The following is a 72,089-nucleotide window of genomic DNA, read 5'->3' as shown; positions in this document are numbered from 1 at the left end:
GTATGACTAACATTTGCGCTTGTTAATTAAGATAAACCTTAGTGACATTAAGGGTTTTAGTTTAGTAATGGGTAGTTAATTCCACAAATTACATTCACTTCTATTTTTAAAATTATTTACGGTATCTATAATATTTATTTTTTAGAATAATTGATTTTCAAAATAGCATAACTACATATTTGGAGCTAAAGGAATCATGATTTATTCTTACTATCTTAAAAATTAAAAACGTCACAAAATTTTGACACTAACGTCAGCTTACTTTGAGAAATAAAAAGGCAAACTAGTTCTATGGATAACTACTTTCACTTTAGCTTTTTTTTAACGCTTGAAACGTATATTTGTTAAAACAATCCTTACATAGTCTATATTGAACTATTAGTCTTTTGTAGGTCTTACTTTTAATGACACTAAAAATCTTCTTTTATACAAATAATTATTTTTCTACAAGTTTTACTTTAAATAACTTTAGCAACACTTACAAGATATTTTCTTAAATATTTAATCTACATTTTTAGCCTTAATTAAACAACATAAGTCCGGTCGGTTAACCATTGTTAATGGGTCTTAAAGGATGCCTAATACCTTCCCTTTAGACTAATTGAACCCTTACCTAGAATCTTAAGTTTCGCAGACCTTAAACAGAGTTAACTTTAAACATAACTTTAATAAACTTTAGGTGTCCTAATTCACCATAAATAATTAGGTGGCGACTCCTTAAAATAAAGAAAAAATAGGAATCACCAATATGTTGTACTCTACTTTAACCCGGGTTAAAATGGGGTGTAACAGTGTGCAATGCTATCAGAGTGCAATTTGGTTGGAAACCCAAAGGAGTGGTGGCTTGATTCTGGTGCCAGCGACATGTTTGCGCTGTAAAAGAAGCATTTGCAACCTACGCTCCCACTAGACCCGAAGAGGAACTGTTTATGAGAAATACTGCAACAGCTAAGGTTGAAGGATATGGGAAGATACTTCTGAAGATGACTTCCGGCAAGGTGTTGACTCTCAACAACGTTCTGCATGTTCCAACAATTAGGAAGAATTTAGTTTCAGCCGGTCTACTCGTCAAAAAACGGGTTTAAGTGTGTGCTGGTTAGTGAGAAAATTGTAATAAGTAAGAATGATAAGTTCATAGGAAAGGGCTACCTCACCGAGGGCCTTTTAAAACTCAATGTAATGGTTGTTGACAGTATTAATAAGAATTCAACTTCGTCTTACTTATCAGAGTCAAATGATTTATGGCATGTTCGTTTAGGACATGTCAACTACAAAACCTTGCGAAAATTGATTAATTTAGAAGTATTGCCTAAATTTGAGTGTAATAAATCAAAATGTGAAATTTGTGTTGAATCTAAGTTTGTTAAACATCCATATAAGTCTATTGATAGGAGTTCAAATCCTTTAGACTTAATGCACACAGATATATGTAATATGAAGTCAATACCATCTCGTGGTGGGAAAAAGTATTTGTTATACCCTATTTTAACCGGAGTCAAAATAGTTTACAACATCCCTGTAATTCCGGGGTTAATTAAAGTTAAGGAGTCGCCACCTAATTATTTATGGTGAATTAGATCACCTAAGGTTAATTAAAGTTATTTTCTAAAGTCAACTCCGTTTTAATGTCTACCAAACCAAAAGATCTATGTAAGGGTTCAACTAATCTAAAGGGAAGGTATTAGGCACCATTTAAGATCCATTAAAAATGGTTAACCGACCGGACTGAATTAATTAAATTAGGCTAGCAAAACATGAACATAAAAATGTTTAAAGCACGGGTGCTAAGAGGGAACTAGTTAAATCAATTTAGAGAAACATTTGTATCAGTTCCTTTTATAAAGCTCATCTTGCAAAATCAACTCCCTCATTTGCACATTATACTAATGGTAACCTTTAATCTCTATTGAAAATATTAAGTTTGTCGTGGAAATGATTATGAAACATTGAAAGAAATTAAGATGGCTCTACTTATGTTCAAAGAAAGATCAGACTTATTAGAAAAATGAAGGTTTTTGATAAAATACGTCCCTTTGGTGAAAACATTTAAGCAAAGTCCCACATTAAGTAACTAGTCCATTGTGTATTAGCTAGAGTAAAATATCAAATGAAACTTATGAAGTAACCAAAGTCTAAGTAGTGAATTACTCAACATCAAACAAGGGTTAGTCACATAAGGAAGCTTAGTCACACCATTAGATAAACAAAACGGTAACATGAAATGACAAGAGCCATTTCGGCGTTCACGAAGGAGTGGCAACGTTCTACAATTTTCCGCTCAAGCAAAATAAGAGGATAGACAATGAAGGGTGTGAACTCCGTAGATGGAGTCGTTGAGTCTCAAAATGAAACTCTTCGGCTCCAGTGTCCATGCAAAAAAGAAGGAACAAAATGAAGGGATTAGTAAAGGGACCAAATCATTAATAGGCATGGAAATTAAACAAACAGAGCTGAAAATCGCCTGGTAGCAGTGTTATACTAAGCTGAAAAGCAGGTGTAATCTTTCCGCCATATTTTGACTTAAAAAAAAGAATTCTAGATTAAGAGATGAATCTGAAACTTTCGGTTAGTACTAATGCGTTTATACGTGAGTTTGTATTTAAATCATTAGATCACACAACTTTCCAAATAAAAATGGACACTGATGTTTGCTTCTGCCAAACAGCAACTGAAACCATATTTTCACCAAGTCAAGTTCTGATATTATATGCAGCCACAAAGTCCACAATCAGGTAGTATAATTAATTGGCAAACTAAAATGTCTCCTTCACATGTTGGCAAAGGATGTCAAATGCAGTTATTCACACGATGATGCTCTCGAGCTCAGGCATTACAAAACAGATAAAAACCTGTCCTTTACATTTTTAAAATTAACCAGACGAAAGACTGACCAATAAATTAAAATTAGTTTCTTCTTTTAAGCCAATCTTCAGCATTTCATTAATAAACAAAGACCAAGAAACTCGAATAAGGACCTTACAACCACCATTTATAAGCAGAATCTGATTTTTAAGATTAGTGAATCCAAATTCGAATCATTTTATCGAACTAAATCCATACAACGAACATTAAGACCATTCAGGGGAACCAACTAAACATAGGGAAGGTAATGTTCAAAATATTTTGATACCTTAGCGTTAAAGATATTATTGAGATTAAATAGATGCAAAACTTAAGATTTCACATATAATGGAAACAACTTATTAGCATGTCTGGATCAGGTTAGAATTCTCACAGAAAGTTTATACTACAACCACTTATTTTAAACCTGAATCCCTTCGAAAACGGAAGAAAAATAACATCCTCCTCCTCCAAACTCAAACCAAACAGAGCCAAGGCCAAGTGACTGCTAAATTCCAAGGAGGAGGGGAAAAACTTGTAAGTTTTAGCTACATCTTAAGATTTGAACTCAGGAACTCTACAAAGGAATGCATATTTAGATTGATGCCTAATTAAGCTCTCAACACACTAGAATTCATTCACTCAGTTTGAACGAGCATTTTTTTTAAGATTTTAAACATGTACAGTCAACCTATGATGTAGCAAGCAACAGGAAGAGGTAAAAAAGATTACAGATCATAGTCTAGGCTTTCTAAGATAGTACAGAGCTTCCAATTAGATAGTGATCACACAACAAAAGTCCATCATGGAACCCATTGAAACAACTGAACATATCACCAGAAATAGTCTTGACATGATTTATTTCATGAACTTTTACAAACAAAACACTCGGATATAACCGGCACCAGGGTCTAAGACATGTCTATTTTCACATAAACGTACTAACGAATTGAAAATAGAACTAGGTCTAATACATGGTTGCTAATAGAACTAAACACAGAACATAGACTTGAGACCAAATCAAATCAACAACCAATATCAGCATGTTGTATAATCATTTCATCATATCTAAACCCAAGCAAATTAAATTCATAACAGGGTACATTACTTAGAACAAATAGAGCAAAAGAGGGACAGTGCCGACCTTAACTTTTCATCACAGATCTCATATTTCAATAAAAGTGTATTTTTTATTTAAAAGGGTTCAAGACCTGATAAAAACTCAAAACTTTGTAAGCAAGCACTTGCGTATCACCAAAAATCTTTTTCCTCCTTTTTTTTTTCGGCTGAGAACTTAAAGTGACATTTATAGGTGTCAATCAAGACCTAGGGTTTCGATTTGTGCAGGATGTTGAACTCAATTCAAAGTTGAGTCAACGATTTGTGCAGATCCGAACGTTGGGGTTTGCTTCAGATTTATGCCCGAAATGGACCGATTTTCTCTGGTCTTTGAGGATCTGTTGCATCTCGAAGCGAGAATGGGAAACCCTTTTCCATTTCAAAGACAGAAAAACGCAGGTAAATAGACGTGGAGACAATTTTTGCGTGGAAATGGAAAGACACGACTGTGCACGGCTAAAGGGAAGATGTATTGTAACATAAAATGGTGAAGGGAGAGAAAGTGAAGGGCAAAGGGGTGCGGCGTGGAGGAGAGCTGAATGTAACCCTAAGTGGTCGTTTGGTTTGAGGTCAAAATAGTCCCGGGATTACAATCCCGGGACTAATTTATACCATCTGTTGGTATTATTTTATACCATCTGAAAGATGGTATAAAATAATACCAGTATAAGTGGGTTAAGAAGGTATAAGTTGAGTTATTCCAGCACTAATTTTTATACCACGTTTGGTACAAGGTATAAAATAATCCCGGGATAAATCTATACCTTATACCAAACGTGGTATAAAAATTAGTACCGGTATAACCCATGTTATACCTTAAACCAAACGACCACTAAGAGTTTCATTCTTTTTGAATGAATCGGGTCGTAGGTGGGTAGTGGGCCGGGTACCGAATTTAAACAAGTGGGCTGGGTTGAGTTATTAAAGAACGTGGGTTGATCTGTTAAAAATATGGACCGGTCATGAATAGGGCTTGTAAGAATGGGCTTCAAATAGCTGAAATTGTTGGGTATTTTCTTCTTCTAATTCATTCCTTTTGGGCTTCTTAGTAATTAACTTCTACAACTTCTAAGTGATTAAGTTGTATAGATATTATGATGACAATTAGTAGAAAATAAGGATTTAATAAAATACTGACTTATAATTAATTTAACGAGTCCAAATCCGAAAATGAAATGATGACGAAACAACGTACTGCTAGTAATAGTAAAAAATGAAAGTAACAATATTAATAGTAGTAGAAATAAAAATAGTAGTGATAATTATTTATTTAACATGAAAAATTAGAAGAAAAGACAAAAATTTGAGAAAAAAAGATAAATAACATTCTAGGCTATAGAGAAGTGTCACATCACCTTGTCTATGTCTAGTTTTATATTATATATAGATTAGCAAATAATAGAGGGCTATGAGTAAAACATTTCAATAGGTACCTCATAAAAAATATCGGTTCTAAAGCTAAATATTTAGTTGATTCTAGAGTTGATCATGAACTAAAATATAAAAACTTTTTAGTTTGTGTGATGACTCAAGTCCTCCATAAAAGCCGAAGATATAACTCCATAATAAGCAAAAATTAAGGTGCACAATTTCCACATTATAACTTGTTCTGATGGACAGATTAACACTTATACTCGAATCAATGAGAATAAAGACTTTTTAGCAAGTCTTGGCGAAAACACAATTCAATCAATATGTAGTATAAACACCTTCTTGAATCATCATTCGCCTCATGAAATAAAACAAAAATGAAACGATGGAAGGCAGTTTCAAGGATGCTATTGTTCAAAGTACATTACATATTGTTACCAAGAATAGTAACACTACTATTTGACAGTGTTTTCCTTTTGGTTTTGTAGAAAAAATACAGGTTATCATAAGCTAACATTGGAATAAATGTGTATATATTACAGATAGAAGTAAATAACATGCTAAAAATATCTACTTAATTTGAAGAATCAACTTCCAAATGGGGTATTTTTCAACTATTAATTGCCGCATAATCAATATAATGATTTATTTGATCCAATTGTATTTCTTATTGGTTTTTCTTAATATAAAATATTGCATATTTTATCCCAATTGTGTTTTTTTCTTTTTCGATATGATGGTTATTTATTTCAGCTATGTATTTTTTTTCTGGATCCAAATCTAAATAACTCATGAAAGTTTCAACTTGAAACTCTATTTATTTTAGCCAAATAAAAATAAGGTTTAGCAAAAGTAATGAAGTTTAGACGGTGTATTTTCTACACAAATATTGTGTATTTTTCTTTTCATAAAAGTACTATTTATTTCAACTGTGCATTATTTTTGTCGGGTCAAATTCGTAAAATATTTGGTTAATATTTTATTTGATTTCTTTTTTAGATTCAATGATTATTTGTTCTTACTGTGTATTTCTTCTTTTCCTGGCCAAATATATAAAAATAACTTGATTAAAATATCATTATCTTTAGGCAAATAAAAAAAATTATAGTCAAAATATTTTCAAGTTTTTTTTTTTTTTTTTACATATTTGGCTCGAAAAAGATGATTCAAATAATTATTGAACTTAAAAAGTAAAAAATATAGGGAAAATACATTAACCCCCCCCCCCCCCCCCAACGTATAGCCGGATTAATTATGACGCACCCAACCTTTGCAGGCGACCTATTACCCCCCCCCCCCCAGTCTTAATTTTTCAGTATTTTAGTAGTATTTTTTGGCTGACGTGGCAAAAAAAAAATTGAATCCCAATTGCATAGTGGAGAGTGTCGCACACTCTCCGCCACGTCACCGCACATCATCGCCGCGTCACCGCCACGTCACTGCCACATTTTTTCATTTAATAATTCAAATTAAAATAACACATTAATAATTAAATGAACACATTAATAATTAAATTAACACATTACTAATTAAAATAACACATTAATAATTAAATTAACACATTAATAATTAAATTAACACATTAATAATTAAAATAACAATTTAATAATTAAATTAACACATTAATAATTAAAATAACACATTAATAATTAAATTAACACATTAATAATTAAAATAACACATTAATAATTAAATTAACACATTAATAATTAAAATAACACATTAATAGTTAAATTACCACATTAATAATTAAATTAACACATTACTAATTAAAATAACACATTAATAATTAAATTAACACATTAATAAATAAAATAACACATTAATAATTAAAATAACACATTAATAATTAAATTAACACATTACTAATTAAAATAACACATTAATAATTAAATTAACACATTAATAATATCTCACCCACCCCCACCCCCACCCCCATGTCACCGCCCGTTGCTGCTGCTGGCGGTGGTGCGGTGGAGGTGTGGTGGTTGTGCGGCGGTGTGACGGCGGCGCGTGGCGGTGTGGCGGCGGCGGTGAGGAGAAAGAAGAAAAAAGAGAAAAAGGAGAAAGAAGAAGAAAGAGAGGGAGGGTGGGGGTGGGTGAGATATTTTAATATAAACAAATTTTTAAATATTAATTTTTATTAAAATATCACATTTTAATTGTTTTCACTCGCCAGTTTTTTTTTTTTTTTGTCACGTCAGCCGAAAATGCTACTAAAATACTGAAAAATTAAGACTGGGTGGGGGGGGGGGTAATAGGTCGCCCGCAAAGGTTGGGTGCGTCATAATTAATCCGGCTATACGTTGGGGGGGGGGGGGGTTTAATGTATTTTTCCCCAAAATATATATTTTACCCTTTAAAAAATTCCACATGGATAAAAAAATCCATGTGGCAGCGCGTGTTGACCACTTCCATGGGTTGTCAGCGTCCAGGAGGGTTGTGCCTATCATATTTTCAAGTTGAGGAGGGTAATTAGGCCAACGTAAAGTTTAGATGTAAACTGAATAAAAATCGACAAGTTCAGGGGGGTCCCGATCTATTTTGCCTTTAAAATACTATATTTTCAAACAAACACCGTCACCAACATAACAAATTTATAAAATTATTAAGGCAACATTTAAAGTCAAACAGTAACATTAAAGAAACTGAGGAAGATAAAAGCCGATTTTAGATCAAGAAAATAAAATATGTCAGTAAAATTTGATTTAAAAAAAAAAAGAAAAAAGAAAGATACTATCTATCGTGTAATTACCCTATCGTATAGATCTTATTTCAAGAAACCAAATACATAGTATTCAACTGTTTATTGGTAGTCCTGCAACAATGACACCAAAAATGAAAGCTGGAAAAACACAATTTTTGACATAGTCAGTTAATCGCAAGGGATAATCTAGAAACCCCGTCAAGTTGAATTTGAAATCTGCTCTCTTCTCTCTCTTCTAAAATAACCTAACCCTAGTTTTGATCTCGTATGGCCACGGCAGCCGGCGGCCAGCCCCCTCCAGTGGCTGGTGTGCCATCAACCAACACTACGAACAACACTGCACCTCAACTAAATTATATGTCAGCCTTACAACCAGCTACAACAGAGGAAACTTTAAACCTTAAACCTATAACATATTTGCATGGAGGACCAACGATTGCATGGACGAGGAAGGAATTTGAGGAATTGTCGCGACGCCAAAACTTAAAATATGCTGTTATTGAGAAATTCTCTCATGGCAGGCCGGATTTACATGAATTGAGAAAGTTTATGCCAATTCAATTAGGGATTAAAGGGCGTTGGCAAATTGGTTATCTAGAGGAACGACACCTTCTTATAAGACTTTCTTTGCTTGAAGATTATGCATCCCTAACATCCAGCGCATCTGGATTGCATTACAGGGGGAGGATCTACCCTGTAAGATTTTTAATATGGGATCCATGGTTCAACCCGGAGGAGGAAACCACGATAGCAGTCGCATGGATTTCATTCCCTGGACTACCCACAAACCTTTTTGATAAAGAATCAATGTTCTCTATGGCACAAGCAGTAGGTACACCATTGGTGATTGATAAAGCAACTACTAATCAGACAAGACTAAGTTGTGCACGTGTGAAGGTGGAAGTAAATCTTCTAAAAGAATTGCCAAAGAGAATCCATATTAATTGCGTGGACGAGGAGAATGGAGAAATACAAGCAAAATGGCAAAGGATCCAATATGATTATTTGCCCAAATATTGCAACCACTGTAAGCTACAAGGTCATGACATATAAGGATGTTGGGTAGTGCATCCGGAATATAGGCCAAAGAAGGAGGAAACAAAGCTGGAACATCATAAAGAGCCTGAAAAATCAAATCAGAAACAGGTTACTGAGGTTGGTAAAGATCAAAATGAAGCTAAACAAAATGGAAAAAACCATGAAAATAATAATTCTCAACCTGCCAAACTAGTGGCAGCAAAGGTGAAAGGAGCACACAACTATTATGGGAGAAATTATGGGAATAACAACAAAATGGAGTGGAAGGTAGTGTCTCATAAAAAGAAAAGAAATAACAACATGGAAGAGGGGCAAAAAGGAAAGGATGCAAGGGATAACACAGAGGAAAAGAGCCAGCAAAATACAGCAAGGAAGGATGTGAGCAAAGGAAATTCTTTTGAGGCACTTACAAAGGTTGATGAGGAAAATTCTCTGGAGGTAACTAAAGAACAAGGGCCGCAACACATTTCAACCAAACCTGGGGTGGAATCATCTGCTGGTAAATCAGAGGGAGATGTGAGCAAGGATCAAACAGTAGTAGAGTGTAGTTATTCTAAAAAGTCTGCAAACAAGGATAACACAGAGGAAGGCAACAAATAAAAGAAAGAAGTCAACAAAAATGATCAAACCCAACAAAGCCACATCAGTTCCAACAATCAAGCAGAGGCGTCAAAACTAGAGGAAAGCAAAGAAAATGGAAAAAACAGTAATCACTTTCGTGGGGAAGAAGATCAGTTAAATAATGAGGCGATAAGTAAAAGGGTTGAGGAAGTGATCAGCAATACTGAAGTAGTTGAGAAAGAACAGGTGAATGCTAAAATAATGCAACATATGGATCTAAATAAGGTGCCAGATAAACTACCTGATGGTAGTTTGTATGGGACAACCGAAGAAGAAGGTGTTTTATCGCCTTTAAAAGAACCTGATGACACTCAATCATCATTAGAAGTGGAGAAAGGGATCATTTTGGTCCAACATGTGGAGAAGAAGCAACAAGGGGAACAAATTGAAGAAGTTATCGAGGAAAGCAGAATTATCAATGTTGAAATCAATAAGGTTGATGCTAGGGCCAATGTGGAAGAAATTCAAAAGCAAAACTCTCAGTTAACAGCTAAGAATTTTGAGCAGAGTGTTCAGCAACAAAAGGAACAGGTTGAAGACGGAGAAATTGACATTGGTGACGATGAAGAACTTGATGAGCAGAACATAGCACAAAGTATGCAAAAGGCTATCGTTAAAGGGGGTATATCACCAAGACATGGTGCAAATAAAAAAAAGCACAATGTCAAAAAGGCAGTCCGAGATAAAAGTGCACCTCTAGCAGTGACATCAGGTGTACAAACAAGGAAAACAACTTCAAAATCCAAAGCTTCCCAATGAATAGTGCATTATTTGGAACATTAGGTCTGTTAATACTCAACAAGCCTTTGATAGGGTGGTGATGTTACACAGATAGAAAAAATTCAATTTTATTGCTTTAATGGAACCATTTCAACATCAAAGACACATTGAGATGTAAAAATTATGGGTGGGAACCGCATGACATAATCAGAATGGAAAAATTTGGATATTTATAGATGATGAGTTTCAGGCGGAGACCCAAATGGATACTGAACAATTATTGTCATTGAAGTTGACACGATTAATTGGAGGGCAGGAAATGGTCATCTCTATGGTATATGCTAGTACTGATAGAGCAACTAGAGTTGTCACGCCCCGAACCATGGCCTGAACGTAACACGGCACTCGGTGCCTGACTGCATGTGACCGAGCGAACCACATGGCTTGCTGAATCATCATGATACATAACATAAGCGGAATATAACATGAATGCATGATGAGCCTTTATAAAACGTAGTAAGTCATAATACAAAAAAAATATACTTGTTTAAACATGAGTGCGGAAATAACATGAATGAGCCAAAATGGCTATACGACTCCGAATGTCTGACATGACATAACTGACTTGTCTAGTCTATGAAACCTCTATCATGAGTCTGACTGGAAAACATACTTACTGGGACAAGGCCCCCATCATACCTTAGATGCATAACTAATCATAAATAAAAGTTAACTAAACCCCGAATGAGATGGTGCTCACCAATAAGCTGGTACGTGCAGATCCTAATGAGTGGAGGCGTCGTCCTGTAAGTTCGTAGCTGCATCGTGAAATGCAGGCCCCCGGGCAATAAAATGGGACGTCAGCACATTCAATGTACTGGTATGTAAAACAACTGAAAGAGATAACATGGGACATGGAATAACATGATAAGAACTGAAACTGAAAACCTGGACATGAACATGAGCATGAGCATGAGTACATATATATATCATAAGTAAAACATGATAAGTAGGGAGAGCAATAACTTATAACCGATCCATGGTCTGGTGCTTGCGTCCCGCCAGCAGAACACTCAGTGCTTGCCAGGGAACATGAGATTTGATAAAATATGAAAGGATCCATTCATTATGAGAGATCGTCCAGGACATGGGTGGAGCGATCCTCATCCTACGGTGGCTACGTAGTTTCAGGCTATCTGAAGCCCTCCTCGGTAATTAATGCAACTCCCAAAACATGAAAATGTAAAATAGTGGCACTTGCTGCCCATGGTATATCATTAATCATAACTTGCTTGTACATAGTGTTCACGAATCGTAACTTGCTTGTACATAGTGTTCATGAATCATAACTTGCTTGTACATGGTTTTCATGAGATAACTTGTCATAGTCTTGCAAAACATGTTTTTGGTTAATGAGTAATAACAATAGTTCGTAATCATATATATATACTTGACTTGAAAACATGCTTGTAACTTGCTGGATGAAATCATAAAGTTTCATATAAACATAATGAGAACACATGAGGAAGAATTCATGATTCATAGATTAAGCTAGGATTCCTAATAACCGTAATGGAATATTAGGAATACAATAACGAATATAGATACAAAATTCATGTACATAAATACATAAATACGGGCTACCAATATGTTGGGTTTAATGCCCTAGGATTTGAACTTCATGGATTTTAAGAAACGGATCATGCGGAAGAACGTAGAGATTCCCACATGTGGATGGATGTTCTACATACCTTGACTTCCTGCTTTTGAGCGTATCACAATGTCTTTCAATCCCTTTAACTTTAATCTATAGCAATACAGGTCATAGGGATTCTATATTAGCAACAATATCCATGCTTGATCATCTAAGCATTTTATCAAACACTTGATGGGCATGAAGCTCCACAACCTTCATTAATGGTGTTTTATTCACTCAATCCCCATTGTATTACTTCTAGATGATTTTACAATCTCAATAAGATGTAATTAACATCATTCTTCATCACCCACATGAATACAACAATCCCAAGTCAACAATCCAAAAACTCTAGCATAGGTCATATAATTCTCTTTATCAAACCCATTTGCTATTCTCCCAAGAACTCATCAATTCACAACTATAAATGTTTAGAGAGTAGAAACATTACCTTTTTGAAGTCCAATCCTTTTGAATTCAGGTTCTAGGGTTTTCACATCCAACAATAATGTTCCAATCCTAACTCTATGGATTAGAAGAGTTTACTCAAGGTAGAAAGCGATTGGGGACTTGAATTCAACCTAGAATCATGATAAAACTTACCTTGGAAGTTCTTGAAGTTTAGGACTTTTTCTCTCTGAATTTGGGGTGAGTTTTCGTGAATGGGATGTTGGGGAAATAACCCCAAATCCTAATTATAACAAAAAAACGCGTAAACCCGACTTTTTGACCCGAAATCGACCTGTTTCGCAATGGGTCCGCGATGCGGGTGCATCGCGCAACATTCTGCAGCTAAAGACTCAGAGTTGCGCGATCGGTCCGTGAAGCGGGGCCATCGTGCGCTCTTTCACGCGCCTTCACGCGGCCCGAGAAGCGACGGGTGTCGGTACTAGTGTTCGGTAAAATAGACATAACTTCTTACATAGTTCTATTCAAGATCCATAATATACCGTTGGAAAGATATTTCAAAGGGCTACAACTTTCATGTTTTACGTTTCCTCAAATTCCCAATGGATTTTCACGAAATTTGACTGGAAGGCAGACGTATAGAAAACTTAGCCGATTCTATAGGATTTCAAGTGCCTTACTATTAGCCATATTGAGACGATCATATCTCCTTGCTCCGATCTCTGATTGGCTTGGTCCTTATATCGTTAGAAAGGTATTTCTACACACTATAACTTTGATTAAGGATACTTTCCCAAATTCTAAATTGATCAAGGAGTTATCGCTGCCTGAAGTAGGCCTATCAACCATTTTCGCAAAACGTTCAAACCTTCAGTGTTTCCACTAGAACTCTAATGATATGAGCCTAAACTTAGTTCCAAGATGTGGGGTGTTACAAGAGTGACTTTGTGGAATGATCTTCTTCATATTTCAAACACTATAGATTCACCATGGCTAGTGGGAGGTGATTTTAATGTCATTGTGGATGAGATAGAGAAATTTAGAGGCCTAGAAGTACCTTTTGTGGAAGTAGAGGACTACAATCAATGTATCAACATTTGTCAACTTACAGACTTGGGGTTCAAAGGGAGCATGTGCACTTGGTGGAATGGAAGGTCAGATGAGCATAGCATTTTTAAAAGGCTAGATAGATGTTTAGCTAATCAAGGGCTACAAGATTTATACCCTAACATTGAGGTTGAGCATCTTATCAAGCAAGAATCAGATCATTCACCATTACTGATTACTTGCAAGGGGGATAGTAGGGTAATAAGAAAATCATTCAGATTCTTGAATTTTTAGATTGAACATCCTACCTTCCTTGATGTGGTGAATGAAAACTGGTCAGGGTTTCATGGATCAGATCCTTTTTATATTTGTCATAGTAAACTGAAGAAGTTAAGTAAGGTATTGTCTAAATGGAGTAGAGATACTTATGGTAATATCTTCAGGTAGATTAATACTCTAGAAGAGATAGTAAAAGTTCATGAGCAGGAATTTGAGGAGAATCCTTCTGGGGCCAATAGAGAAAGACTACAAAAGGTGCAAACAGAGTTGATTAAGTTCTATGCAGTAGAGGAGCAGTTCTAGAAACAAAAATCTGGAATACAATGGTTCATGGATGGACATAGAAATACAAAATTTTCCATGCTCATGTGCAAGGGAAAAGGAAGAAGTTTCAAATAAACAGAATTCAGAACCAGAATGGAGTGTGGCTTGAAAGAGAAGAAGATATTGTGGTGGAAGCTATTAATTTCTTTCAGGAACAATTTACTGCAGCAACAGAGGCTACTGATTTTGGTCTGTTAGATAAAATTCCAAAACTTATCTCAACAGAACAAAATAATGTTATTAATGAGTTTCCTGAAGACAATGAAATCAAAGAGGCAGTGTTTGGGCTGAATGCTAACAGTGCAGGTGGTCCTGATGGATATACTTGGAAATTTTTTCAAGCAACATGGGATATTATTTCTATTGATGTCATCACCATAGTGCATGCTTTCTTTTGTGGACATGAACTCCCAAGGTACATTACTTGCACTAATTTGGTATTATTGCATAAGAAGAAGGAGGTGGTTACTTGTTCAGATCTGAGGCCTATTAGTTTGAGTAATTTCATCAGCAAAGTGTTTTCTAGAATTATTCATGATAGATTGGTGAAATTATTACCACATATAATCTCTCCTCAGCAGACTGGTTTTGTCAAAGGCATAATTTTTGTGGAAAATATCTTACTTGTGCAAGAAATAGTACATGATATCAGAATAAGAGGTAAACCTGCCAATACAGTTATCAAACTTGATATGGCAAAGGCTTATGATAGGGTATCTTGGCTTTTCTTAACAAAGGTGCTTAGACAAATGGGTTTTGGAGAGAGGTTAATTGACATGGTGTATAGAATTATTTCCAATAACTGGTATTTAATCTTGATAAATGGGCAAGCTCAGGGATTCTTCAAATCTTCTAGAGGTGTAAAACAAGGTGATCCTTTATCACCTACTTTATTCATTTTAGCTGCTGAATGCATGACAAGGGCGCTGAATGCATGACAAGGGCACTGAATGGGTTACATTACAAAGCAGGGTATGTGGGATATGGTATTCCTAAATGGAGTCCATACATCAATCATCTGGCTTATGCAGATGACACTATTATTGTTACATCCGACATTTTTGCTTATTCGAAAAAAATTCGAAACAATTTGGCTTGTAGTGGACAAGGCCACGTTTTGACCTTGCTTGGTACGAATGTGTCGGTTATGAATATGTTGGTGTGGAATTACGAAAGGAGGCCAAGGGCAAAATTGAAAATTTTGAAAACTTGTTCCATGAATTACAAAAATTTAGCCAAGTGGACTCAAAAAAAAAAAAAATAGAAAGTGAGGCCCAATTGGGAGAGGCCCAACCGGCCACTTATGGCCCTAGTCCATGGAAATTAATTAATTTCCATGTGATATAATATATGCATCCCTATCCATAGAACTTTCAAGAAAACACAAAGCAAGAACAAAAGAAAAAGAAAGGAGAGGATTCGGGTGAGAAAGAAAGAAAAGAAAGAAAAAGAAAAAAATTCTTGAAGCCTAATCCTTGGTTCAAAAATTTAATTCTTGTGAGATTAGTACTAAGCTCAAGGTCCTCTACAAAGTGATATAAGTATTTTGGCAAGAAAGCAATTTTAACCTCCAAGTGAAGAACTTGAAGAAAGGTAAGGATCTTATGCTTTTGTTGTGTTATGGAAGGTATATGTAGGTTGTAGTGTGTGTAAATGAGTGAAAATCATGAAAATTTTGTGTGTTGGGATTGGATGTGTGTTGGCCGTATATATATGCTTGTATTGCATGTCAATGGTGACTTGAATTCATGTTGAAATCTAGTTGTAGTTAATGTGGGAATTGTATTAGAAATAAAAGTGGAATGAATTAGTGAAAGTTGGAGAATATAGTATGTGGCCGTGTGGTACTATGTTGGTTATGGACTATGAATTTAATCTTGTTAGTATGTAAGTGGGTTATGGTTTATGTAAAAATGGAAATGAAAGTATCAAGAGGCAAATTATGATTAATGTTGATGAATTTGGAAGATGGAAATGTGTTATGAACTTGTATGTTGAAGGTTAGGAAGATTGGATAAATTGTGGCTTGATGGAAAGTTTGTATGTTTGTATATCTTATGTATATCTTGTGAAAATGATATGATATGCCCCCGAATCGTGTTGTAATGACTTTGATGGGTGATGAATATGAAAATAATAAGATTGGTTTGAAAGTGTAAGGTCGGAACGGAAAGTTGGCAAATTGTGCCCTATTATGTATTTTGAGCTACTTGTCGTTATTATGAATATTGTTGTTGGGTTGTGTTGATTGTTTGGCTGTGTTTAACTTTTGGGGAGGTCATGTATACAGAGGAAATGCTGCCGAAATTTCGGTAGGCAAGTATGTGTTAAGTTTGGACTATTGAAAAGTTGAAACTAACAAATGGTAAACTTGACCATTTCTAGATTTTGGACGAAATTGGAATCGACGCCAAGCGAGCGTAAGGCGCTATCGAGGTATGTAAAGCCTACCCCTTCATTCTTAGGCATGTTCTGAACATAATAGGCTCGGCCGCGAGCCTTAAATACGACTTTGTTCCCCGGAATTCGAGATGGAAACCCGCTCCAATTCCTTCAGCGAGACTGAATCACTTTTCTTATAATTTGTCCCTAAAGTGAACTTTTGTATGAAACCTTCCTAAACGAAGTCAGAATACTCCCAAATGATTATGGATGACCTCTTAGGGTCTATTATCAGTAATTTACGTACGTCGGGGCCCACAAGGCCCCGACACTTTTTATATGACCTAAATTGCCCTATTTCTGTCAGTTTCTCACAGGCAACATCTGGACTATTATTCTGATCATGATATGACTACTTTTTATATAAATTTTACAAAATGGCTTTGATATCTGAAAATCTGATTCTGGTAATAATCTGTCGTGCCTTCCCAAGCAGGATATAGGCGCATATTATGAACGCTATACGAATACTCTGATTTGACTCGCCATTTGGCCTACTTCAGTTTGATTGAGTCGGTATAACGATCTGTATGTATGTGGTTTCTCATTAATCTATTCATGGATGTCTCGATGCTTCCTTTCACCGGATCCCGGGCCGGTTTATATCGTGCGGATGGGCCGCCGAGTCCCTTGTCGGGGGTCGGGTCCCATGTATGAATTCCGAAGTATGATGTGTCCGGTTCCGGGGTACTGTGGTATATGTCATCCCCGGTTACCGTGTATATGTTACGAAGTATGATGTGTCCGGTTTCCCGGCGTGTGATCTGTCCCCGGGGTTACCGTGGTTATGATATGATGTGTTATGCGACGAAGATGTTCGAAGATGTGAAATCTTCTGAAATATGATATGATGTGGCGCCAAAGGCAGGAGTGGCGACCACGTTCTTGTGCCCTATTATGATTCTGTCTGTCTGATTGGATTCTGATTCTGTCTGTCCGTATGGATTATGATTCTGTCTGTCCGTCTGGACTATGATTCTGTCCGGTATCCTTCCGTCTGTCTGTCTGGACTACGACTCTGTCCGGTATATCTCTGTATGTTCGTTGGATTACGATTCCGCTTGCTATATTTTTGTGCTTCCGGTTCAGACTATGATTATGTTTGTTATGTTTCTGCTTTACATACTCGGTACATTTTTCGTACTGACCCCCGGTTTTTCGGGGGCTGCGTTACATGCCCGCAGGTACAGACGCACCTGAAGATACGCCGCCAGTCTAGGGCTCAGATTCTGCTATTTTGAAGAGCTCCTTTGGTCCGGAGCGTGTACTTTTGGTATATATCTTCTGTCTTCTGTATATTCTATATGTATGGAAACTCCGGGTACGGCGGGGCCCTGGCCCGTCATCTGATTCTGTATGTCTGTTAGAGGCCTGTAGATATGTATGTGGGTTACGGGTTTCATCTGTTTAGGTAAGTACGAACGATTTTGTGACTCCGTCTGTATGTTAGCCTCATCGGCTTGTCTGTAAATTTCTGTATGTTCAGGTATGTATATGTTCGCGCACGCCGCATCTGTATCGGCCTGATTCTGTACACATCTGTTTGAAAAAAAAAAATGTATGGTACGAAATTCTGTTAAGTAGGTACGTATGGGTATCCAGTTAGGATACCAGTCGCGGCCCACGGGGTTGGGTCGTGACAATTATTTTCACATCTGCACAGCCTGATACTTTGAAGATGGTGATGGAAACTTTGATAGAGTATGAGAAGATTAGTGGCCAAAAAATCAATAAAGAAAAGAGCGTTGTGTATTTACATCACTCTGTATCTCAAACAGTGGCCAGTGGTGTGATCGAGGAAATATCCCCATAAAAGAGTTCCCTTTTACTTATTTAGGAGTACCAATCTACTATGGAAGAAGGAGGATTTGTCATTTTAAGGAGATCATTGATAAGATTCAGAAAAGGCTAAGCTTATGGACAGGAAAACTCCTTTCCATAGGGGGAAGGACTACTCTCATTAAGCATGTCCTTCAGAGCATGCCCATCCATTTACTCTCAGCTTGTGATCCTCCTTCAGGAGTGTTTGCTCAGATTCACAGGTTACTGGCTAAGTTTTTCTGGAGTAATTCAGTGGGGAACTCAAGTAAACACTAGTCCACTTGGACCGCCCTTTGTTATCCAAAGGAAGAGGGAGAAATGGGTTTCAGATGTATGCAGGATATGTCCAGGGCCTTATTTGCCAAGCTATGGTGGAATTTTAGAACAAAACAATCATTGTGGAGGACTTACATGAGCAATAAGTATCTGAAGAAATTCAATGCTATTTTAGCACAATGGAAAGGAGGCACCTACGTGTGGAAAAAGATGCTACAGGTTAGAGATGATATTGATCAGGAAATTTGGTGGAAGCTTAATCAAGGAAATTCTCATTTCTAGCTAGACAACTGGTCTGGGATGGGAGCTTTATATTATAGAGTACCTAGAAATTTCCAATGTATTTTTCCATTGTACTGGTTAAAGAAGTTCAAGAGGGGGGAAGATGGAATGAGGAGACATTAAGAGGGATTCTTCCTGCAGAAATAGCTAATCAAATTGTTCAACATGTGAAACCACCTACAGGTGGAGAAGAGCTTGATAAGGCATACTGGAAACTTGACTCTAGAGGTATTTTTTCGGTAAGTTCTGCATTTCAATTACTCAGGCAGAAGAAAGAATCTAGTAAGTTATATGACAACATGTGGGTGAAAAAACTGCCTGTCAAGATGTGTTTCTTTGTTTGGAAACTATGGCAATCCAAATTACCTCTAGATGACACCTTGAAAAAGTGGGGTTTTCAAATTGCATCTAGATGTAGTTGTTGTCTAACACCTCAAGAGGAAACTATTTCACATGTTTTCCTAGGGTCTGCAGTGGCACAAGAGATTTGGCAGTACTTTTGTGGACCTGTTGGAATTAATATAACAGGTTTACAGTTGACTCAGGTTATCACATCTTGGTAGGAAGCTTCAGTCAACAACCATATTAAGATGATATACCAAGCTGTGCCAATTGTTATTGTTTGGGAACTTTGGAAAAGGAGAAACACTCTACTGCATGGTGGCAAGTTGGCAGTGAATAGTCTAAAATATAAGATTCTGCATTCTCTTATTCTATTCATGAAGGCAAGAAGGAAAAATTTCAAGTATGCTCCATATAGTTGGGTGGATTTATTGAAAGCACTGCATGTCTATTCTCCTAAAATGAAGATAATTTAGGTAGGTTAGAGACCCCGAGATATAGGATGGCTAAAATGCAACACTGATGGGGCATCAAGGGGAAATCCTGGTAGAAGTTCATGGAGTTTTTGTCTGAGAAATGAAGATGGAGATTTGATTTTTGCTCAATCTCAGGAAATGAAAGAAGGTTATTATACTAATACTGAGGCTGAAGCAGAAGCCATTATACAGGCTTTGAGATACATGGAGAGAAAGCATATTCCTCATATGATTCTGGAAACTGACTCTATGTTGATGAAAAATGTAATGGAGACGAGGTGGCATAGCCCGTGGAAAATCATCAACAGAGTAGAGGAGATTTGGAGGATTATGAATCAAAGAACAATTCTGATTTCTCATGTGTATAGAGGGGGGAATAAACTTACAGATTTTCTTGCAAATTTAGCTCTAGACAGGGGAGATTTCACTGTTAATAGCTTTCAGGAGATGGAAGTATAGGGTAGGAAGCTTATTAACAATGATAAAAGCAAGGCACCTTATTTGAGAATCAGGAATTGTAAAAGATGATGGATTATATGCAACATAAAAAAGAACAGAATGAGAGAACAAGGAGAAGGTTACCAAGTATCAACATTCTCAAATTCTGTGGAAGGAGAGAATGGAGATATCTGTTTTTTACTTTAACATGTTTGTTTTATGTGCAGGTTTCCTACTAATAGTGTATACAATAATACAAGGTTTTAACAGTTATTACACTAATGAAGAGGCAAATCACTCACAGCAGGCAAATAAACACAATTGGAGAACCTTAACACTCAAGTATGGAGAATAACAAGCCAAAAAAGACGCACATAGTAGCAGATCCACAATGAGATGGAAGCAATATTCAAAACGGACATCGGGCACAAAATCAATATATACACATCCCACTCTTACAATCCATGTAAAATTCAGCAGAGGAACACAAAGATCTAGGTCACAAACAACAGCGAAGCAGCAAAACTTTCAATCAACTTTGGCAGAACTAGAATCGCAAAAATGGAGGTGGAAATGGAGGAAACCAAAGCAGAGATCAAGCAACAAACCTGAGTACAGAGCAAATCAAAGTTCAAATCAGCTGAGAAATGGATATGGAAGCGATTCCGGTGCAGGCGACATCAATCGGCTATTCCGACCACCACCGTGTTTAGCCCTAGTTTCCTAATTCTCTTCAGCTCAAACTATTTACATTTCATTTTGTTGTTTTATGTAGACTACTCAGACGATGACGTTTTATTTCTTTAGCTAATATTAATAAAATAGCCCTAGGTGGTACAAAGCCTAGTGACCTTTAATTTAAAAAAAAAAAAAAAAGTTAATCGCAAGGTAAAAAAAGGAAACTAAAAAGAAGTTTGAATTGATTACTACAAACATGAAACAATAATTTCCCTTCGCTTTGGTTACTAAAAATTTGATATCTGGCCCTTGAAACTGCTCCTTGTAAGCTTCAGTTGCAACCGCATACCACATGTCTCACAAATCAATTTGCTCTATGTATAGTGTATAAAGACACACCAATAAATATGAAGAGGCATATTGATTAAATTACATTCATTATTCATTTTAATATAGAATATTAAGAAGGTGGAGAAATTGAATTACATCTAATTCGAATTAGTATGATAAAATGCAGTAACTATTTAACAGTTACAACAAAAATAACATAAAGAAGAGAATGGGAAGTTGTAACCTACAAAAAAAAATATGTAACTCAATATAAATATGCAATAAATAATATAATAAAGAAGAAATGGAAAGTTTTTTTTTTTTTTTTAAAGTAGAGATCTAGTAGCTCAGTTGGTTGGCTACCTGAACTTTCACCTTGTTGGTGAGGGTTCGAATTCCCACTTTGTAATCCCGTTCCCATTTCCCTTTCCCCTACCCCTATGTAATAAAAACAATTTTTATAAAAAAAATAAAAAATAAAATGAAAGGATATATAATAAGAACGGAAAAATGTCAAAAAAAAAAGAAGGAGAAAGATATAAATATGAATGTTAGTCATAGAGAGGTGCCACATCACTTTATCTATGTCTAACTTCATATTATGTATATATTAGACGCATAAAGCCTTGTATACCTAACTGCATTGTTCATTATCAAAATTGTAAAGGGATGAACATCTTCATCTCCAACCTATGCTACAAGCAGAGGCATATGTAAAAATTGAATCCCTAATTAGACCTTTAACTTTGTAAACTACCGAAAAGAACATTATCACGAGATCATTCAGAACCATAGGAACATAACATGAAGAATAAATTCTGATTTTCTTGTATTTTCTTGGCTAACAAGAATATAATATATTTTGCAATTGCCACCGTAGATTTTCTTCTTTAACCTTGTTCCTTCAGTTTTTCTTGATTTGACACCTTTGACTCTTCTAATATTTCTCCATGATATCTAAGATAGATAGATAGCTTTGAAATTCTATTTTTTTTTCTTTCCAAGGATGCATAAAAATACTCCCTCCGTTTTAATTTATGTGAACCTATTTAACTGAGCACGGAGTTTAAGAAAGAAGAGAAGACTTTAAAACTTGTAAATTACTCGAATTGCAACTTTCAACCTCCGCGATTGCAACTTTCAACTCCGTAAATTACCCAATTTTTTGTAGTGACTCGATAAAATTAATTGGCCTAAACCCAATTTTTAATAAATGGCCTTTATATGTTTTTTTTCCCATACTTAATGTTTACAATGTAGTATCATTAAAAACAATAAAGTCTTTAATTTAACATAATAATATTATTTCTATTATTTATATTGGTAAAGATTAATTTAACAAGATGTTAACCATATGTTTGCAATACAATCCGTTGGATGTTGCTATACAAAATTTTATGTATAATATGAAGATGTGAGTAGTTTAATTCAACTTCTAAAATATTCTACGATAAAAGTAGGCAGTTTTTTATACATATTTTTTACTTTTTTATTTTCTAAAAACTACAATATTGTCTAAGCAAAAATTAAATCATAAAATTGATAATTAATTTAAAAAGTTGGGTCAAATTTTTGGGGGCCTAAAGCAAATACTTCACTAGCCTCCCGCTCGAGCCACCCCTTAGTACATATTATTGACCCGAACTGACCCTTCAACCCTCAACACCTTTATCCAGTATGATCCCTTAAACCCTAACCCCTTCGATGTTATATATATATATATATATATATATATATCACATTTGACAGGCCCTTTTTTGGCTACATATATGATGATTGATTTAGTTCTTTTTGGTCATATGATATGATGATTCAACCTTGAACATTGAGTTGAAGTTTGACTTCAACCTCGAACGCTTGAACCTTTTTTTTTTTTTTTGAAGCAAACTTGAACTTTGAATTGAAGCATGAATTTATTTTGAACTTTGAATTGAACATGGATGAATTATGTATAATTTTACCTTGAATTATAATAAATCGAACTTTGAGTTGAAGCTTGAATTAGAATAAAGTGAACCTTGAATTGAATTTTGAACCTTTTGAATTGAACCTTGAACTTATATAGGTTCAAATTCTAAGCATGTCATTCTTGTATTTTATTTAAATCACTTGTTAGAATTTTCTAGTTTTGCCATTGTTTTTAGCCTCATTTATTCGCTTAATTAATTATAAAAGAATTATTTTTTTCCTAATTTATGTGACACACTTTTCTTATAAAGTGTCTCGAAAAAATGTTATTATTTTATATTTAGAAATAATTTAACTTTAAGATTCTCATTTTACCCAATTTATGTGACATAATTTTCTTTTTAGTCTGCAATCATGTCATCTTTCTACTTTTAGAAACAACTTAACTTTAAAATTCTTATTTAGTCTTATGAGATAGCATAGTTTATTGCCGAATATTTAAGGTTCATTTTGGACTATGAATTAATTTTTTAAATTACTTAATTTTTGTGTCCAGTTAAATAGTGTTACCGGTCGAAAAAGAAAAGGAGGTTTAAGAGTAGACAAGTCCGAGAGAAAATGACATGCAACTTGGATTTCTCTCAACTTTCAAAGACGTGTGCTGATATTGTTTGACTATAATTTCTTGGTCATAACGTCTTTAATTTAAAAATTCACTTTCTTTCTTCTCCCCAACTATAGCAGTATTATAACCGGGCGGAGTTAGAATTTAAAATTAATACAATTTAAATTTTTATTAAATTCATAGCTCGTTTTAGTTGCAAGTTCGGCATTAAATATCTGTACATATTAAATAAATTTTATAAGGTCTAAATACAAATTATTGAATTCGTACGAACAATACAAAATATTGTAGCTCTTCTCCAGTTACTATATATATGTGTCATACATAAAGACCGGATAGAGCTAACTGTGTGGTAGAGAGTGGAGGATAATGCCTTTCCATATGGAGATATCATATTACAACTTCAAAATTACAATATTTTCATTTGCATTTATTTTTGTTTTAAGATGGACATGGAGAATCTTGAATTATGTTTGGTTCAAACCAAAAAAGTTGGAGAAATGCCTAAGACAACAAGATTTCAAAGGAAATTCATACAAGTTCTTGTTTGGGGACATGAAAGAGATGAAGAAGATGGGTGAAGAAGCTACGTCCAAACCTATTGATTTCACACATGACATGATTTGGCCTAGAGTTAGCCCCTTCATTCACAAAACAATCACCAATTATGGTACTTCTTCACAATTCCAATCTTCTCTTTTCAACTAAGTTACTAACTAAAATTATATTTCACTTATATTAAGGGTAGTGATTAATTACCTGTTTTGTATTTTAGCTGGTCTGTTAGTATAATTTTTTTTCCTGTCAGGGTATAGAAGTTAAATTATGAGTTTACATTATATGTACCATCCGTGTAAGGAAGTTTTACACCATCATGTTACATTTACCTATTATAATAGATAAACTATCTTATAAGTATTTAAGATTACAAGTCCAATTTTTAAGGAGACTTACCTGTAAATATTCTTTTGGATGACCTGATAGTGTAGTTTTTTTTTTTTTTTAATTTTTATATTGATGATAAGTATATAACTTAAATCTTAAATTAGACTTAATGTCATAACAATGTCAAAGATATTTAATGTATATCGTTACTATAGTTTTACCTGCTACAAGAAGTTACAAATGATTACCATTTATATAATCGAGAAATCCTCGATAACAAGTGACGCACAGTTAAAAACACGGTGGATAATAGGCTCGCCTCTTAACCCTTCTTTGTTTGATAGCGTAAAATTTCTTTACACTCTTAAAATAAGTCAGTAATTAAACTTTTTTGTGTATAAATATATAGTCCGAGTCAAAAGTAACTAGATGATTTTGCCCACACAATGTATATGTATTGAAATATTCACTATCTATAAATCTTTGATCGTGAATTCAGTCATTATTATACATTAATTTGTAGGTAAGAATTGTTTTGTGTGGATGGGGCCAAGACCAGCAGTCCTCATCACAGAGCCCGAACTTATAAGGGAGGTACTAACAAAGAACTACGTTTATCAGAAGGCTCGTAGCAGTCCACTCTCTAAGTTTTTAGTAGCTGGACTTGCAAACCATGAAACAGATAAATGGGCCACACACAGAAGGCTTCTCAATCCTGCTTTTCACCTTGACAAGTTGAAGGTTTTACTACTATCAAACTTTCTTATATTCAGTTCTTGTTATTACTATTTATTATGGTATTTTATCTAAACCGTCGATTGAATTTACTATTTACTTTTTAGTCGATATACATAATTGTACACATATTAAATAGTCACCGGACTATTTTTAATTTAAGCGATTGGGTGAATATTAATGCACTCTAACATGTCACAACTCACATGTTATGACCGCCTTATTTTCCGGGTTATTAATCCACTTCTAATTATGAACAGTTATCTTTTAGGTGGATTGATTCTGTAAAAGTTTTTTACATTGTCAGTTTATAAAAGATAAATTCCTAGGGGTTGTTTGGCTGGTGGGAATAAGGGTTTATAGTCCCGAGATAAATTGTAGGATTATTTTATCCCTTGTTTGGTAGAATTTCTTATTTCGGGATTAAAAATCTCGGAATTGTTTATACTAATTGTGCACCATATTTCATGTGGCATAACAATCCTGAGATAAAAACAACAATATGCCACATTTTCCCTTCAAAGCTTTTCTCCCAATTTTTAAATGAAAGACAAGGCTAAAATTAAAAATAAAATTTTGTCCCAATTTTTCCATTTTAAACCAAAGACGTGTTTTATATTCTACCCCTTACATCCCATGAATGGACCAAACATATATTTTAAAAATATATTCACAAAATAATTCCATCATTATTTAGTCTCCGTATATAATCTCGCCATTATAAACCGAAATAGCTTGTTTTCCAACCAGACCACCACTTGTTGTTTATGTTGGATTCTTATTAATGTGCAGCATATGCTACCTGCATTCAAATTGACTGTTAGCGAGGTGTTGAGCAAATGGGAGAAAATTGTGTTGAAAGAAGGATCAGAGATAGATGTGTGGCCATATCTCCAAACTTTGACAAGTGATGCAATTTCAAGAACTGCTTTTGGCAGTAGTTATGAAGAAGGAAGAAAGATTTTTGAACTTCAAAAAGAACAACTTCAACTGATCTCAAAAGTGTCACGCACAATATACATTCCAGGATGGAGGTAAGATTATTCATTTCTTTATGAATTCTAAAATAAATCTCTAAGATAATGTTTCAATAATTCTAAAAAACGTTTAGGTCTTTTTAATTTTCTACTGGTTAATAAATCTTGAAAATAATTTGAGATCCATTCTTGGCATCATATCTTATTTAACAACTACACTTTGATATATAACAAATATACATGAATTTATTCATTAACTTTAACTAATGATGTTCTAAGTTTCAATTCTTACCGCCAAGAGTTACGACAGGATTGATCAAATTTCATCCACCCTTGATCTAAGGTTTCGAGTTTGAGCTTGGGTATGAAAGAAATTCTCATAAGAAAAACTTCCACCTTTAATGGACATGCAACGAGTATCCGGATTTGTCGGGCCCTAATGCAGTACTAGACACCCGGTGGGAAACAAAGAGAAGTTTTAACTCTTAGTTTATAAATATGAGTGGTTTCTTTGGGAAATTTTAAATAAACGGTAATTGAAAAATATTTTAGAGAGAAATTGATCCGAAAAGTGAAATCCTAGATTCCAGAAAGAGGAGTAATGTTCTTGAATAATACAACATTGTGTGGTATAATTAGTTGAATCCCAGAGATAGCGATGTTATTGTTCTTCCATTTGCTCATGAGAAATACTTCGAACTATCTTTAAGAAACGTGTTTACATGTCTTCAAGTCTATCACATTTCTTTTATAATGATTTTCTCAATAATATTATCAATGTTCTAACAAAGTCACCACTACTTTCTTGTTTGCAAATTTGTACTAAATTTCTTGAACTACTGTAGGTTTTTGCCAACTAAAAGCAACAAAAGGATGAAGCAAATCTTCAATGAAGTAAGAGCACTTGTATTGGGAATTATCAATAAAAGATTGAGGATGATTGAAGCTGGAGAAGAGCATGATGATTTATTGGGTATATTATTAGCATCCAATTTAAAAGAAATTCAACAACATGGACACAAAAAATTTGGTATGAGCACAGATGAGGTGATTGAAGAGTGTAAATTGTTCTATTTTGCTGGGCAAGAGACTACTTCAACTTTACTTGTATGGACAATGATTTTATTGTGCAAGCATCCTATTTGGCAAGAGAGAGCTAGAGAAGAGGTTCTACAAGTTTTTGGAAGTGATGAAATTGACTATGACAAGTTGAATCAGCTAAAAGTAGTAAGTATTTCTATATTCTCAACTATTTTGAACTTTTTTGTTGTTGAGGCAGTGTTCGGGTCAGTTTGCACGTACCTCAATCGGATCTAGTTCACTTATAAGATTTAATAGTATGTAAATGTATTCATTTCCTCCGCATTGACACGACCAATACAACTATCAGAGTGAAACAAGGGATCTAAAGAAGAAGAAAGGCTAGACTATATTAGTAACAAGCAAACCTTGTATGTGTATCACCAAACATTTTGGAAATAAATACCAATTAGAAGGTCTATATATACAGATGAGAAGAAATTTCCTAGAGTTTCTTCGTCTCCTACTGACATTTGAACTCTGACCTCCCATGATTTTCACTCACTTCATTGATGAACAGGCCAAACCCTTGGTCAATTTTAAGATCAGCCACTCAACTATCACTTTATAAAAACTGACATTTTATAATGAAAAGTCACTCACCTTTACTTAAGTATGATATAAAATCACTAAACTAATTCTTATGACCAAAATTCCACTCAACTATGCCTAAGTATCATAAAAAGTTTATCACTAGGAGGAAACAAATGAGACATAGTGACCCCGTATGTAATATTAATCCTAAAATAATTAGGCAAAATTGATTGACCTTTTGATTACAAAAAAATGCTTATTGACCTCTTTTGTAATACTTGGGCAAAGTGAGTGACTTTTCATTATATCAAATGCAACAAAGTAAAAATTGAGTGACCATTCGTGAAATTACCTTTCGTGCTTCACTTAATCAAATTCTGAATTCATCCTTTTATCTTCAACAATGAAGATGTTTTGACGGCCCATAATATTAACTTGTGATCTATTTATTTTTATAGGTGACTATGATCTTAAACGAAGTCTTAAGGTTGTATCCATCAGGATATTTTATCAATCGACTGGTGACAAAGGACACAAAGTTAGGGAATTTGTGTTTACCCTCTGGGGTGCAACTCATATTAGCAACAATTTTGTTGCATCATGATATTGAAATATGGGGAGATGATGCAATGGAGTTCAATCCTGAGAGATTTAGTGAAGGGATATTAAAAGCAACAAAAGGACAAGCTGTATTTTTTCCATTTAGCTGGGGTCCAAGAATATGCATAGGCCAAAACTTTGCCATGTTAGAGGCAAAAATGGCAATGGCCATGATTCTAAAACACTATGCATTTGAACTCTCCCCGTCTTATGTTCATGCTCCTCATCCAGTATTGCTTCAACCTCAATATGGTGCTCAATTAATTTTGGACAAGTTGTAGAAATGCGTCTTTTGTCTAAATATGGTTGTAATAACATTGAGTATACTGTCCTACTATGTTTTATTTTCCGACCTTCAATTGTCTATGACTATTACGTTAATGACCCTTCAAATCAGACATTGAGGAGAAGGATCACGTTTTATAATGACCAATTAATATATAAAATATGTCATCCGAAGCAAAAAAAAAAAAAAAAAAAAAAAAAAAAAAAAAAAAAAAAGGAAGAAGAAGAAGAAATGTGTGTATTTTGAGTCATGTTGTACTGTTCTATAATTATAGTTCATGTAACTAGGAGTTCAAGGATCGGTGTAGTAGCTATGTATATGTGAGTCTTATATGTGTTGTTTGGTAAGAATAAAGTATTTCATAATATTATTAATTTGCTCTATGTTTATCTTCATCTTTCATTTTTATGTGCCTCAATTTTTTTTTCTAATCCTTTCTATTGTGCTATTCTCTTCTTCCCTTTTGCAATAATATGATAGCAAGAGCCTACTTTATTTTCAGAACATATAATATGCTTTTTTATGTTTTTGTTATATGAGCCTTTATATTGGAGATCACTAAATAAAACATAAGAATATTTCTCTGAGTAAGTGAAAATTTTCATCAAGAATTAACACCATAATAACATATGCTAAAGAGTCCGTAAGTTAGAATGATTGCTGGTCTAGTTATATGTATGCATTTGATTTTTATTTGCATATGTATACATAGTTCGAACCTTATTTAGTTGAACTCATAAATAAATCTAGCCTAGATTTGCTTCCGATAGATAGTGGAGGATAAAGATACTATTATTACTATAATTTAACCAAACCCAATATATATGTGCAAAAAGCAAAAGAAATTCAACAAATTTTGGATTATGAACTGAGAAATTTAAAGGCGGTATAGTAGCAATAAGACCAATTAGATATCTTTGGAAAGAGGAGAAGTAATATGCAGATTTTCTAACGAATGAAGGCTACAAACACCAAAAAGATTTGATAATATGGAGGAATGGGTTAAAGGAAATGAAATGTTTTCTCGTGGCAAATGTGATCTGTGTGGCTTATGAAAGATGTTAAGGTTTTTGTTTAGTCAAATTCTGTAACCTACCCCCCCCCCCCCCCCGCCCGGGGGCAAGAAAAAAAAAATGAAGTTAACTTTGTACAATAACATTAATTGAATGTTGTGCTGAGAATTCTCACAGGCTTTTAGTGTATAGTTATAAAAGCTAAAATAACCTACTCATGAAGAATCTCCACAAGCTGTTCTATTTAAAGGAGATTCCATCAACGTTCTCCACGAGATTAATGCACATCTAAAATTAACAATTGAAACTAGGAGTAGGGATGACAAATTAGTCCTTGAAAATATGACCCTACAATGTAATTATTATGTGAGGTATTTTATTTGGACATAACTATTTAACCTGTACCTACTTTTTTTTTTTTTTTGTGCACATCTACGACTTTGGAACAATTTCTTACATGCGGTGTCTAGCTAAAGTTACTTATGGTTGAAGCACAGTTTCTGCCCGGCGTTCAGGCAAAAGTGGCTGAACGTCAGCCATATATGCATGAACTTTAGCTAATACACCCGGACTTCAAGCAAAAATGGTTGAAGTTCATAACAAAATGACTGAATTCACCACATAATGCTGATGTTTAGGCAAAAATAGTTGAATTTTAACCATCTGTGCATGAACTTGAACCATATGTAACTTCAAATAGTTATTCCGAAGTAGGTAGACTTGCAAAATTTTAGGCACTTCGGGTATGATATAAATGGTGATCCTGAAATCAGATATCTATGTATTTGGGTCCCGTACAACAGCTTAAGTTTGGACAGGATAATGACATGCCTATTTATTAACTATGCTCATTTTGACTCGCTCAAATTCAATCCATCTAAAAGTTAGATTGATATATAACACAGTTTGACCCACTCAAGTTTATGACTTTGCTGACACGCGAAAGTAGTTCATGTTTTGCGGGTGCAGGGGGGCAAGAAATGTTAAAATGAAGGAGTAGGAAGCAAGAGTCGGGCCAAAAAAAAAAGGGGGGGGAGGGGGGGGGGGGGGGGGGGGGAATACCATTTCGACAATGGTTAATCATTTCTGTTCAATCTTGCTAGGTTCTTTTTTTGAAATCATACAGTGTAAAGGAGTTGTCCTCCTCGTTTAATATTAACTAGACTTAGCAAGCTAATTAGACTCAAAAGGCCTTGTACAGCTAACTTCATTGATCATCACCACAACTGTAAAGGAATGAACATTTTCATCTCCAACCTATGCTACAAGAGGTCAGGTATTATGTCCCCTCTCTTGTGTACTCTCCCAATCTTAATATATTTAATTGTCTTAATTTAACTAGACATGAAATTTAAGAAATAAAGAGAAACTTTTAAATCTTGTGGTCCTAATTTAAAGATGTGTGTAATGTAGTAAAATGTCCTTTGAATCATTTGGTTACAAACTTGTCATGTAGGATGTTTGAATTGTTAACTTACAAAATATAGAAAGAAAAACTCTTTTTGGTACAGACTAAAATGAAAACTAACACACTTAAATTGGGATGGAGGGAATACTATTTTGCTGGAGATTAATAAACATGTACGGGTCATGCCAAACCCTCCTCCACTTCAAGGAGTAATCAACCTTCAAACAAATTGGGAAGGAGGGAGTAATATTTACCATAACAAATTGGATGCCAAACTACATGATGTTATAAAAAATACAGTTAACTACTCATGAGGAATCTCCATAAGCTGCTCTATGTTGCCGAATGGGGAGATTCCATCGACGTTCTCCAAAATATTTTATGCGCATCTAAAATTAACTATTGAATTTTGGGGTGACAAATTATCTCATGAAAATAAATATGATGAAACAACGTAAAATTTTGCGGGGTATTTTATTTGGGCACTATAATTTAACTTGTATCCACTTTTTAATTTTTTATGTACATCTATCTACTATGAAACAACTTTAGACATGCGGTGTTCGCGTATGTCTGAAGTTACATATGGCTGAATTTCCAGCAAAAATGGCCTCAAGCAAAAATGACTGAATGTAGCTACATATGAAGTTTAGGTAATAATGGTTGAATTTCAGTATGTGTCTGAACTCTAGCTATATATAACTTCAGACAGTTATTCTAAAGTAAGTAGACTTGTAAATTTTCACACACTACGGTATGGCTTAAATGGTGATCCCGAGGTCGGTATTTGTGCACTTTGGCCCATACAACCGCTTAAGTTAATTTGGATTAGTTAATGATCGTCCCATTTATTAATTCGGGCCATTTAAACTTGACTAATTCAGCCAACATAAAAATTTGTCTGATATATAACCCATTTTTGTCCGCTTTTGTGATTTTGATGTTAAAAAAAAATTAATCACACGCAAAAGTTGTTCATTCCAGGTGCAGGTCAAAAATCATGAAGTATCAGGTTTTATTAATACGTTTTTATTATATCAACAGACAACATTTTTGACTGGTTTTGTCTTTACTAGACCTTTTAACTTGTATAACTATAGGGGCGGAGTTAAAGTATAGTGTATGGTTGCATCAAATTCAACAATTTTGGTTTGAATCTTATATTTCATTTTAAAAATTCATTGAATATATATATATATAAAAAAAACTCAACAACTTAAAAAGTATTAAAATCACAAACTCATAAGCTTCAAAAACATGTATCACAAGATCATCCAAACCCATAAAACAGAACACGAAGACGAAAAGTCTGATTTTCTTGGCAAACAAGATTAACTTAGAATTTCTGATTTTCTTGGCAAACAAGATTAACTTAGAATTTTCTTGATTTGTCACCTTTTGACTCTTCTAATATTTCTCCATGGTAATATAGAATAGCTTTAAAACACTATTTTTTCCCCTTCCAAAGATGCATATAAATACAAGATTTTCCAACCCCATTTCTCCACTCTCTATGAGCATTAAAAGAAAAAAAAATGCAACACATTTCACTTGCAATTTCATCTGCTATAATATTAATTATTCTTTTGAGATGGGGTTGGAAACTCTTGAATTGGCTCTGGTTGCAGCCAAGTAATTTGGAGAAAAGCCTCAGAGAATTGGGTTTCAGGGGAAATTCTTACAGGCTGTTGTTTGGAGACATGAAAGAAATTTTGAAGATGGATGAAGAATCTAAGTCCAAGCCTATTAAATTCTCACATGATATTGTGCCTAGAATCATGCCTTTCATCCACAAAACCATCATTGATTATAGAACATATAATACTCCCCGCATCCCAATTTATGTGGTGGGTTTGACTGGACAAGTATTATAAGAAAGAAAGAATTTTTTTTGAAACTTAGGCACTCCCCTGTCTTAATTTATTTGACACTTTTTACTTTTCGAGGGTTAAAGTTATTAATTTTGATTGTGTGTTTGAACATAGAATTTTTAATTTTTTCGAAATAAAATTTACATATTTGAAAACTAGGTAAAAAGTATTATAAGTCTCCATAATTAATAGTTTAAAAGACATGAAAAAATTACGGTCAAAGTACAATTCGTTTCTTGAAAAATGAAATGTGTCAAACAATTTGAGACGAAGGGAGTATAAAATAACCTATTGATATTTGTGGACTATAAATCACAATCTCATTAAGGATAAAATGGGCCTTCAAAGTTAAATTATTACCATTTTTTTGTGGGGGATTGCCCTTCAAAGGCACTGGTCTTTAATTTTTCCCCTCAAATTGGTGGTCTTTAATTTTTTCCCTTCCTATAATACCCGAGATTCTGGGTTCGAATCTCAGCTCAGTAAAAAAAAAAATCGCAAGACAGAGGTTTGTAGCAAAGTTAGGCCTATTCGGGCAAAAGTTAGGCGTTTGTAAAATTTCAACTAAGTAAAAATAGAAAAAAAAAGTCTGAATAAGGCAGAGTTTTGCCTCATGCCTGAAGGAAAAACTCTGTCTTGCGAATCCAAACTCTATCTTGCGATTTTTTTTATTTTTTTAAATTTTTGACTGAGGAAAGGTTTGTACCCGAAATCAAGGGATTTTTGTCGAAGGGAAAAAAAATTAAAGACTACCAATTTGAGGGGCACAAATTAAAGACCAGCGCCTTTGAAGGGAAATCGTGCAAATGACCTAATTATTACTCCCTCCGTCTCAAATTATTTGTCGCTTTTTTATTTTACACGTCCCTTAAAAAATTTAATTCAATGAGGGTATTTGACTAACTTTACCCTTATTTATGTTTAAGTCACTCTTCATTAAATGTTTATTCTATTTTTGTGTCATTCTTCATTAATAATAAAATTCTGCTAAGGGTAAAATGAGAAAAAAATAATTAATTTTGCCATGAACTTCTAAAACGATAAATAATTTGAGACAACTATTTTTAGTAACCACGACAAGTAATTTGAGACGGAGGGAGTACTAGTAAATATAGAAAGATTTCATTTCTTTTGTAGACTGACTTTAAAAAAAAAAAAAGCATATCACATAAATTGGGACGGAGGGGTACAACATAACATGAACAATCGGTTAAAATAACTTGACCGTTATAGTGAAATATTGTTATAGAGAGGTCTGACTATAGTACACATGCGCGTTCTAATTCATTATGATGATATTTGTTTTTTTGTGATATTATTTCCTTCACTCAAAACATCCAAAGTCAATATTAGGAGTATAACTTGATGAATTTGTGTGAATTCCTCACGCGTATATGCAGTCCCGGAGTCAAGAATTCTAACATGAGGATTTTAGAAAAGAATCAATATTTAGCCAATTATGTTGCTACACTAAAAACTTCCCTTATGTTAAGAGGATTCAACAAATTTATATATGCCTAAAAAGTTTTTTTGTTTTTGAACTATTTGGATGGAATAATTCTCTGGCTAAGGGCATCTAATCGAACCCCTTTGGACAATGTAGTTCCGCCCCTACGCTTGAGGACATGATACTTCTTATCGACCAAATACATGAAAATATATTATGTGAATTGATTTCTCCGGACATTTAAATTCTTAGAGGTGAGATACGTTTATTTCTTTGTTTTTAGATCTATATATAACATAACCAACATTTTAGGCACACAAACAAAGTCGCTCGAAAATTTCCACTAATGAAGTTTTCGAATCTTAATTGTTGGCAAAAATTGTTTTATATGGTTGGGGCCAAATCCAGCAATGCTCATCACGGACCCGGACCTTATTAGGGAGATCTTGTCAAAGAGTAATATTTTCCAGAAGCCTCTGCCTACTGCACTCACAAAGTTGCTAGCGGAAGGAATCTTGAGCTATGAAGCTGATAAATGGGCTAAACATAGAAGAATCATCAATCCTGCTTTTCACCTTGACAAGTTGATGGTATCTCTAAACTCGAACTAGTTCCTTAAGGTTACTATTTACATTAGTGCTTAACTTTAGTAGATTATTGGACCATCTAAAAGATAACTATAAGTAACTGTCCATAATAAGTGAAATTAGTAACCTCAAAAATAAGATAAATGACCTGCTATGTACCACATGTTATCACCATTTTTGCGAGCTTCAACCTATTCACTCTATTTCATATTGTCAGTATATATGATTAAATACTTTAGATAGTACCTTTTCATGTATGCCAACTCTAGGATACTGAATGTCGTTTGTTTTTAATGCAATGTAACATATACAGCATATGGTACCTTCCTTCCATTCGACTACTTGTGAGATGTTGAGCAAATGGGAGAAAATTGTCTCGACAGAAGGATCCGAGGTAGATGTCTGGCCTTATCTTCAAACTTTGACAAGTGATGCCATCTCAAGAACTGCCTTTGGCAGTAGCTATGAAGAAGGCAGAAAGATATTTGAACTACAACAAGAACTAGCCAAAATAATTTTAAAAGGGACAGAGTCAAGTTATATTAGGTAAGTTACCTTCATATTTTCGAGGAAGACATCTTTGATGGAGAACATTTTCCATAAAAAATAACTTCCGCCATATATCAAGAAAACTTCAAAAAATTGTGGAAGTTTCTTTTCTCATGATTGAATGTTATTTTCTGAATCGTAGTTTTCTGCCGACGAAAGAGAAGAGAAGGATGAACCATATACATCATGAAGTAAAATTGCTCATATTGAGAATTATCAATAAAAGAATGAATGAAATTGAAACAGGGGAAGCATCAAATAGTGATGACTTATTGGGCATATTATTGGAATCCAACTTGAAAGAAATCCAGGAAAATGGAAATAAGAAATTTGGAATGAGCATCGATGAGGTAATTGAAGAGTGTAAGTTGTTTTATTTTGCTGGACAAGAGACTACTTCAGCTTTGCTAACATGGTCGATGATTGTATTGAGCAAACACTCCAATTGGCAAGCTCGTGCTAGAGAAGAGGTTTGGCAAATCTTTGGTAACAACATGCCTGATTATGACAAGTTGAATCAACTCAAAGTTGTAAGTATTTTTATACCGTCACTATATAAAAACTTAAACTCTTTACATAAAGGATTTAAGCTATATGTACCGATGCTGTCAAGATCTTTTTACAGTATCGGTGAATCATAACTTGTACGGGATACAAACTAATGTAATCAAGAGATTTACATGTAAATTACCCTAATAAGTTATTTTAATTGTGTAAATATTTTTTGCATCGTTGGTGCAGCAAACTCAAACTCTTAGATAAAGCTGTCTATGATGATTTGATTAGGTGGAGTACACAGGCAGTGTAAAGATCTTTTACACTACTGATGTACTTAAACCTTCCTTATTTCTTAAGTTACTAATCCCGTTATTTTTTATAGACGTTATCTGTTATTATCTTTAAGATGATCTGATAGAGTAAAAATTCTTTTACAGCGTCAGTGTAGAGAAAACTCTTTCTAAGATGTTTGTTTTTTAACAGGTAACCACGATTATTCAAGAAGTCTTGAGATTGTATCCACCACTCTTTTTGATGGGTAGAGAGGTAAATAAAGAAACCAAATTAGGAAACTTAACACTACCAAGTGGTCTGCAACTCCTATTGCCAACAATATTGTTGCATCATGACCAAGAAATATGGGGTGAAGATGTTAAGGAGTTCAATCCTGAGAGGTTTAGTGAAGGAGTCAAAAAAGCAACAAAAGGGAAATTTGCATATTTTCCATTTAGTTGGGGACCAAGAAATTGCATTGGACAAAACTTTGCTATGTTAGAGGCTAAAATGGCACTTGCTATGATCCTACAACACTATGCTTTTGAGGTTTCTCCATCTTATGCTCATGTTCCTTATTCAGTGCTAACTCTTCAACCTCAATATGGCGCTCAGCTAATTCTACAAAAGCTTTAGAATAGATGAAGTAGAGATTCTTGTACTACGTTTAGATTACTACTGTTAATAGAGACCACTTGTTTGTTTAATTTTCACATTGTATTGGGTTGTTATTTTTATTTGTAAAGTAGATGGTTCCTGCTATTATTCATGAAGAGTGTATTAGTTGATTATTAATTAAAATCGGATCTATTAGCTATCAAGTGTATCTCTTCTTATATTCTTGGTAAAAACGTTGAAGAAATTTCACCGGGTGTCCTCCTTAAAGGCCGGTGTTTAATTTATGGCCCCGTTAAGAAAAATAGTGCAAGATATAGACATCCCCTTGAATTCTTAATACGAGATGCTGCTATCAAGCTGTACATTATGCCACTTAAAGCCCAGTTACATTCTTACTATAACACATATTTAAGAAAGGCAATTGTTGCTTCATACCAGATCTGACAAGTAGAAGACTCCAAGCTTGTCATCCAGTCATAATCTTTGGTCTCTTCTTCTGTTTCTTTTTCTAGTAATTCCTTCTTCCTGTGTCTTGAAGACAACAATTGAATAAATAAAACCATGCTCTCTTTAACATATATTTTGAGTTTTTAGATGAGATGACTGCACACTTAAATTTGGTATTAGAGCAAAAAGAGGTCCTAGGTTCGAGTCCTTATGAAAAAGAATTTTCACATGTTTAGCTACTTTTTTAATAAGCAATTTTAGTTTCAAGTTCAATTTAAAGGCTCTTTTAATATCACCCCATAAAAGACCATTTTTTGTTTGTTTTTTAAGTAATTTATTTTCATGAAAATATAACGATTCTATGATAAAGCACACTCGAGGGTGACAATCAATGAAGTTGCTTAAATTCATGGAGAGCCAAGTTCAAATTCTAGCAGACATAATAAAAATTTCAATTTTTCCTATATGTTTACTTTAGTAAGCAGAGGTACTTGGTACATATTAGGTATATGGTGAAATAGTCAATGTGTACGCAAGCTGGCTGGACACCATAGTTATAAAAAGAAAATAAATACATTCAAAATAATAAAATCTATTACTTAAAGTGTATGATCTCTTACAAGACAAGCCAATGTGCTTATAGTTGAATACACTGATACAGGTTCAATAACAAGTTGAAACTAACCATTTCTACAACTTGTACAAAATCAAATGAGCTCCATATTGAGGTTGAAGCAATAGTGGATGAGGAGCATGAGCATAAGATGGAGAGAGTTCAAATGCATAGTGTTTGAGAATCATGGCAATTGCCATTTTTGCCTCTAACATAGCAAAGTTTTGGCCAACGCATATTCTTGGACCCCAACTAAATGGGAAAAATACAACTTGGCCTTTTGTTGCTTTGGCAACTCCATCACTAAATCTCTCAGGGTTGAACTCCATTGCATCATCTCCCCATATTTCAGTATCATGATGCAACAAAATTGTGGCTAACATAAGTTGCACCCCAGAGGGTAAATACAAATTCCCTAACTGTGTGTCTTTGGTTACCACTCGGTTAATAAAATATCCTGATGGATACAACCTTAAGACCTCGTGTAAGATCATAGTCGCCTATAACAAAAAATAGATCAAGAGTGTTTAGTTTCATCGCGATAACATAGTCTTTTTGCTGTGTGTGCGAACAAAGAAAAAGAAGCTATATATAAGGTGTAAGAATAATAGTACTCTTAATTGTTTGTATGAGGCCTTTTCGGAAAACTATATATGTAGGATGACCTAAAGCGAATAATAGTCTCCCTCCGTCCCAATTTATGTGAAACCATTTGACTGGGCAAGAAGATTAAGGAAGAAAGACTTTTGAAACTTGTGGTCTAAAACAAACCTAAGATATAGTGTGGCTATAAATCATCTCATTAACGGTAGATTGAAATTTTTTGAAGTTAAAATATCTCTAAATATAGCAGTTTCTTTTTATTAAAAAGAAAAGTGTGCCATAAAATGGAGTGTAAGAGCTGATTGATCCAAGCTGATTTGCACAAATAGCTACTTTTCTAGGCCTGTATTTAAAAGCTGGGCACTTTCTTCAAATTTATACTAGCGGTGAAGGGTTTGAGTTCGAAAGTGACAACCTGGTCTGAAGTTTAAAATTCAGAAGTAATATGGAAACCATTGATCTAACTTTAATAATTCCCCAAGTTTATAGATACAGGGCCAAAAAAGTGGGTACCTTGCGTAAATAACACATGATCCGGCAGGATGATGTAAGAATGTCTTTCAGTTGACTTAGTCCAACATTTTCTAGGTTTGAGGACTCGCGAAAAAGTTATAGTTCAGGTGTGTTTTTGACCATTAACTCATTTGATTTTGCAAAGAAGTTTTTGGTACCTGTATTGGTAGTAAATTCCTGAGTGACGTATGTGCAAACTGATTCGAACACCCATAAAAAAACAAGAAGTTCAAAATAACTGAATTATAGAGAATACTTACTACTTTTAGCTGATTCAACTTGTCATAGTCAACTTCATCACTTCCAAACACCTGTAGGACCTCTTCTCTAGCTCTTTCTTGCCAAATAGGATATTTGCACAATAAAATCATTGTCCATACAAGTAAGGCTGAAGTAGTCTCCTGACCAGCAAGATAAAATAGTTTGCACTCTTCAATCACCTCATCAATGCTCATACCAAATTTCTTATGTCCATGTTGTTGGACTTCTTGTAGATTTGATGCCAATAATATGCCCAACAAGTCATCATGTGCTTCCCCAGCTTCAATCATCATCATTCTTTTATTGATAATTCCAAAAACAAGTGTTCTTACTTCATTGAAGATTTGCTTCATCCTTCTATTCGTTTTTGTTGGTACAAACCTATGGTTAATTCAAGAAATTAAGTAGTATGAAGTTGCACAAGAAATGATAGGGGAAATTATCACTTATGCGTAGATACAATAGTAAAAGAAAATGTCCCCAATGTGTTATTTTTAAGAAAAAAGATCATATAACTAAACTAACATTTGTAATGGACTACAAAATCAAATCTCCTCGAAAGATTTGTGACTTGTTTGTCAGCTGTCACTTTTCGGGACATATGTTTAATAAATGACCCTCGTTTTATTCTCTAGGCAATTTATAGACCTTTAGGTTACAGTGAAAAGATCTCTTTTGACAAATTGAGATTCTTATGACAAAATGTTAAGAACACAGTGTAAACATTGAAGTTATTGACTTATTGCAAGCATTAGATGATATTCTAATGTTATATTTGTAAGGTCGGATAATATATGAGCAAATATTAGACCCAAGTCTAATGTTGTCCGGAAGGGTAATTGCTCATATATATATATATATATATGCGCAAATCAGCTGAAAATTTTAGTAATTGTACCTCCATCCGGGGATGTATAATGAACGTGCTACTTGTAAAAGTAGTCCCATTTGTTCCTTTTGAAGTTCAAAAATCTTTTTTCCTTCTTCATAGCTACTGCCAAATGCAGTTCTTGAAATTGCATCACTTGTCATAGTTTGAAGATATGGCCACACATCTATCTCTGATCCTTCTTTCGAGACAAATTTCTCCCATTTGCTCAACATCTCAGAAGAAGTCAACTGAAATGCAGGCAACATGTGCTGCATATTACAGATTAGACAAAATTAAAATCTGCAGTACAAGCGAATTCAAAATATAAAATCAGTAATTTTATTAGAGTATATGTATATAGTCTAAGTTTAAAACACTTTGTGTGGTTTAACTTACCTTAGATCCGCCTCTGATCTGTAGTGGTGAGCTTTAGCGCCTGTTTAGTCAAACTTTCTTAATCTACTTATTTTGAAAAGTGTTTTATTTGTTAAAAGTGAAGTACTTTTGAAGAATCACAGTTTGTGTCTGATAAATCAATTTGAAAAACACTTTTGCTAATTTTAGAACAACAATTTGTGTTTGACCATTGTTCCAAAAGTGCTTATGAGAAAAACTTTTTTTTCCAGCTTTTGAAAAACAACTTCAATTATTATTCGAAAGAACATATTTTTTCCCTAAAAGATTGGCCAAACACCCCAACTCTTTAAAATGAATATTTTTTTAATTAAAAAAACAAATATTTTTAGCTTCTCAAAAGCTTGATCGACAAGCAGGCTATTAGTTTGCAATTTTTATCTTCTTCTTTTTTGCATATAATTAAAAGACATTATACTTCCAAAATAAAAATATACGGAGTAACATAGTATTATATTGATAAGAATCCAACTTTAACCACCAACGTTTATAGTCTGATGGTATCGATGAAAGCATCTCACATAATAGGTGTGAGTTTGACTCTCGTTCCCCTTCCCCTCCCCTTATCCCAATGTAATGGAATTTTTTAGAATAAAAAAGAATACAACCTAAAGCAAGTCAATAATAAACTATAAAAAAATGATACTACAAATTGAAACAACATAGTTAAATTTCAAAACCTTCAATTTGTCGAGGTGAAAAGCAGGATTGATAAGTCTTCTATGTTTAGCCCATTTATCTGCTTCATAGCCAGCAAGCCCATTTGCTGCCAACCTCGTGAGTGCATTGCCAGGTGGCTTCTGGTAAATGTAATTCTTCGTTAGCACTTCCGTTATAAGTTCAGGGTCCACGATAACAATTGCTGGTCTTGGCCCATACCACCCAAAACAATTCTTACCTACAAAATATACAAGCAATACTTACAGTTAAATACCATTCGGTCATCTTAGTTTGCAAAATACATATACAATGTATAGGTAGTGTAAAGTTTATACTAAATATACATATATTAACATACCTATATACGACCTATACAACCGAAGTGTATAGATGGTGTATACTTCGGCTATGTTTGGTAAACTAGATTGGTCGAAGGATATTTATGTAAGTTTCCCAAAGAACAACCACTTCTATTATTTGAGTTCAATTTCTATCTGTAATCAATTTATTTATAAGAAAATTATAAATAAATCTCTATAGTAATTAATGTTACTCTGTAATTGGTGATATGAAAAAGATGGTGATTGACTCGCTATAGTTGGTTACACTAATAGCGGGTTGGCTACTTTTCTATCCATTTTAACGTTTATCCATAGTTTGAAATGTAAGTAACAAACTGTTTGAGTTACAACGACCTTTTTGCCCTTATCTTCTTCATTTGAAAGGAGCAAACTACACCAACATTAGAAAAGAAAAACTTTACATCGTCAGTGTATATAGGTTATATCCTTATCATATTTAGATCTTAAGTACCTACTACGACTAATTTAATTGAACCCGTTGCTCACATTTGTACCATATACTCATAGTGGAAGACATTAAACAAAAACTATACTTAAAATGATTGCACCGCTCTGAATTGACTAACTCTATCATTCATTACTAAAAAAGTATATTAGTAACCAACGACGGAAAAATTCTGTTGCTAAACAACAAAATTTATCACTAATCTTATTTAGTGACAAATTATTAAAAATATTTATTAGCTACGAGCTATTTAGCGACAGATTAAAGATAAACTTCGTAGCTAATTTTTTAATACATACCATAACTTGTGATGGTTTTGTGGAAGAAGGGCATGATTCTAGGCCAAATCAAGTCATGTGAGAAATCAATAGGCTTTGACAAAGCTTCTTTTCCCATTTTCATCATCTCTTTCATATCTCCAAACAACAACTTGTAAGAGTTTCCCTTGAAACCTTGTTGTCTTAGGCATTTCTCCAATTTTTTTGGTTTGAGCCAAACCCAATTCAAGATTCTCCATGCCCATCTTAATACTAAGATAAATGCACATGCAAATAATGCAAGTTTTAAGTTGTAATAATAAGGTATCTCCATTGTAGGCTTCATTGGTGGCTCTTTGGTCTTAGTACGGTAGTATATTATATACTAGATGAAAATTAAGCAAATGGATTAAACTTTGATAATAATTAAGAAATTGCTTGACAAGCAAAATTTGTCACACGTATTTAAAGTTGAAGAAGCAATACACGTCATTGTGTCTCATTGTCAAGATTTTCGAATTTTTTTTTACTTTAAGCATCTTTCATTTTTTTATTACAATTCAAAGTCAAATGAAAACAAGGTCATCATTGAATTAAAAATTTAAGGTTGTCTGGAAGTTACTATGTTTGGTTGCCAAGTTTTGGAAAAAACCATACAAGTCAAAGTAACAATGATATTAATTTCTCTCTCTTTTTTCTTTGGTTTACACACCATTGACAGGTGTTTTCTTTGGAGCCCGACTAATTTGCTTTCTTGTCAGGAATTACCAGTTTGAGAGTAAAGCACTTCATAACAAAGGTGGTTCCATATCCAGAATTCAAATATAAGAACTCTGGTTAAAGATGAAAGAATACTTATTACTTAACATTCTATCATTATATTAATTATTCCCTGTGTGGAAGAAAGGCAATGAATATTAAATAATTATCTTCCATTTCCTTGTGGAACAAGGACTATAGTAATAAATATATACCTCTCAATCTGACACTAGAACAAAAATAGTTGAATACTCACATCTTTACAGTTCAACTATTTACAAATATCAAATCATCTGGCTTGAGCAGAGATTCGTGGGAGATACAATAAAATTAAAAAAGAATAGGGAAAGGGAAAGGAAGGTGCTTGTCCCACTAATCATATTTTGACAACTTTAGCTTACACCCAGTATTTCATAGGATAATTGATAATTAAACGGTCAGGATATCAAGATTTTCAAGGAAAATTTCACAAGTTTGTTCAGTGAAGAGATTATAACTTCAATAAAGGAAAAATCTCACTGATTGTTATCCAAGTAAAAAAAAAAAAAAAAAAAAAAAAAAAAATATATATATATATATATATATATATTAAAAAAATAAAGTCACCAATTTTTTTTGGTCCCGTAGAAGTCATCTAACTAAAATCGAGGTAACTAGAATATATAACCTGGGTGGAAAATATATATTTATTGACCGAATATTTTGTGTGGCTCGTCTAGTTATTTAATAAGCTCTAATAAAATGGATTAAATGTAGCAACCCATCTTACGATCTCAATACCCAATTTAAATGACCCATATTCTGTCGTGGCTCTTCCAATTATTTTTTGAAGGTTTGCGCTGAATCTAACAATTGAGAATTGTTAGTGTTGGTATTAGAATATTGGGTATCAAATTTGAAATCATTTGCAATTTGTTTGAAGCAAAAAGATGTCGGTGAATTTTTTCTGAAAACCTATGATGATTAGTTTGGATTTGTGAATAATTTGTTCCTAATTCACGACACAATGTGTACTCAAATCTTGATGATTCACCAAGACTTATGACAAGCCCATCCGCCAGAATGTGTGGATATTTTTTTGGGAAAACATCACTGAATACCCCTAAAATATAAAATATTTACCCGTTCATATCCCTTCCCAAACTGTTTTCGCTTCTACCCTCGCCGGCTGGAAATATTTACCCGACATACCTCTCTGCCAAACCCCTTCCTCTGTGATACCATCGCAATATATTTATATATCACGATGGTATCATGGAGGACTATAAGAAGGACTGAAACAGTCCTCTATGATATCATCTCAAAATATTTATATACCATGATGGTACCATGGTCCTGAGGAGTGTCTCATTGAAGGACTGAAGCAGTCCTTCGCGATACCATCACGGTATATGTATATAAGACAATGGTATCATAGAGGTTTTTTTCGAGAAAAGTGTGTCTTTTTGAATAAATGAACATGATCATTTATGATACCATCTCAGTATATTTATATATCATGATGGTATCATGGAGGACTAAGAGAAGGACTGAAACATCTTTCATCATACCATCTCAGTATATTTACATACCATAATGGTGTCACAGAGGACTAATAGAAGGACTGAAGCATCTTCCATGATAACATCTCAGCATATTTATATACCATGTTGGTATCATAACTGGGGGGCGTCTCGGGTAAATATTTTTTATTTTTTCCGGGGATACGAAAGTAATAGGGGTATGGGAGAGTAATAATTTTAGTTTAAGGGGACATCCGTGATCTTTCTCCTATTTTTTCAAGTTTTTGCGCGGATTTTCCTTCAAAGGCGCTGGTCTTTAATTTTTTCCTAAAGATTTAACAAATATGAAAGAAGATTTGTGCTGAAAATTTTGTGTGTTCAGTCACTGTTCAATACATGTATTTATAGAAAAGTAAAAGAATAATGTAAATAAATACCTATACAAGTGCCCTATCCTTATTGGTTACAAATAAATACCACGTGTCCCTCTATGCATAGATGAATAAAAGTGTCTCCACTTTACTCTTTCATTCTTGTTTTCAACAAACAATCCCTAAAAATGTCTCAAACTTAATCAATTTCTTCATGTCTGATCTGTGTAGAATCACCGATCATCTTCTCCGGTGAAATGTTGTCATCAATTATTCCATCACCCCCCTTTCAAGTTGAAGGTTGAAGAACGAACCCCCAACTTGTGTAGGAGAAACTGATGAGAAGGACTGGCGTGAGGTTTTATAAATAGATCTGCTACTTGAGACGAAGAAGTAACAAAAGATAGAGAGATAAGACCATCCAAATACCGTTGACGGATAAAATGACAGTCCAAATCAACATGTTTTGTTCTTTCATGAAAGACAGGGTTTTTGGCGATGTGTATGGCTGCCTGACTGTCTGAATGAAGAGAAATGTGAAGTGAAGGTGGAATAGAAAGATCAGAAAGAAGTCAAACAAGCCAAGTCAACTCAGCATCTACATGTCTCATTGAATAGTACTCGGCTTCAGCCAATGACAGTGAAATTAAAGGTTGCTTCTTGGTTTTCCAAGAAATTGGGCTACTACCCATGCTAATGAAAAAGCCACTGACAGATAGGCGAGAATCTGGTATGTAGCCCAATCAGAATCACAAAAGGCAAGTAACTTGAATGAAGGAGTATTATTGAGAAAAATTTCTAAACCGAGGTCTGTAAGGAGATAATGAAGAACATGTTTAGCAATAGCAAAATGGCTATGGTGAGGAGTCTGCATATATTGGCTTAGATGCTGAATAGAGAACACAAATCGGGGTGAGTGTGTATTAAAAAATTGAGTTGACCAATTAAACGACGATAGATAGAAGGATATGGTAAAGCAGAATCCATAGTAGCAAATAATTTCTGAGTTGGGTCTAAAGGAGAAGAAGCAGGCTTCAAAACATGACATTGATATTTAGAGAGAAGTTCTAAAATGAACTTGTGTTGGTTGAGAATCAATCCCTGAGGTTCACGAATAATTTCAGTCCCCAAAAAATAGTGTAAGTCCCCTAAATCCTTGATCTTAAATTCAGTATCAAGAAATGATTTAAGAGCGTCCAGTTCCTCTTTGTTGTTGTCTGTGAGTAAAATATCATACACGTACACAGCTATGATAGAAATAGATGAACCAGTACACTTGTAAAATAGAGAATAATCATTTAAAGAATGACAAAATCCCTTGTAACTTAAAGCTGCTATTAATATGGAATACCACTGATGAGAGGCTTGTTTAAGACCATATAAAGACTTCTTTAAATGACAAACAAGGGTAGGATCAGAAACTTATAAACCAGTGTCACGACCCAAACTGGAGGGCTATGGCGGGCACCCGGGCCCAACCTGACGGGCACCCGGGGCCAACCTGCCAGACACCGCTAAACATGCTTTCCTATAATGGTAATAAATAAGAGCAGACCTCGGGGGTCATAGATGAGAAATATGATAAAACAGGGATAAGTCCAAGAAGACCTACTATACAACTATGTTGGTCAAAAATTGTGCAAGCCGACAAGGCCATCGCTGAAATACTATACAACAAAAACATAGGCCGAAGGGGCCATACAAAGTCTAGTTATACCATGACTATCTACAAACCTCTGCTAGAATATATGACGTAAGAAAGGTCTGGACAGGGCCCCGCCATACCCATATGTGTATCAAAATAATATCGTACCGAGAGCTACTCCGGAACAAGAGGAGTGCTCCAATACCAGCTGAACTACAGCCTATAGTGGCGGATCGTCAACCTGCCTACCCTAACCTGCGGGCATGAAATTCACCGCCCCCAGGAAAGGGACGTTAGTACAGACAAAGTACTGAGTATGTAAGGCATGAAAGTAACATGATAGAGATATAAGAGGACATAGGATGAAATGAATGCAACCTCTATATGTCTGAACTGCCTCTGTAGCCCAATGATGTATATAAATATTGTGCATGCATGCATAAGGGTCATACATATATATATATATGCGTATATAACGCCTGTCAATATTCTGTGGGCATCCCATCGTATCATATCAGCCTCTGTGGGCATCATCATCATCATCATTATCATGTGACCAGTTGATCAGGTGGTAGTGCGTATATAACGCCATCACCTTCCCATTACCCCATACATATATATAATACATAATATACGCGTATATAATGCTTGAGGGGTCATAGGTCTGTATATATATATATATATATATATATATATATATATATATGATAAGAGTACATCCTGAATCTATCGGAGTGACAGAAGTTGTTACACCTCCGAACATCGTTATGAGATAACATTTTCATCAATAAATGACTTTATGAATCATACTAAATCTGAAGAAGAACTTACTGAGAATAACATTCTAGAACAGGAATCACTATAGAACATCCTTAGCTACTAAGAATTGAATTCATAATGGAGCAGTGTTACGTTTACGTTCTGTTCATAAGGATTATGCCAAAAAGAAAAAAAAGTTAGCCTTAACATACCTCAACTCTTCCAAGTAATCCAACAACGAGCTTATCACAACTAGAGCACTAATCCTATAACAAAGAAATACATATACAACTTAGATGGAGCTAGTAGATCACGTATATTAATGATAACTCGATTCTAAAGTGAAACAGGCAGCATTCCCCTATTTCATAATCATCACCACAAAGCCCACAACCAACAATTAACATAACAACCTCATATGATCTTCTTTAAACTCATATCCACAACATTTAAAGATATACAATTGAGCAGCTCGATATACGCTTGTATACAACACTTCCATCTTCCAAATACACTAAGTATAACAACCTCAACACATTCTCAACATTAACTATTATCCCCATAACAAGATTTTTGCCTAAAACACACTAACAATCACGGCTCAAGTTAGATTACAACTCAAAATAACATCGAGTTCATGTTTGAACCTTTCCTCCAATTTCTTTCTCTCAAACCCTAGCATAACTATCACATAAACTCATAAACATGGAAATTAGATGAAATCTTACCTCAGGAACTCAAGAACACTTCAATTCCAAGATTACTTCGCCTTGAAGTATCCTCCAAAGCTTCTACAAGGAGAAGAAACAAGCTTCAACATACTTTAAAAACCCTAGAAACTTGATTCTTACTTTGATCTTTGATTTTTGCCTTGGGGAGTAATTGAATATCATGGGAGAGGTTTCTAGAACTTATATAAACTTAGGGTTGAGTTAAAATGACTTAAAAATGAGGAGGGGTCGTAATATAAACAAACAACAAAAATCAACCGCCTTAGGAATACAGTCCGTATAATGGTCCATATTTCTCAACCCCAAAATCTGCCTTCTCTGTTCAATTTTATCATCCTTAAATACGGTCCATGTTACATGTTATATCCCATTTTTTTATACGTCGAGTTATTCGCAAGCTAATCGACTTAAGTTAAAGACAGGATTATTTTCGGATACGAAATAAGAACTTTTAATTTTCAATTTTAATTAGTACACAAATTGCTTATAAATTTTATTTAGTGTAGAAATATTAGTGGAAATTAGGGACTAATTAATTGTGATTAGATTATTAAGTAAGGATTAATGAATAATTAAAAAAAATAATATAAAATAACAATTCAAGAAATCATTTGGTGAGTCATTAAGGGGAGGGGGCACGTGTTAATATATAGGTGGTTGAATAATGAACAAACAAACATTTCATTTCATTTCTTAAAAATTAAAGCTTAGAAGAAAAAAGAAAATAAAGCTCCCATGGCTGCCAAGCTCTCGGCCAGCCATGGTGATTGAAAAAAAATTGTTTGTTGCATATTGTGATCAAGTTCCAAGTGAATTACACGTTTAAGGAGGTGATAGCAACATTGGATATTGAATTGAGGAGGAAGAAATTGTGAAATTAGAGCAATTAAGTGTAGAAATTCCTCCGAGAAAATTTAGGTAAGATTTTCTTATTTTGTGGTATAATTGTATTAATAGTGTTGTAATGGAAGGATTAAAATTTGATTGGATGAAATTGGAAGTAAGGGATTTCATGAAATCGTTGTTATATGAAATTGTGGGTTGAAAAGGATTAAGAAGGGTTGTTGGATTGTTAAAATTGTTTATGGGCTGAATTGTAAGGGTTTTATATGCATATCTCTATTACTGTCATTGTTGGTATTTCTGTGATAACAGGAGGTAAATTGGAAGTTCGGGTTAGGCGAATATATAGGGGAAATGCTGCCTGATTTCCGTTAAGTCCTTAACTAACGAAAACCCTAATCAAGAAAGTATAAGTTAAAGAATGAATCCTGTAAGCGATTGGTTACAGATTTATAAGCTAGGAAGTATAGTTTACTAACGATAGCGTTACTTTCGTATTAAATAGGCTAAAGGGGCGACGAAGCGAACGTGATTACGATTAACCTTTAACAGGTATGTAAAGTTAACCCTTCCTTCTTTTTGGCATGATCTTTATGAAACGAATAGACGATGTGTATATGATTCCAAAGAAGCTCCTATTCTTAGAGCCACTAGGATGGCTACTGTTCTTGATTTCCAGAAGCTATTTTATTATATCTTGATACGTGTATATGATTCCAGGAGTTCTATTTTGATATAATCCACTGTGACATTCGAAAGGTATTTGATATGACTATTGTCTTGGGTTTCAAATGATAGTTCGTTTTGATTATTCCATTGAGTCTTTGATAATGTTTTAATTTGCATATGGTTGCTCACTACTCTACTCGTGCGTGCCTTAATATGTCTTTCACTGAGTCCCGGGCCAGGATACGTTTTCGTGCACAGTTTCACTGCATTGTTCACCGAGCCCCTCACTAGAGGGCCGGGATACAATATATATATATATATATATATATATATGATGGTGTTATGATGTGATGGCGTGATGATGCGATGATGTGATGGTGTTATGATGTATTTATGGCGTTTTGATGTATTTATGGCGTTATGATGTGTTTATGGAGTTATGATGTGTTTATGGCGCCAAGGATGGTATGTGGCGACCTTATTCACCGAGTCCCATAATGGGCCGGGTATGACATATGATATTGACATGCATGATTTATGTTTCAAAAGGGCAAGTGTTTTGGTATTCTGGATATTATACTTGTCTCCTGTACTCCCTATTTCAATTATGATCCCTTTTACTGTGTTTCATGCTTTATATACTCAGTACATATTCCGTACTGACCCCCTTTCTTCGGGGGGCTGTGTTTCATGCCCGCAGGTACAGACGCTCGATTCGGTGATCCCCCAGCTTAGGATTTCCATTCAGCCGCCTTGGAGAGCTCCGTTGTTCCGGAGCCTAGATTTTTGGTACAGGCCTTCTGATGTATATAGGTATATATGTTTGTCCAGGGGTACGACGGGGCCCTGTCTCGTCATATTTCACTGTTGATACTCTTAGAGGTCTGTAGACATGTGTGTGGGTTGTATATAGATTATGATCAGCCGTGTCTATATAGTTGTTGTGGATGTTCCTATTTGTTGTAGCAGCCTTGCCGGCTTGCATATGTGTCACGCCCCGAACCATGGCCTGGACGTAACACGGCACTCGGTGCCTGACTGCATGTGACCGAGCGAACCACATGGCTTGCTGAATTGTCGTGATACATAACATAAGCGGAATATAACGTGAGTGCATGATGAGCCTTTATAAAATGTAGTAAGTCATAATACTTAATAAAATTACTTGTTTAAACATGAGTGCGGAAAATACCATAACGGAGCCAAAATGGCTAACCGATTCTGAAAGTCTAACATGACCCAACTGACTTGTCTAGTCTATGAAACCTCTAACATGAGTCTGAACATAAAATATACTTGCTGGGACAAGGCCCCCAGCATACCCTTAATGCATCAATGACATAAGGTAAATAACTGACTAAACCCCGAAGAGAATGGGGCTCACCCGAAAACTGATACGAGAGTTGTCCTACTGAGCAGGTGCGTTGTCTTGTACGTCAGTACCTGCATCGTGAAATGCAAGCCCCCGGGTAATAAAAAGGGGACGTCAGCACATTGAATGTACTGGTATGTAAGCAACCAAAAGAAACAACATGGGACATGGAATAACATGATAAGAACTGAAACTGAAAACTTGGACATGAACATGAGCATGAGTATATAAACATGAAGTTGACACTGAAACTGAACATAAACATGAGTACTGTAAGCATGAAATAATCTGTAATACCGACATGAACCACCACGAGGAGAAACGTGGAGTCTGATCTCTGCCCGATCAGCTAAGCCATCTCGTACCTTGCCGGGGCACGAGACATGAACATGACATGAATGGATCCAAAATCCCTCAATGGGGAAAATATGAAGGAATCGTCCTAACTGGGCGGAGCGATCCGTATCCTACGTTGGCATACGTAGTTTCAGGCTATCTGAGCCTTTTCGGTATTAATACAACTCCCGAACATGAAAATAACTGAAAACATGATTTTTGAATCTTGACATGAACATGGATACATGAAGACATGACAATAAATACATATATAAAAGTTTTTCATGAAAATAAGCATAATATCTCATATCTTGTGTTATAGAACCCATGGGATTCAAATTATGGGTTTTTCATAGATTACGGACTGAGTCTCAATTACCAAAACAGTAAATTAAGACTAATCAAACGGAATTGTAACTGACCATATAATATACATCATGGTTCAAGTGTCTAGGGTTTAGTAGGAATATACCTAGAATCCTAAAACTTAGTGTGTAATCTTGGAATACTGAAACATGGGGAAGAACAAGGATGTTCCCACACGTGGATAGTACATACCTTAACTTCCTGCTTTTAAGCGTATCACAGTGTCCTTCAATCCCTTCAACTTTAATCTATAGCAATACAGGTCATAGGGACTCTATAGTAGCAACAATATCCATGCTTTGTTCATCTAAGCATTCTATCAAACACTTGGTGGGCATGAAGCTCCACAACCTTCATTAATGGTGTTTTCTTCACCCAATCGCCACTCTATTACTTCTAGCTGATTCTACAATCTCAATTAGTTGTAATTAACATCATTCTTCATCACCCACATGAATACAACAATCCCAAGTCAACAATCCAAAACTCTAGCATAGTTTATATAATCCTCTTTATCAAACTCATTTACTATTCTCTCAAGAACTCATCAATTCACAACTATAAATGATTAGAGAGTAGAAACATTACCTTTTTGAAGTCCAATCCTCTTGAATTCGGGTTCTAGGGTTTCCACATCCAACAAAAATGTTCCAATCCTAACTCTATGGATTAGAAGAGTTTACTCAAGTTAGAAAGGGATTAGGGACTTAAATTCAACCTAGAATCATGATAAAAACTTACCTTGGAAGCTCTTGAGGTTTGGGACTTGTTCTCTATGAGTTTAGAGAGAATTTTCGTGAATGGGGTGTTGGGGAAATAAACCCCAACTCCCAAATATAACAAAAAAACGCGTAAACCCGACTTTTGACCCGAAATCGACCTGTTTCGCGATGGTTCCGATGCGGGTGCATCGCGCAACAGTCTGCAGCTAAAAACTCAGAGTTTCGCTATCGGTCCGCGAAGCGGGGCCATTGTGCGCTCTCTCACGCGCCCCGAGAAGCGACGGGTGTCGGTTCTGCACGGCGTTCGGTAAAATAGGTATAACTTCTTGTACACAGATCTGTTCAAGACCCATAATATACCGTTGGAAATATATTTCAAAGGGATACAACTTTCATCAAGGAAGTTTTCCCAAATTCCAAATTAATAAAGGGGTTATGGTCGTCAGAAGTAAGACCTTCTACAAACTCACTTGCAAACATGCCCCGTAGAGTGGCTTCCACCTTTTCTTTGCCCAAAGACATTTCTTATGACTCAATTGGTTTTCAAAACACTTCCTATAACCCTGATATTGGTTCCATTATATTATCATCTTATGAGTCAAACTTTGGCCCGAAGCTACGAGGTGTTACAATATGTTATCGATACGTAGTGGCAGCCTTGTCGGCTTGCGCAATATATTGACATGTAGTGGCCGCCTTGTCGGCTTGCGTATTATAATGATATATAGTGGCAACCTCGTCGGCTTTCGTATTTATTACGTTATGATTGATTGGGAACCTTTGGGTCTATGCCGATTCCCATGTTGTCTATAGTGTCAGTCTGATTATGTCTAACAGGTACATATGGGTGTCCAACTCGGGCACTAGTCATGGCCCACGGGGCTGGGTCGTGACATTACATAATACGGTTAGTATTCTCCAAGATACGATCCGTATATTTCAATCTTAAAATGAAACTTTGACGAAACATATTCTCTTCGATTCACTTATTCTTCAACCCTTCCACAAGTTGCTAATCATGAACTTAAACCCTTATAATCATAAGCCAGGAATTTCCAACCTTTTATAACCTCGGAGACAACTTCGGTGTCCACGACTAGGGAAAATAACATACAATGAATCTTAACGTATAAACTACGAGGTGTAACAACTAGCCGAAAATTTTATGTGAACTTCTTCATCTAATTCCCCATGAATAAAAGCATTGTTCACGTCTAATTGATAAAGGCCCCCGCCCTTTTTAATTGCAACTGCAAGTACACATCTGAGTGTTGTAATTTTGACCATTGGGCTGAAAGTCTCTGTAAAGTCTATACCCATTTTTTGTATGTCACCTCGTACAAACAAACGAGCCTTTAACCTTTTAATTTCACCTTGTAAAACCATTTTGAAGGTAAAGCCTTCTTGCCATTAGGTAAAGGGACAACTTCCCACGTGTCATTAAGAATCAAAGCCTCTAATTCCTTTGTCATAGCATCCTGCCAACCAGGGTATAAAATAGCTTGGGAAAAACTGGTAGGTTCTTTTATTTGGAAAAGGAAATTGTGATAGTTTTTATTAAGAGAAGATAAAACATTAAAAGAAAATGGAGAAATAGATACTGAAGAAGTAAAACATGAAGAAGTTACATTAGAAAGATGAATAGAATTGCATATGTAGTCTTGAAGGTAGGTTGGAGTTTGTACTGATCTGGTTGATCTTCTTAAAGAAACAATAGAATTTGGGGGTGATACAGGGGAATTGGAAGGAAGAGGACCGGGAGAGGGGGGAAGGTGAATCAGGTGGAGAATTAGGTGGAGAATCAGGTGGAGTAAAATCACTAAGTGAATCGGGTGGAGTGTTGCTGCCGTCTAACATATTTAGAATTTTAGATAAGATGTTTTAAAATACCTCTACCAAATAGCCAGTAGAGCGCAAACTTATATCCAAATAAGGCCAGCAAGCAAGCAGTCACAAAGGCCATCCAAATAATGCCAGCAACCAGCCTCTAATTAACGAGCAAATAGGTACCAGCCGACATTAGCAGTAAGAAATCATCTATCGGCAGCAAGAATTCAACTCAAGAAATAACTCAATCAGCCTAGACTTGGGCTTGGGACCTTGGGTTAGATGATAATTTTTTGGGCCTAAAGTAAGTAGTCTTGGGTATTTATAATTTGTTTTACTCATATAGTAAAAGCTCGGTTACACCGAAGTACCAAAGTACCGAAGAACCGAAGTCCTATAACCGAACATCGAATTCTTAATTAAAAACAAAAAGAATCGTAACCGAACCAAAAAATCAAAAACGAAAAACCGAATTAATTCGGTTCGGCCGATTTTCGGTATTTATGCCCAGCCCTAATAAGGGGAGTCAACCCATGTCGTCGACACGCCGCCATCTCTGAATCTCCAGTGGCTGATTGACAGTGCAAGCCGACGGGCCGTCGATCCGCGCGTCGAACCGTACCATTGGAACCCATTTGTTCTACTTCTATATAAATGTCTCTCACGTTTTATCTTCATTATTTTCATCCTCCAGACCTGAGAAAACCCTAATATATTACCCTCAACATTTTCTATCAAATTGGAGTTTTAGCAAGATCTGAACTCGTAAAACCGGAGCTAGTGAAGAAGAAGGTTGCTCCTAGGATTTCATTGAAGTTGTTGATCTTAAAAGTTTGGGTTGGAATTGTTTCTTGGTATTCTAGCCTCTTCAAGGTATGTACATGATTTCTACCCTTGTGTTTGAGTTTATTATCAAGAGTTTTGGTGATTTTAAGTAAGAGAAATATAGTTAAGGAAGTGGTGAGTTGAATAAGGGTAAAATTAGGGTTAAGGGCCATCTTGAGGAATGGTTTGGGATGTATTTGATTATATTTTGTTATGTGAGTATTGATATTGTTGTTGTTGGTGTTTGGGTTGAATTGGAAGTTGAGGAATGGTTAACTTTACAAAGGAGATCCTGCCTGAGTTTTGTTAAGTTATAAACTAGATTAAGGTTGGTATATGAATACGTTCTAGTCTAATAATTGATACTTGGTCTTGTATGTAGATTTGTCAAGCTCGGGATATTAGCATAGTTAGCTCGAGAAGCGAATAAGGTATGTTAACACTATTCCTTCTTTTTATTTTGGCATGATCTGACGATATGAACTAACAAGCGAGTAAACGAACTTTCATATTACTCTACTCTTAGCAGCATTAGGAGTACTTCAGTCTTTGATGTTCCTGTACCCCGTTTATGATTGTTCCTTCAGTTCATGGTTCTTGAGATTTCTTATATTGATGATATTAGCTCAAAGATGTCCATCTGAGGTAGGTAGTACGACCTTATGTCACTCCGAGAGTTCTATGTATTCAGTTGATTCATGCATCACATCTATATATATATTTATGCACATTGACCTATGATCTGAAGGCTTTATATACACGAATATTACATGTATATATGGGATATGAGGGGAAAAGGGATAGGCGTTATATACGCATTACCACCTGATCAGCTGGTGCACAGTGATGATGATATTGATGATATTGATGATGGCCGCAGAGAGGCCGGAGGGATATGAGATATGGATCGGGCTGATCGTTCCTCAGCACTATGACCTACATGTATATACATGATTTTCATAGAGATCATGCATATCATACGCCCTCAGAGGCATTTTTATTTAGTTTTACGGATTTATACAGATATTTTCAGATCTTCAGATGTGCAGATGTATTCAGATAGATGGCTTGGCCTTTGAGTTTCAGATTTCTTTCATGACTCTTATGTATATGTTACTCTTATGCCTTACATACTCAGTACATTATTCGTACTGACTCCCCTATTGCTCAGGGGCTGCGTTCATGCCCGCAGGTTCAGGTAGACAGACAGACGGTCCAGCTTAGTAGGACCTCTACCTAGCGGTGATCAGTGCGCTCCACTTGATCCAGAGCTGCAGTCCGTTTTTGTATGCTACTCTTTTGAGATGTATATGTATATGGGTATGACGAGGCCCTGTCCCGTCCTTTCTACAACTTTTATTCCACCAGAGGTCTGTAGACAATTGTATGTATTTGTCAGATGATGTAGTCTTGTCGGCTCCTATTCTTTTGTGTACAGCATATGTAGCGGCCTAGTCAGCTTGCATCATTCTTTCCAGTTCACACACACACACATATATATATGCAGATTGTACGGAGTTCATGATGTCCTCCTTTCTTGAGACAGTATAGTCCAAATTGAGTTGTTTATGGGTCCTTGTTAGATAGTGTTATCCAGGTACAAGTATAGGGGTGCTTGGTCAATAGTGGTCAGGCACTCGTCACGACTCATCGGTTTGGGTCGTGACAAATCATTTCTCTTACAACATGTCCATATTCATAGGAAAATTCCTACGAATGTCTAACATCTTCCAAAATGGTTTTCAACATGCTCGGAAGACGGTTTTCAACATGTTCCAAAACGGTTTTCAATATGCTCCAAGACGGTTTTCAACATGTTCCAAGACGGTTTTCAACATATTCCAAAACGGTTTTCAATATGCTCCAAGATGGTTTTCAACATGTTCCAAAACGGTTTTCAATCTATCATGATGAATTCAATATATCATGAGGCTTTTGTGAGAATTTGACATGCAAAATATATCATTTAAGCTTGGTGAGAAATTCAAAGGCCCTGGTGAGGAATTCCATGACTTTGTCTTTTTTGCCCTTGTGTAGTCTTTCATGAATTTGTCATGGATACATCTTTCTTCCTTGACTTTAGCTTCTTTCTCTCCTTTTCTCGGTTTTCATGCATTCTTCTTCCTGCAAGATTTGTTAGAAAATATAGGAGAATTGAATATATTTATTCATGTTTTTATTTAAGAATGCTAATTTTTATATATGAAAATACATGAATAATTTATATTCATCAGTATTTCAGCTTTGCCATTAAGAAAAACTAGCTTGTTTTTTGCTGATAGAGAGATGAGAACTCCCCTTTTCCAGTTTCCATAACCAGATCTGTCAAAACTAACATTTATCAGGTTGTTTCCAGGTGAATCTGAAGGTGTTAAGCAACATGGGTGAGAGGGAGATACTACAACTTCTCACCAGATGAAGCAGATGTAAGAGAAAGTTCAGTTCCAGACATATTCGAAGAAAAAATTCTAGAAAAGAAGATGAAGATTGTTGAAAAGAGAAAGAAAATTTGAGAGAAACCTTGAAAAATTTCCCTTAAAACCGCTCTGATACCATGACAGAATTAAAAAGGATCTGAGATGGGAAGATTTTGTTCTATATTTCTCTGCTCAAAACTGTACATTGTGTAATGTATTTATACAACTAGACTAAGGACTACAATGTTAATACTAAGGACTACAATGCTAATATATGAAAGTACAGTGCTAATATGTAAAAGTGCCTAACAAACTAATCAATTATATACGGCTCATAAGATGCCTAGAAGAACCTAGAAGATAACTATACAAGGTGTCATTTTTCCTATGTAGTGCGGTATATGGTAAATAGAAATGTGCTGATTTGAAATCGGTTACTTGGGCTGAATAGACTCATCTAGAAAAGTCAATAAGCCCAAATTGTCAAGAAGCCCAAAATAATTAGTAGGCCCAAGTCTCAAATCAGTAGCCCATAAGTTTAGTCACCGACAAGACTATGTTCAATACGATATGTGTGAGGCTTTGGTGAAGTTAAAGGCTTCTTGTTCACTTTTGTTTTCTCTGTATCTACGTTATCGTCGATCATGTATTTCTCACCGGAAACAAATTTGAATACCTAAATCCCCTAGAGCGCTACTACGATCTATGATAATAAGAATTACTATGCAGTACAAATTTCATTCAATTGTCATCATATATCATTCGTTCAAAAGCACAAGCTTAATGGAAAAAGAAATAAACAATGCCGCGATCAAAATTATTATTTTTGGCAGTGTGATTGGACACGTGAAGAGCACAAGCTTTCCTTTTTTGAGTATATATATAACATGGCTTAATACCCAGATGGACCCTTAAACTTGACATGTTTTGTAAGATAGGCATATAAACTTATAAGGTGACCAGATAGACACTTAAATTTACTCAAAGTGTATTTTTCAAGTTTTTCAGTTGTTTTGAAAACAAAAACTATATTTTTCAAACACTCACAATTTTCATGGCCAAACAAGCCCTAAATATATCACAAAATATTTTTTTTAAAATGCAAAAATAAGGCAAACGCATATACATGAGACTATAAATGTGCACTTAAACCAATAAATACTCGCTAATCGCAATTTTGCAGCTTTCAATTAACTCGGTTTTTTTTTTACACTTGAATAATTAAAAAACAATAACTTTAACCAATAAAAATCCTTAAAAAAAGAAATTTCAAATTAAGAAATTTCTTTTTTTTAAGGATTTTCTTCTCGGCTTTACAGTTTTCTTAATTTGAAATTTCTTTTACACTTGAAATACTGAACTTAGAAATTTCTTTTTTTAAGGATTTTTATTGGTTAAAGTTATTGTTTTTTAATTATTCAAGTGTAAAAAAAAACCGAGTTAATTGAAAGCTGCAAAATTGCGATTAGCGAGTATTTATTGGTTTAAGTGCACATTTATAGTCTCATGTATATGCGTTTGCCTTATTTTTGCATTTTAAAAAAAATATTTTGTGATATATTTAGGGCTTGTTTGGCCATGAAAATTGTGAGTGTTTGAAAAATATAGTTTTTGTTTTCAAAACAACTGAAAAACTTGAAAAATGCACTTTGAGTAAGTTTAAGTGTCTATCTGGTCACCTTATAAGTTTATATGCCTATCTTACAAAACATGTCAAGTTTAAGGGTCCATCTAGGTATTAAGCCATATAACATTGATCAAGTTTGACTTAGGTCTTGATTTTCTTGTTAGCATATACCATTTTTATCCATTAAAAGAATGTTAGAATGTCATGAATATTGAGTAAACTAAAAGGATCTATTAAGAAGTAACTTCTCTCGTGCTTAATAGGAAGTACTGGAGTTTTATTCAATACAGAAGCATGCAGAACAATTACATAATTAAGGAAATTACAACCACAAAAGTAATTAATAGTAGTACAGTGTCATAGACACATACTTTGTGGCACTAATTTTACTTAGGCATTAGAGCAAGCTAATGCTTCTTCCTAAGCTTTCTCTAGAGCACTGCCAATGCAATAGTTCTCACTACAGCTTGTCATGCAACTTCCAAACTTCTCATTATCTGCAAAATTAACCAGAAAATTAATCCGCATCGCTCCCTCTTAATCAGTTTATGTGTCTCACTTTTTTTTTTATTAGTCTGTTTAAATAAGAATGTAACTTTCTATATTTAGTAACTTTAACTTTAATATCACACACTACACTTTTAGTAACATAAGATTCAAATGACATTTTTGATACATAAATACACATATTAGTTTAAGATTGCAAGATTCAACAGTCTCCCTTACTTTTTAAAATTTTGTTCTCAATCAAATTAAGCACATAAAATGAGATGAAAGAAGTAGCAGAGAACTTAAATTAAACTCCCTATAACATTACAACAAAATTGCACCTTAAGCGTTTGTGTTCATGTGAAGCACTTTAATTATGCGTTCTGTTTATTCAAATCATAAAACTATTTTTTATAACAGAAAAGCGACTCTACTATACTATACATCACAGAATTTTTTTTATTTTTTTTAAATAGTTAGAAAATCATGTAACCATTCTGTCTCGGAAGAAAACAAATATTAAAAGGAGAATACTAATTATATTGTCTTAAGTCTATAAATAATTCATATTTAAGGTGTTTAATTAGGTCACCAATTTTATTGAGCCACCCGTGCTTATATATCACAAATAATAAAATAGCAAGCATTACCAGAACAATGACCAAGGTAACAAGTATCAAAAGGAGAGGTACTTATATTGTCCAAAGCCTATAAGTAATGAAGTATGTGTTTAAGGTGTTTTGTATTAATGTTTGGCTTTATGTCACCAATTTTATTAAGCTGTCTTTATCTATATATCACAAAAAATAAAATGAAAACGTCAGAATATGTTAAACTCCAGATCGCAAAAACACAAGTAACAAAGTGTAGTTACCATATTGGACCAGAAATTTGGAACAATGGCCAAGAGAACATCCAACATTACAGACACGGTTTCGAATTTCAGCCTCAGTATCCACTGATTTGTCTATGTTTGCACTTATAATGCATCCTGCAAGGCACCTAGTTAGGCACACTGGCCTTTTTTGGCACCTTAGTACGAATCCGCGACTTAAGTAGTACAAAAAAAAAAATTGAACCAAACTAGTACAAAAAAAAAAAAAAAAAAAAACATAAGTAGTATTCACGCACGAAATTCGTGCGTGAAAGGACCAAACTGCAAAAATACAATTTTGACCTTTCATGCACAAATTTTGTGCGTGAATGGTGTCATAAAAAAAAAAAAAATGGGCTCATCCAAAAAAAAAAAGGACAAGCTTTCACGCACAAATTATGTGCGTCAATAGTGTTGCCTTTTTTTTTTTTTTTTTTTTTTGCGTTACCTTTCCAATCACGTTTTTTTTCCATACTTTGGGCAAAGATTAGTCATGTTTTAAAATCCCAAAATATCAATATTTTATATAAAACTTAGTATCTTTTTTTGCGTACAATAATGTCGGCTCATTACATCAAGTCCACCTAAATGTTTGGATCGTCGTTTTAGGGGTTCTAAAGTGCCCCGAAGCAAGTTTTGAAACTTGTAATATTTATAGGGTTTTGATTTAAGTGTTTTATTATATTTGAATGTACAAATTTAAATATTTGATTTAATAATAATTCATCCAATACGAGAGGTCTATACTAATTTAATATACTAATTAATATTTGTATTGCTTTGAATTAGTATTGTAATTAAATGGAATGAATTATTTTTTAATTAGTATAGACCTCTCGTATTGGATGAATTATTATTAAATCAAATATTTAAATTGGTACATTCAAATATAATAAAACACTTAAATCAAAACCCTATAAATATTACAAGTTTCAAAACTTGCTTCGGGGCACTTTAGAACCCCTAAAACGACGATCCAAACATTTAGGTGGACTTGATGTAATGAGCCGACATTATTGTACGCAAAAAAAGATATTAAGTTTTATATAAAATATTGATATTTTGGGATTTTAAAACATGATTAATCTTTGCCCAAAGTATGGAAAAAAAAACGTGATTGGAAAGGTAACGCAAAAAAAAAAAAAAAAAAAAAAAAAAAAAAAAGGCAACACCGTTGACGCACATAATTTGTGCGTGAAAGCTTGTCCTTTTTTTTTTTGGATGAGCCCATTCTTCTTTTTTTTTATGACCCCATTCACGCACAAATTTTGTGCGTGAAAGGCCAAAACTGTGTTTTTGCAGTTTGGTCCTTTCACGCACGAATTTCGTGCGTGAATACTACTTATGTTTTTTTTTTTTTTTTGTACTAGTTTGGTTCAACTTTTTTTTTTTGTACTACTTAAGTCGCGGATTCACCTTAGTACACAAAATGCTGCACATACTGGGTCACGTTGTTGTGCCATAGCACTATGGCCCAAGAATACAAGCATTGCAAGGAACAACACCACAACAACTTTCATTGCCATTGGGAGAGAGTTTGCAGTTTGCACTATAGGAATAGTGAGTTATTTATATGATCTTGTTATTTTGGTTGATGTGAAAAGAAGGTTGTCATAAGGACCTATTTATAGAGGGCACATATAGCATAGAATCAATGTTTTTAGATTATATCTAGATAGGTTGTGTGAATTTGTGTGATGGAGATCCAATGTTCAACCACAAGTAATACTTATTTTTGTTTTACAAAATATCCTCCTCGCTGTTGGGATCGAAATAACAGGGCGTCATGCGGAAACTAATAATTGCAAGCCTTGATCGACGATAAATCAGACACCAAAGAAAAACATATTAAAAGATGCAAAATATTCTAATTATATGGTTTGAGCAATTGATCTACACATGAAAACTAATATAAAAGCATAAAAACTATTGGCAGAAAAATCTCCCCCTAAACAAAATTCTCTAAACGACTACATTGTGGATGCTATTGTGTTGTGAATGAAAAGAATAAATCTTCTATTTATAGAAGACTAAATCTTCTCCTCCAAGAAAGGATTATTCAAATATGGAAGAGTCCTTTTCCACAAAGAAAACCTTTTTTACCAAGAAATTCTTTTTGAAGTAAAACACAATTATGATAAAATTCAAATAAGGTAGGAAATTCGGGGCAATCCCCAACAGTCTCCTCCTTCCATTTTAGCAGTAGTATTCAGCTATTTTGTCGTTTCTTATTCTTCGATGTGTATTACTATCTGTTGCCACATTTGTTTTGTATCTTGCTATTTTACTGTCTCATTTCTTACAAGCTTGTGTCCTGTTACTTTTCTTTTGAGCCAAGGGTTTATCGGAAATAGGGGTAAGGTCTGTGTACATACTTCGCATGAATACAGGCGAATAAATATTTTATTCTGCTAGGATATTCATAAAATAATCCCTAAAAACAAACCCAATATGCAGAAGATCCCGCTCCAACAATAAAATTTCAAATTTCTTTTACTTTGTTTCATTTTTAGTGGTCCTATTCTGTGGAACATATGTTAAACATGTAAAAAGAAGGTTGTCATAATAAGGAACTATTTACAGAGGAAACATATAGCGTAAAATTAATGTTTTTTATATTGTATCTAGATCTAGTGGTGAGCCAGCCCCGTCCAGTGAGTCACGAGTGATGAACAAAACACAAAGATTCTAAAAAGGGAATAATATATAAGATGAAAACAAAATTAATATGTATCAGTGGTCCACTCTCAACAAGTAAGAAAAACTCAGTATTCAAAAGAATCTATTTTCTTTTTTCGAACAAAAGAATCCACTTCAATAATAAAATTTCAAATTTCTTTTAGTTTGTTTCATTTTTAGTGGTCCTATTCTATGGAACACGTGTTAAACATGTGAGTATTTAACAAGAGCCAATAATTAAGATTCAACAAGGATCTACAAATAACAAATTAAAAACAGTTGGGCGAGTATGCAGTGGCGGAGCCAGGATTCATAATAAGGGTCGGGTGGGCGTTCGGTTCTTCGGTACGGTTTTTTCAAATTTCGGTTTGGTTCGATTCTTCAGTTTTCGATTTTCTGAAAGTGTGCACCGAACACCGAACCGAATTAGTTCGGTTCGGTGCGGTTTTTCTAGTTCGGTTTTTTTGGTACCGGTCTCATTGAGAAGTGCTGCTGCTGCAATGTAGAGTCTATGGTTTCCCTTACCATTTGCTAGGGCCAAAGAGGCTAGAGTACTGCTGCTGCCGTCTAACATATTTAGAATTGTAGATAAGATGTTTTAAAATGCCTCCACCATATAACCAGTAGAGCGCAAACTTCATCCAAATAAGGCCAGCAAGCAAGCAGTCACAAAGGCCATCCAAATAAGGCCAGCAACCAGCCTCTAATTAACGAGCAAATAGGTAGCAGCCGACATTAGAAGTAAGAAATCATCTATCGGCAGCAAGAATTCAACTCAAGAAATAACTCAATCAGCCTAGACTTAGGCTTGGGACCTTGGGTTGGATGATAATTTTTTGGGCCTAAAGTAAGTGGTCCTGGGTATTTATAATTTGTTTTACTCAAATAGTAAAAGTTCGGTTACACCGAAGTACCGAAGAACCGAAGTCCCATAACCGAACACCGAATTCTTAATTAAAAAAAAGAATTGTAACCGAACCGAAAAACCGAAACCGAAGAACCGAATTAATTCGGTTCGGTCCAGTTTTCGGTATTTATGCCCAGCCCTAATAAGGGGAGTCAAAAAATATAGATATTGTCACAACCAAGGTTTGAACACGAGACCTTAGGAAATTTTTGCAACCCCTTAACCACTGAGCTAAACCTTCAACTTGTATCAAGAGGTGTCAACACTATATATATACCTATAAAACCAAAATTTCACCTATCTATATAACGTAATTTTCCGGCGAAGGAGTGTCGCTTGACACCCCTGGGGCATGGGTAGCTCCATCCCTGCGAGTATGTATGGGGAGCTAGGATTTGAAATTTATAAGTTTTGAATTGTCATCAAACTCATAGCTCATCTTAATTACTATGTTCGCAATTAAATATTTGTATGTATTTAATGTATTTTCTAATAGAATTAAAAGGTCTAAGAGAAGCTATTAAATTCGTCTGAACCCGTAAATATAATACTCTACATACGCCCTTGTATATATCACAACCTGATAACGGGTTCAAGACCTGAAAATAGGAAAAAGTATGATAGTGTATAAAAATTCTGAAAGAATTTGAAGAAGATTGACATGGAACATTTTCTTTGTGTATTTCTCATTGCACTGTTCATGTATATATACAACTGAATTTGTACAAAATAATAAAAGAAAATAAAATAGCCTCTAATCTAGATTCTACACTTGTCCTAATCTGATTGTGTATTTTCTAACAATATCAAAATATCAACATCTCAAATATTCTTTCATGTGCAGAACACGTGAGAGAAATAACCAATTCCAGCTATACTAAATTCATCCAATGGTCCACAATAACTCAATCCAATGGTTGCTAAAAATCAATCACATTTGTGTGATGTCTTGTCCCGAACCACGTAGCATAGCATTTTCTTATCTTTGGTTTCATCGACTGAAAACGCTATAGCGAGTTCGCCACATAGCATAGAATTTTCTTACCTAGTTATGATCATTTGACCAATACCAACATCTTGACCAGCTACTACAGCGGCTCCTAAAACGCTATAGCGACTCCGCCTTAGCGGATATCTGTCCGCTGGGGCGACTCACCACAGTCCTCCTTACCCGCTACATCAGTCGGTCCCTCGCTACAGCGGGACCGTTACCGCAAGTCTGGTGCCGCTGCAGCTGACACCAGACCCCAAAAAATTTTGGTTTTTAACAAGTTTCAACCCGAAATCCGACTATCACCCGAGGCCCCACAGATACAAAACAAACATGTAAACACACATAAAAATGCATTACGAACTCATCTGTGGCCTTGAAATTTCCAACGGAGGTCTATTTGACCAAGTCAACCCCCAATGGCCTAAAGCTAAGTTTCTAACCCAAGTCCCAAAACACTCCCAAGTAGGGGTGCTCACGGTTCGGTTTGGATCGGTTTTTATTTAAAAAATAACCAAACCAATTGAGTCGGTTATTCAAATTGTCAAACAAAACCAAACCAAACTATATCGGCTTTTACTATTCGGTTTTTTCGGTTTTTGTTGGTTTTTTAAAATACATTGTAGTCACTATCTAAATTTAAACTCATCTGAAATAGTATTGCCAAGAACAGTCACTCCTGAAGCTAAACTCAGGAGCATACTTATTCTTAGCAATGGGTAGTATTGCCAAGAACAGTAAAGCAAGCGCAAAACAAATTGGTAGTATTTCCAAGAACAATGGAGCAATTAGTTTAATTCAAAAGCATAGCCCAAGATTATAAAAACATAATATAAATTGTAATGTTTTCATAAAAAAAATACACACACATATATATATACAAATTTAATTTTTAAAATATGTATATATAAAGTCGGTTTGGTTCGGTTTTTTATTATTTTTTTAGACTTGAAACCAAAACCAAACCAAATATAGTCGGTTTTTAAATTTAAAAACCAAACCAAATAAATGTCGATTTTTTTTCCGGTTCGGTTTGGTTATCGGTTTGGTTCGATTTTTCGTGTTCAGCCCTACTCCCAAGTTCCTTGGGACCCAAACCGAACATCCCACCAAGTCATAAACGGTCATCCGGATCTCTCAGAAATGACGAAATTTTGAAAAAGGTCCGCTTACCCAAAAGTCAACTTTGAGTCAAACATATCTCACTTTGATGCTCAAACTTTCAAAAGTAACACTAAAACTCGCCCGATGACCTCGGGAAAGGGTCAACAGGGGTAAAAGGGTCAATAGTACTGTAACGACCAATCGGGTCGTTACAGGTGAGATGCCTGATGGTGTAGGCATATCATCAAGGAATGGAGGGACAATATCTGATTGTGAATTAAAATTGGGAAACATGGGGACATATGTAGGTTCTGACCCTGAAAAAGGGTAATGGTCCTCATGGAAAACAACATCTCTTGATATAATGATTTTCTTTTTGTCTAGTTCTAGCAATTTGTATCCCTTTTGTTGTAAAGGATATCCTAGAAGGACACATGCCTTAGCCCTTGCATCAAACTTAGTCCTACCCTGTGCCAAAGTGGATGCATAGCAAAAGCATCCAAAATTTCTCAAATGATCATAACTAGGTTGATGATAAAACAACATTTCATATGGTGTTTTCCCTTGAAGAACACTAGATGGCAACCTATTTATAATGTGTGTAGCAGTAAAAATGGATTCTCCCCAGTAAGAAATAGGCAGATGTTACTGAAACATTAAACCTCTAGCAATTTCCAAGAGGTGTCTGTGCTTCCTCTCAACAATTCCATTTTGTTGAGGGGTAGCAACACATGATACCTGATGTAGAATTCCTTCTGATGCCAAATAAGCAGCTTCTTGTGTTCCTTCACATAGCTTCAAAGCATTATCTGATCATTTTAACCCTTACCTTAAATTGTCTTTCAACCATAGAGAAGAAACTTTTAAGAACTGGAAAAGCATTGCTCTTAGTGGTGAAAAGAAAAGCCCATGTTCCTCTACTATAGTCATCTACTGTAGTGAGTAAATATTTATAACCATTGTATCTATTTGATTTATAAGAGCCCCAAGTGTCAACATGAATAAGATCAAAAATTCCTATAAATTTGATAGTACTGACAGGAAAAGGAAGCCTAGTTTGCTTGGCTTTAGGACACACATCACATACAAAATTAGAATTTGAAACACAATGACGGAAATATAAATGTTTCATTGCTGAAAATGGAAGATGTCCCAATCTTACATGCCAAAGTTTTACATTAGGGATATCATTGACATGTACAGAACTAGGAACTAAAACAGACTCTTGAATGGAATTACTTCCTTTTGGAATTGAAACAACAGTAGTAGTAAATAAACACCTAGACTTAGGACTAGAAGGCTCCGACAAATAAAGTCCTTCTCTTACTTCACCAAAATCTTGTGGACTCATCATTGAAAGGCCCTGCAATAGACAAATACTATATGTAAATAAGATATCACATGTGAACTGTACACAAAACTTATGCACAGGCAAAGGATTGTACTTAAAATCTGGGACATGAAGGACATTAGTTAAAACAAGACCTGGAAGAATGGATATACTTCATGTATGGGTAACACTTACCTTGAAAGAATTAGGTAGACTAATGTCCAAAGGTACAGGAAGAGGAATCAGAACATGAAAGAATCAGGATTATAACACATGTGTTCTGAAGCACCTGAATCTATGATCCAAGTGCTTGATGTTAGACTAGCAAAACATGAACGTGAATATTTTAAAACAGTACCAGCTACTGCATTTGCATTAATCTCTTTTTGTGCCAGCTTTGCCTGTTTGTACATATGCATTATCTCTGCTATTTCCTCCTTGGTGTACTGCTGATTGATATCATTCTCTTTACCCTCAACATATTGTGTTGTTTTTCCACCATCCTCTTCTGTTGATATTATTCCATTTTCCCTAGGCTGATCTTGACCATTTGTGAACTCAAGATCTTGAGGAATAGCTATTAGTCTGTAACAGCCATCCATGACATGGCCTGTCTTTCCACAATAAGTACATGAGACATTAGGATTATACTTTTTCTTTCCTTTGAATTTTTGTTGTGGCTTGACAAACCTCTGTCCTGAATTGTTAAATTTTCTATTTATATCTCTTCCTCTTTGTGTCTGAATTTGAATTTCTGAGCATTTCTTCCTTGACCAGTTGCCATAAAAGCTGCAAACTCAGCCATCAACTAATTATTTCCAAACTTACCTTGACCTATTGCCATGAAAGATGCAGAATCAATAGAGAATTGTGCATTTTCATACACTTCTCTCTGATTCTCATCTTGTAATAATAGAGAATAAACAACATTGATGTTGGGCAAGGGATTCATCATAAGAATGTTTCCCTTTTCCTGTGTGTATACATCATTTAACCCCATCAAAAATTGAATTAACCTTTGATCTTCCAAAGATTTTGTGAGTTTATCTTTGCCTTCACAAGTACACACACATGAACAACATACAATGACATTTAGTAAGTCCAATTCATCCCAGATTCTTTTTATCTTAGTGAAGTATCCAACTATGTCACTATTTCCTTGTACTTAAATAGAGATTTCCTTTTGCAGGTGATAAAGTTTGGCACTATTATATTTGCCAAACCTTTGATCTAAACTGTCTGACAAACCCTTAGCAGTTGTGGAGGACATTACACTGTTAGCTATATCCTTTGACAATGCATTCAAAATCCAGCTAATCATCATATCATTGCAGCAGTTCCATTGTTCATACTCTGCTGCACTTGGATCTGGAGATTTGCAACCTCTATTTATGAATCCAAGCTTCTTTTTGGCTAAAAGAGACAGTAAAACAGACATCCTCCAACCTTGATACTCTTTTCCATCAAACAATGTGTTGACTAGGATCATTCCAGGTCAATCATAGATCCCAAGTAATAGGGATGAGTATGATCAATGGTGATTGCTTTTCCAGCACTGGCTGAGCAGGTTCAACAGTTCCAGACATTTTCTACCTCTGAAGAATCTGCAGCAGATGAAGAGAAAGGATTTGGATCAAGCTCAATGCTCTGATACCATGAAAGAATTTGAAGAAGATTGATATGGAAAATTTTCTCTGTGTATTTCTCATTGCACTGTTCATGTATATATACAACTGAATTTGTACAAAATAATAAAATAAAATAAAACAGCCTCCAATCTAGACTGTGCTCTTGTCCTAATATGATTGTGTATTTTCTAACAATATCGAAATATCAACATCCCAAATATTCTCTCACGTGCAGAACATGTGAGAGAAATAACCAATTCCAGCTATACTAAATTCATCTAATGGTCCACAATAACTCAATCCAACGGTTGATAAAAATCAATCACATTTGTGTGATGTCTTGTGATGCAGCCACGTAGCATAGCATTTTCTTATCTTTGGTTTCATCGACTGAAAACCTTTCTTGTGTTTGAATTTTTCCCTCTTCTTTCATCTTCATCTTCAGTTTGTTTTTGTGTTTGTTGTCAATGGTGTTTTTCATTCCAACAAAATAATCCTAGGATTAGTTATCCCGGGATTGTAGTGTTATTTTATTCCTTTGGAAGGGTGGAATAACTAATCCGACCAGAATAACTAATCCAAGGATATGTAATGATAACTTGTTTCCCAACCGAGCGACCCCTTAGGTAACGACCCCTTCGGTTTCACCAATGATACCTCACTTCTATTTCATCCATTTACAACCTTGGTTCTTCATATTATTATATTCCTCGGCCGTAGTTCATTATTTTAATAACCTCAAAACTTAAGAAATATACATTTATGTTATAAAATAAAGGCTATAAAGTAAATACATCAAACACAAGTATATAGAAAGAGACTAATATATTATTCAACCTTAACTTAAGAGAGATTTCATTGTCTGTTTTATATTCCACAATTGAACTCTATTTATAGGAGGAAAATGACAGCTTGGTGGCCAAGCCACTAAAATAACACCTTGGGGCCCAAGAATTCTTGTTGGCCAAGTATTCTTGGTGTCCAAGTAAATAAATGGACATTTACTAAGTTAATATTTACAACACTCCCCCTTGGATGTCCATTAATAGATGATTGCCTCGTTAAAATCTTATGAGGAAAAACCCTATGAGAAATATTCCTAACGAAGGAAAAAGAGTACACATATCTAGTAATACACTTTGAGAGCTGCCTCATTAAAAACCTTACCAGGAAAATCCAATGGGACAAAATTTTGGTTAAGGAAAAAGGAGTACAACGCGTATTTTACTCCCCCCGACAAAGACCAAACTTCAGATGTCGGAGTTTTCGCATTCCAATCTTAAATATCATCTTCTCAAGAGTTGAAGTTGGCAAAGATTTGGTGAACAAATCTGCAGGATTGTCACTTCAATGAATTTTTTGCATATTAATATCACAATTCTTCTGGAGATCATGTATGAAGAATAACTTTGGTGAAATGTGTTTCGTTCTATCTCCTTTTAATTGAGTTATGCATGCAGCATTGTTTTCATATAATACTGTGGGTATTTTTATATCACACTTTAAGCCACATTTTTCTCTGATGAAATGTATCACTGATCTCAACCACACACATTTTCTACTTGCTTCATGAATAGCTATTATCTCAGCATGATTCGAAGAAATATCAACAACTGACTGCTTTGTAGATCACCACGATATAGCAGTACCTCCGCATGTAAACAGATAACATGTTTGAGATAGAGCTTTATGTGGATCAGATAATAACATGCATCCTCATAACCAACAAGATCTGCACTACCATTCTTAGCATAAAACAGACCCATATCGATAGTTCCCTTCAGATATCACAATATATGCTTAATTCCATTCCAATGTCTTCGTGCAGGAGAAGAGTTACATCTTGCTAGCAAATTAATAGAGAACGCTATGTCAGGTCTTATAGCATTAACAAGATACATAAGTGCACCAATTGCACTAAGATATGGTACTTCAGGACCCAGAAGCTCTTCAATTTATTCTTGAGGTCAGAATGGATCTTTACTCGTTTCAAGTGAGTGAATAACCATTGGAGTACTTAACGGAAGCACAGTGTCCATGTAAATTCATTTTAATACTTTTTCGGTATGAGTAGATTGATGGATAAAGATCCCGTCTACTAAATGTTCAATCTGCAAACCAAGACAGAGTTCTGTTTTTCTGAGATCTTTCATCTCAAATTCTTTCTTTAAATATTCAATCGTCTTTTGGAGTTCTTCTGGAGTTCCAATTAGGTTTATGTCATCAACATAAACAGCAAGTATAACAAATTCTGATTTTGTTTTCTTAATAAAAACACATGGACAAATGACATCATTTATATAACCGTCATTTATCAAGTACTCACTAAGGTGATTATACCATATGCGCTCTGATTGTTTTATACCATATAATGATCTTTGTAATCTGATTGAATACATCTCCCAAGACTTTGAATGAATTGCTTCATGCATTTTAAATCCTTCAGGAATTTTCATATAAATTTCATTATCAAGTGAGCCATAAAGGTAAGTTGTAACCACATCCATCAGATGTATTTCAAGGTTTTCATGTACAGCTAAACTGATGAGATATCGAAATGTTATGCCATCCAGAACGGTTGAATATGTTTCTTCGTAGTTGATACCGGGTCTTTGAGAGAATCCTTACGCAACAAGTAGTGCCTTGTAGCTCACAATTTAATTTCTCTCATTTCCTACTTATAATGAGTCAGTCTGAGACGAATAAGAGATGTTGCATGT

The 72,089-nt window shown here is 34.8% G+C and overlaps 5 protein-coding genes across 5 annotated transcripts in view; 3 read left to right on the top strand and 2 right to left on the bottom strand.

Annotated features, from left to right (window-relative positions):
* The window catches only part of LOC132627247 (uncharacterized), a 4,872-nt gene extending 3,787 nt beyond the window's left edge, over positions 1-1,085 (top strand). Inside the window, exon 2 of the mRNA XM_060342492.1 lies at positions 886-1,085. Within this exon, the coding sequence (XP_060198475.1) occupies positions 886-1,085 (200 nt within the window). The remainder of the gene's footprint in view (positions 1-885) is intronic.
* Positions 1,086-24,056: 22,971 nt separating this feature from the next.
* On the top strand, positions 24,057-29,251 carry LOC132629819 (cytochrome P450 CYP72A219-like). Its single transcript, XM_060345196.1, has 5 exons — positions 24,057-24,459; positions 25,198-25,415; positions 26,202-26,443; positions 27,232-27,613; positions 28,459-29,251. Exons 1-5 carry the CDS (start codon positions 24,159-24,161, stop codon positions 28,879-28,881), a joined length of 1,566 nt encoding a protein of 521 aa, XP_060201179.1. The 5' UTR covers positions 24,057-24,158; the 3' UTR covers positions 28,882-29,251.
* A 3,501-nt stretch (positions 29,252-32,752) lies between these two features.
* Positions 32,753-37,327, top strand: LOC132608494 (cytochrome P450 CYP72A219-like). Its single transcript, XM_060322634.1, has 5 exons — positions 32,753-33,117; positions 34,996-35,215; positions 35,526-35,758; positions 35,904-36,291; positions 36,743-37,327. Exons 1-5 carry the CDS (start codon positions 32,843-32,845, stop codon positions 37,166-37,168), a joined length of 1,542 nt encoding a protein of 513 aa, XP_060178617.1. The 5' UTR covers positions 32,753-32,842; the 3' UTR covers positions 37,169-37,327.
* A 935-nt stretch (positions 37,328-38,262) lies between these two features.
* On the bottom strand, positions 38,263-42,930 carry LOC132607777 (cytochrome P450 CYP72A219-like). Its single transcript, XM_060322041.1, has 5 exons — positions 42,639-42,930; positions 41,553-41,770; positions 40,486-40,727; positions 39,587-39,968; positions 38,263-38,710 (listed from the first exon to the last, which is right to left on the bottom strand). Exons 1-5 carry the CDS (start codon positions 42,928-42,930, stop codon positions 38,288-38,290), a joined length of 1,557 nt encoding a protein of 518 aa, XP_060178024.1. The 3' UTR covers positions 38,263-38,287.
* A 16,690-nt stretch (positions 42,931-59,620) lies between these two features.
* On the bottom strand, positions 59,621-62,319 carry LOC132607053 (uncharacterized). Its single transcript, XM_060321214.1, has 3 exons — positions 62,147-62,319; positions 60,731-60,888; positions 59,621-59,864 (listed from the first exon to the last, which is right to left on the bottom strand). Exons 1-3 carry the CDS (start codon positions 62,254-62,256, stop codon positions 59,788-59,790), a joined length of 345 nt encoding a protein of 114 aa, XP_060177197.1. The 5' UTR covers positions 62,257-62,319; the 3' UTR covers positions 59,621-59,787.
* Positions 62,320-72,089: the final 9,770 nt, after the last annotated feature.

Source organism: Lycium barbarum, chromosome 1 (assembly GCF_019175385.1).
Source record: "Lycium barbarum isolate Lr01 chromosome 1, ASM1917538v2, whole genome shotgun sequence".
In the NCBI taxonomy this organism is placed as follows: domain Eukaryota; kingdom Viridiplantae; phylum Streptophyta; class Magnoliopsida; order Solanales; family Solanaceae; genus Lycium; species Lycium barbarum.
Note: the sequence above shows the minus strand (reverse complement) of the source record. Positions and strands in the feature narration are given on the sequence as shown.

Bases quoted from the DNA above. Each gene is read 5' to 3' on its own strand.
- LOC132608494 (XM_060322634.1), top strand. From the start codon at position 32,843: ATGCAACACATTTCACTTGCAATTTCATCTGCTATAATATTAATTATT. The intron at 35,216-35,525 runs GTATCTCTAAAC...TAACATATACAG, and splicing joins TTCACCTTGACAAGTTGATG to CATATGGTACCTTCCTTCCA. The intron at 35,759-35,903 runs GTAAGTTACCTT...TCTGAATCGTAG, and splicing joins ACAGAGTCAAGTTATATTAG to TTTTCTGCCGACGAAAGAGA.
- LOC132607053 (XM_060321214.1), bottom strand. From the start codon at position 62,256: ATGGCAATGAAAGTTGTTGTGGTGTTGTTCCTTGCAATGCTTGTATTC. The intron at 60,889-62,146 runs GTGAATCCGCGA...ATTCGTACTAAG, and splicing joins GCAGCATTTTGTGTACTAAG to GTGCCAAAAAAGGCCAGTGT. The intron at 59,865-60,730 runs GTAACTACACTT...TTAATTTTGCAG, and splicing joins CAAATTTCTGGTCCAATATG to ATAATGAGAAGTTTGGAAGT.
- LOC132629819 (XM_060345196.1), top strand. From the start codon at position 24,159: ATGCCTTTCCATATGGAGATATCATATTACAACTTCAAAATTACAATA. The intron at 24,460-25,197 runs GTACTTCTTCAC...ATTAATTTGTAG, and splicing joins CAAAACAATCACCAATTATG to GTAAGAATTGTTTTGTGTGG. The intron at 25,416-26,201 runs GTTTTACTACTA...ATTAATGTGCAG, and splicing joins TTCACCTTGACAAGTTGAAG to CATATGCTACCTGCATTCAA.
- LOC132607777 (XM_060322041.1), bottom strand. From the start codon at position 42,930: ATGGAGATACCTTATTATTACAACTTAAAACTTGCATTATTTGCATGT. The intron at 41,771-42,638 runs GTATGTATTAAA...TATATTTTGTAG, and splicing joins CAAAACCATCACAAGTTATG to GTAAGAATTGTTTTGGGTGG. The intron at 38,711-39,586 runs GTAAGTATTCTC...TTTTTGTTATAG, and splicing joins AGTTGAATCAGCTAAAAGTA to GCGACTATGATCTTACACGA.